Here is a 70,688-nt window from a genome sequence, read left to right as displayed (position 1 = left end):
GCAACCCTGTCTACCATGCTGTAGGTGACCCTATTTGAATAGGGTAGTTGGACTAGATGATCTCCAGAGGTCCCTTCCAACCTTACCAATTCTATGATTCTATGATTCTATTAAGGCTTTGGCTAGCTCCAAAAAAATGGAGAGAAAGTGAGAGCGAAGAGGTTTCTAGTGCTGTCTGCTATGTAGAGCTAAGACTTACAGACAGCATAGCACATCCCGCRCTGATTGTGTGGCTAACAAGGAAACAGGGTTTTTTCATTCCCAGCCTTCCTTTTTGACCTTTAAAGCATCCTTTCCTTTGAAGGCTCATATAAAATACAAGAACTGGGATGTCACTSGCTTTCTTCATCTCCAAATGAAGARTAAGAAAAGAAGACAACAGACCCTGAAATGTCAAAAATCTCTTCTCCCCTGAGCAGGTACCCAACAAATCCTTGTGAATCCTGTAATGCTCACATTGCATTCCAGAAACCTAGGAGCTTTACCGTGACTTCTAACCTGGACAGGATGCTAAATATTTATAAACAGATGCTAAGAGTCTTCCTAGCTAGCTGTCTAGCTATGTCATCCTGCCGTCTAACCAGCAGAAACACAGAACCTTGGAGATTTGTAAGTGCCAATGTGCACTCTCTGTATCTCCTTACAGCGTGACAGCTGAGTCACTAAGAGCATATGAATTACCGATCCTAAACATCCTTGACCAGAATGGCTCCCAAACAGTTTTTATTGAAACATTGTATTCTATATCTTGCTGTAACTCTACAAGACTCCTTTCTTCCTTTGTAAGTTTGTTTTTTAAGAATGCTTAGCTCGAGCCARAAAACATCTGATGCCAAAGCATCAGAGTGGTTAAGATTTGAAGGAGACTTCAAAAGTTGAAGACTTTTAATTCCACTCATCTTTCATATCCTTAAAAAACTACATTTGTGAACTGGTCTTGGCTTTTAAGGACATCACAAAAGTTTGTGAAAGGTCTTTCTTGGATACTCCCCTTAACCAGCTCACCGGTGCTCTACTCTGTAGATAAAAAAAGCACTTTGAACTTGTAAATATTTCCCACATGAAACATACATCCAGTAAAATTGTATTTATCATCCTTATTAAGTCTTTTAGACTTTATATATAAAAAACCTGACTGCWCTAGTGAGAAGGAATGAATGAGTTTAGGAAGAGGTGACAAAGGGGGTCAGAGAGATGAAAGGGAATTGCAACCAAATGAAGAAGAAATAATTGCCCTATGCCAAGAGACCTCCATCCTCTAAGCATGGACCGAGCTAAATACTTCAGTACCGGGTTACTTTTCTCCCTGATGTGGGGGAAAGAGTGACACTCTCTCTCCGGCTGTATTATTACTATATGAAGGAAAATAGTGCAAGGAAGGGAGGAACATTCTTATAGTGGAAGTCAAGGAAAGAGAAAGACTGGTGCAACAAGTTCTCCTTCCAGAGARCCTAAAGGGTTTGATTATACATTTATTAGTGTCTCTCCCAGAGCCAYCTGCAACTCTCAGGGCTGTGTGCGGAGGGTGCACTGGGATTGCTCCAAATCCTGCATCTTCTAACATCGGAGAAACATCAGAGTAGGGATAACACTTCCTTGACCTCCCAGTGGATAATTCTCACCTGCCTCTTTCCTTTAGTCTCCACTGATGGGTCCCAGTGAGGAATAGGATGGGCAGGAGTCAGGAGAAGAGGGGAGCTGGTACAGCAGGGTTAAATCCCTCAGGCAGCTGGCTGACAGCAGGATTTACATGACAATGTATGCACATCTGTGTTTGAGCTGGGCTTCCCAGGTAGCAAGTAGAAATYGGGGTCAGTGGGGTCCAAGGTGTGATTCATCTCAGCCTAAGGCAGACATCTAAATTAGGGCAGATGAATCACACCGCTGAAATTCCTCCACTGAATATAAGCTCCTCTTACCATCAGGGAGCCTCGCTCCTGATGGTTTTTAAAGTGAAGGCTTCCCCTTCCCTCCCTGCCTGCAGTCTCGMAGTACCTTGAGCTCATGGGTGGGTTTGTCCACACTGCCCTCCAAAAAGGGAAAACTGAGGTACCAGCAAATGCCAGGTTCACGTCTAGGCTCTGCTTTTAYAGGCTGTGCTTGAAATACATCTATCCAAGGCAAGCAATGAGTCAGTCCTTGCACATCAGCCTTGGGCATAAATATGTGTTCCCCTTTCTGTGGTATGTCAGGATTGAAAGACAGCAGAGGACAAGTAGCACTCACATTGCTGCAATTTCATTGCATGTGTTTCAGGGATAAGGAGGACCTTAGGGGTGGTCTCTGGAGGAAGGATGAGGCCAGAAGAGTAAGTGTGGAATCACAGCTGGTGTGTTATAAAAGCACCGGAGAAGCTGCTCCATTAGGCAGGAGAGGGTACAGGGAAGGTCTGCAAGTCACCAGACAGAAACACGTTACAAGCGGCTCTTGCAGTCTAAGACGGTTAAACCTCCAAAACATAGGGAAGGATTAGGATATAGCYAAAAAGGGGTATAAATAAGAACAAAGAAATTTCACTCTAGAGAAGAGGAGCTCCTTTCCACATAGAGGCCAGCAGAGCATGGGCCGGGGGCGGGGGGGACAGCAGAGCATGGGGGTGAGTTCCCTGGGAAAGGCCTCCAAAACTCTATGAAACACCAGCTGAACCTGTGAAAGGCAGGTCTGCTGCAGCTGCAGCACAGGCCAGTGGGCTGTAGGGCACCACAGATGGAAGGAGGCGATTGTAAAGCAGTTGCCAAAAGGTTAGTGCTAGGACCTCAGGACTGCCTTGCTGGGAAGAGCAGAGGTCACTCATGGCAGTAGCATCATCYGGTCAGCCAGTATTCAGGTCAGCTGCAGAGGAAGGTTGCCTGTCCTGCTCCTGTGACTGAGGGATTAAAGTAGTTGGGACATCCTTCTATTTTGTACTGATTATGGGTTGAAAAACAAACATCTGCATCAACCCAGGCAGGTCTGGGAAACAAGACTCTCAGAAGACAGGTCATGTATAGATRTGCAAGTCAGGGGTGGKGGGGGGGGGGGAAATAGCCCCCCTGCAGCTTCCAGGACAGACTTCAGTCAGCACAAATCAGCACTAAAGCATCACTAGAGTCAGCAGAGTTGTGTTGACTTATACTAACCAACAAAACACTTTTCTCTTATGCCACCAATGTGCTGTGAGACCTTGGACATGTCACCTAACCCTTTCTAAATCACCGTAGGCAGAGATTGTAATTTTGGGAGGGGAAGTTACAATCAAGGTGAAGGAGTGAGACCTGGAGAGTTAGTGAGAGAGACTAGTGCAGGCTGGATCCCAAGGTCCTTGTAGTATCCCATAAAAGAAAGACCTGGAGGTGGTGTATCCTTCCACCCTATAGCACAAAGAGGGTAAAAAAGACAACTCAGTTTCCACATTCAGGAAGCCCATATCTTTCAAGCAGATACCACCATGTTGTCAGACATCAGGCAGCTCAACCAAGATACTTCACATTTCTGGCTGAGACATCGCTTACAGCCACTCCTGTTTCATTTATGCACTGTATGACAGACAGAAAGACAGGTTGCTGTGATCTGGCAGGGCTAGAAATCAATGCCTAGCCCATTTGTGCTTAAGTCATTTTCTCATTTCAAGACCTTTTCGGCTGAGTATCACAGATATGGAAGTGGCCTCAGACACTGCAATTATTTCAAGGCAGCAGGGTGGGAAGCTGTGGGCTTAGGCTGCACAATGAGAAACTAGGAGATGTGGGCTGAGGAAGAAAAAGCTTTCCTTCCTCATCAGATGTTCAAAAGCAATTAGAGGAAACCAGGGAGGGGAGGGAAATAGCATGGTAAATCACTTGTCATTTAAACACTTAATTTTCCTTTATCACATTTGTCTTACTGTGAGCATTGTTCCCTAAATTAATGAAAAGAATCTGCAGTGTGGCAAGACAATATGGGTCTCACTTGGATTCAGCTGGGACCTATCGTGTTTKTAGATCTCAGGAACAATCATGGACTCACATGAACAAATAGCTACTTGGGGTCCCTGTTCTCTTACATCTCCGTGTCTCCTTGTCCAGTTCTGCTGTATTGTGTGCGCCCAAAACAGCAAGCAGCAGTGTCCTGAAGCCTCCTGGTGTGATTAACTGTGGCATCTTTAATAAAAACTGTGGTAATATTTCCTTTGTAAAACGGAGAGAAAGTTCATTTTTTTCCCTCCTTTATTTTGCCTAAATTCCATTTTTATTTCATTGTGTAATTAATCAATCACTGGAGCACATGGCAGCTTGGCTTAAATTTAGTTCTCACTTCTCCTGCTTAGCCTTGTCAGATACAGTTGGCCAGTAAAATACAGAGTTGGATTTGTCTGAAAAAAATAACACAGCAATTGCCAGACTGGATCAGACCTTTACTCTGCTGATTCTAGTATCTTGTCTCCAATGGCAACCAGCACCAGACGCTTCRGAGAGAAAGAGGTGCACCATGCATAGGAGTAGAATATAACACCAAAACGTAACTTGGCCAAAGGGGAAAATGTCCCTAGCTCTGGTGATCCTGCAGTGTGAGGAGGGTTGTGTCCCAACACATGCATACACAAACACTTACCCCCTACGCACTGGACTGGTGCTGAGTTTTTTRTTCACTCCAAGTGTCCATGGGATAATCTGATCCACTTGGACTTTGTGATAAAAAGCTCATCTCCACAAACACAAAGGAGCCCAGAGGAACGGTGGCAGGTAGGGGAACTCGAATAACACCCTGTCTGGTTACTGCCAGGCCCAYGAAAGAAAAACCATGAGCCCCTTCAGGGCTCATTGCCACAAGCAGAGAAGAGTGGAGAGGCACAACGGCGCAGAGGGGAATCCAAATTGCCCCCTCAGAGGAACAGACACTCAATCTGGCTCCTCCAGGGCTGTCCCAGGGCAGTACCAGCCCCATTATCCAGGTATGAGACCCACCAAGGTGAAACAACCAGGGCAGCTCTCTGGGSCACCTTTAGGACTGAGAAGGTCTGCCTGGGGGAATGGGACACAATGTGGGACGCAGGGGAAGAGCATTTTGGGTTGTGCAAGGTTCTGGGCAGAAGTTCCCCTCTCAAAAACACAGAAAAGGGGAAAAAAACATATACATAGAGAAACAGAAAGAAATGATGCAAACACATTCACATGTATATTTATACATACTACCRAATTCGCAGAGGCAAGCAGGCTTTTGTTAGATCAAAAGTGAAGGACTAACTTCTAAAAAATATWATAAAACACATCAGATAGCCAAAACTGCCTAGGTTTCTAAGTGAGACGAGGCTGTTAAGAGCTTCCACTGGCATCTAGTGGTACGTTACAGTGTCAGAGTTGCTGCAGCTGACTGTACAACTGTCACCAAATCTGCTTCATTTTCCAATTGTGCACAGACTTCTTCCAGACTTGGGGGCAGTGTCACAAAATGCTTGTAAGGGCCAGAAGAGTAGGTGCCTGGGTCATGGACAACATTATGTAGAGGTGTGAAGAACTGGTCTGGAGGCTCAGCTTGATGCTGCCTATTTTAAACATGCATCTGGCTAAGGAAAATGGAGAGTCTGGAGAAGGAGAGCTTTTACACTCAGCTACAAAATCATGGGGCATCGAGTAAAGATAGCAGGTATCAACTTCAAAACAAATGCAAAAAGGGRTGCTTTATTGATGTTTAAGTTATGGAATGCCTTACTGCCGATATTAAAGATTTTCAATGATACCGAAGATTTTATGCGTTCAAAGAGACACTGGACAGTTTTATGGAAGACAAAGCAGGGAGAGTTAATACCAGTGCTGAAAAGTCCCTGGTCTGCAAATCATTGGAGKCTGGGACAATATTTCATTACGCCACCTCTCTGCCAGACTACAAGCCAGGTCCTGAGTTACTGCAGGCAACTCACAGTTTGGTTACCACAAAGAAGTAAAGGTGTTATGTAGCGCTGAGGGTTTGGCCTTGTTTTTTTCATTTTTTTTTCAGGTTGTTTGTTAATCAAATGGGCTGTCAAGACTTTGTGGCCAGGGAACCACTGTGGAACCTAGAATACGCTGTGAGTAATGGCAACAAAGTGGTTTCATTTGAGACTGCTGCCTAATTACYTCAGGAACCTGAATTTCATTGCCAAATCAACTTGAATAAAGCTAGAGAAGCCAGAGAGAAATGCTCAGATATCTCCCTTTCCCTAGATGGATATCTCGTCTTTGCATTGCTCTGTGTACTGTATGCAGGGTTAGAGAGTGAGGGTTTGGAGCCAGCCCTGTGAACAGCCTGGSCTCTGCCCCAGAGCCAGCTGCAACAGTGATGGGGGTAAGTGACCAGGCTGTACCATAGTGCAGGTGACTTCTTGTAGGCTACAAGTAGCTACTACCTGAGCACTGCTATAGTGAGGAGCCTTTTTTCTCTGACAAYCCCTGCCAGTAAATCTACCAGCATTTAAAAATGCTGTAGAAGAGAGCACGCTTTGCTCCTGATGGCCACCTACCTTTCAGAACAGATAGCCTGGGACACTCTGGAATTGCCACTATTGCAGTTTGCAAACAAAAAGTTTGGGATAARCAATGTGAGCCCAGCTGATTCTGACCTTGGGGCAAAACTCCCTATAATTTCTTCCAGTCCTACTGCCAACCTTGGACCTTACCTGCTACCTTCTTGGCAGAGGCCAGAGAGGACGGCCCTCTGATCTTGTCTGCTCTTTGTCCATGTGCAGCTGGCTATTTCGCCGCTGCTGCTGACCTACATGGAGACCATCAGTTGCTTCTGGCTGGTCCAACAAAAGTAAGAAATATTTTACCTCTCTTTCCCGAACTCTTCTGGACACTGAAGATTCTCTTTCTTGGATATCCATCATTTCCTAAGCCCACAAATTGGGCTTAGTAGGAAACAATTTTGGACATGGCAGTTATTCTAACCTTTCCACAACAACTCTGGCTATGAAGCTCTTTTGGGAATGAGCATGAGGCTTCCTGAATCCACTTTTGACAGTTTGAGCAGAATCTAGGTCTCATATCATGGCATGTTTGGTCTCCTCTTTTCTAACAAGCTCTGAACTTTAGGCCTTTGTATGAGCTTCAGGGCACAGCAGGCAGATCTGGTCTGCTCAAAGGAGAGTGTAAACTGGGACAACTCACCTGGGTGAATGCAGACCTCCAGCATACACAGCTCCTTCATAGACGGTGGACAGAAAGAGTTGATCTGCCACCATAGTCTCTCCTTTGTCACAGGACCAGTTGTGGCACTATTATTTCATGCATCACAGCAGAAGAACTTCCTTGAACTTCCCTGTGCGAGCTGAGCCAGGCTCCTCACTGTCTTCTGTCTCAATTTCCCTGAATCAAAGAAAGGGAAAATATGTGTTTTTCCTTGGGCCACATTTATGACAGCTTTGAAGGTGGTGGATGACTGAATGACTGGACAATAAGTCCAATCCCAGAGATGTGGGACAGCTTGTGCCACACGGAACTGTTGTGCTGGAGTAGATTTCCCTTATGCACGTACTCCTAAAACCCTACCAGAGAAATAACCTGTAGTAGAGCTTCCATGTGGGTTTCTAAGCTTCATGCTGCAGATTCAGATTCAGGGAAGTCTGGTTGCTTTCTGGAAAGTCCTGCTGAGGTTCAGCCTCTCCAAGGTGGTGCTTATCATTTTACCAAATCTAGACTACATGTTTCAGTGTCCACTCCTGTAAAATCTGCACAATCTCTTTGTATTCTCACTGATCATTAAAAGAGCTTCTTTGTTGCTACCTAAGCAACAGTCGTGCTTGCCACCTGCCCCCAGGGAGATTGCAAGCTGCAATGGACACAGAAATACTCCTGTATTCCCTGACTTACACCTTTCCATTTGTAATGCTTCCCAAAGTAAGTCCCAGACACGTACAGCCCAGGAGGAAAGAAGGGTGATTGCAGCATTCCAGGCTTTTTTTTCCTTCCTGCAGCAAAATGCTCTTAGTAGGGACCAGACAGAAATGGCCTGATCCTATCCTGCTGGCAGCAAGGGCAGGATTGGGTACCAAGCCTTCTCAGAAGAACTACAAGTCCCAGAAGGCAGTGCAAACCTGGGACACTTCCAGCTTCCCACAAATGTAGYGGTGCAGAAGACAGACGCATGGGGGAGGATTTCCCTTCCTCACGCTCCCTATGAGCCTGCTAACATCACTGCGGCCGCATGAAAATCCATCTCGGTGGTGCAAATGAAGAGCATCTTCTGTATCCTCCCCTTGCTCGTTCAACCTTTGCTCTTTGTCTTTGTTTAGCTTCACCCTTCCTCCGGTAGCTCTCACTGTGCTGGCCACAGACTTCCTTTAGGTCAGCTCGGCTGCCGTTGCAACAAAACTTGCAGTCAAGCCGCAAACATTGTAGTGCCGCTGACTCCCCGGGAGGAGAGAAATGCCTGCCATAGATTAATGGCTCACTCAGGTAAGATGCTTTCAGCCAACATCTTGTCTGTTTGTTCAGGTAGCTGAAATAAAGAAGCAGCAACTCCCTAATAGCTGACTCTGCCCTTGATTCAAACCCTGAGTCTGGGGGATGGCAGAGCTGGAAGCAAAGGCAGGATTTGTATCTATTGGATCTGGATGCTAAAAAACAAATAAAGAAAGTAGGCAGGAATTTCTTCTTTTACAGTGATATAAATTCCAAAATTTGTTCCTTTTGCCGAAACTCAGAGGCAATTGAAATGCTGCTGTGAATTTGCTGGCCAGCAAGTTGTTGCCTCCAAGAGATGGGTCTGAGCATCCAGTGTGCAGGGTCAGGCCATGACACATTCACAGCGAGCTCRTCACCAGCCTGCCCACCTGCCACTGCATCTGGGCATGTCGCTTGGAAAAGCAGCCAGGCTTGGCAGAAGGATCCTTGATGGCACGGAGGCTACGTATGCAACCTGCTCAGAGGGTTAATTACCTTCCTCAGTAAAAAAYATGCTTTTGAACTTTTCTTTCGAGCCTGGCTGATGGTGAGGCTTTGTCTGCTGAATTAAAACTCAATGCTGGTGTTAGCTATCTGCCTTCGGGAGGTGGTCTCAGTGCTCCATGGGGTCTCTCCTCTGCTAGCAAACACTAGACACAGATCCTGCTCCAAGCATGCATGCTTCATCTTTCCTGCCTCAGTAGAGCTTTCAGGTAGATTTTTTTTCTCTGTGTTTTTTCCATAACAACATGATAAATTCAGCTGAGACAGAAGTACCACTGTCCTTCCGTGATGGCTCTTACTGGCCTCTGTGGGAATCCAGAAGAGTTAGCTGAAGGGAGAACACAAGCAGTATGACCAAATCCAAAATAGCTTTCCCTGTCTATATTTTCATTTTCTGCTCTGACCCCTGTTGCCTGAGGAGTGTACTACTGCAAATTCACAGCATTGTTTATATAGTTATACAGCTTCTTCTTTACAGGTTTCCAGATCACTTATCTCACCAAGAACTATGTCTCTTGTTCCTGAGCCAGGCACATCTCCACCTCCCCAAATCCCTTTATCTTGGTGACAGGCTACCCGAGGATTCATCTTCTCAGCTACAATGTCCCACATAGCCAGACTCCCAGTGATAAATTTTATTGGCAACCTGTGTCCTTGCTGACAGCTGTCCCCATAACTGGTGATTTTGGCAGCATCCTCTTCAGCCATGACAGCCTCTCCAGCTGCATATATTCTATGTTGATGGGCATCCTGGACACCCATATCTTCCTCCTCTTGGTCTTTCAGGCTCCTTCCTCAGAAGAATTCACAGTCTTGATAGGAGACTGTGTTTGTGCCACTGGCATCTAATGTAACACAACAGTTTTCTAATGGAAAATAAAGGTACCAGGCTGTTGATTCAACCTCCTGTGATGAGGATAAAGTCACTTAAGCCTCCCATGCCTCAGTTCTCGAGCTGCAAAATTAGGATAGTTTTGATATGCCTTTCCCTGTGCAAGGAGGTCTGACAACACAAAGCAGCACGCCCCAGTTGTGCAAGTGGTGCCAAGTTTGGGTTTTTTTTCTAGGTTTGGAGAATTTTGGCTGCTCCATAGTCACTTTTCAGAAATGGGGCTAGTTGCAACAGCTACTGCAAAGTGCATTAATTAATTAGCTTGTTAACTTATAAATCTTCTCAGTAGAAGGATTGTAAAAGCATGGAGAATTATACTGAAAGTAAGTTACTAGAGGAGCAATAGTACAGCCAAAACCTCAGGGTCATTGCAGGTCTGAATACATTACAGATTCTCCCCGTATTCAGGGGAAATTAGTTTGTTCCAACTCTCTCTGTTGGAGTCCAGCTTAGACTGTGGCTTCAAAAGTCTCAGGTTCAGTCTCCCACACAGCAGCCAAGGTGCCATCTATTGTGTTCACACACAATGCCTTAATTTGCTCTTTGGTTTTCTTTGCAGTCCAACAATTCAGGTTTCCACAAATGCCTGGGAAACCTCTCTGGGAGGTTAGAGAAAGGAAGAGATGGAGTTATAAGCATTATGCCTGCAGCTGAGACAAAAGATGACTGAGAAATGAGGAAGACAAGACACTCCTGGACTACAGTAGCACTACGCCTTTCCTATGGGGAGCCAAGTGCAAAGTGCGTCTGACACGTGAGTGCTGATGGTTTTCATGTCTTCGCTGAGAGTCCATYGCCATAACACTGTGGCTTTTTCATGCCTGCTGGCTGCTTGGCAGCCCTGTCACTCACTGCTAGGCCCAGGGCACCACTGTCATGAAGCACCTGGTTAAGCGCGTGTGTTGAAGATGCACTCGTGTCTGGAATGTGGTAAAGCCTTCAGTAAGAAGGGAAACCTGAAGAGACACCAGAAGATCCACACAGCAGAGGAGCTCTTCACTTGTGGGGAGTGTGGGAGACGCTTCACAACCCAGGGCCACCTCACGACCCACCAGAGCATCCACACAGGAGAGAGGCCCTTCTGCTGCAGGGAATGCGGGCGCTGCTTCCGCCTGGAGATATGCCTGGCTGCCCACCAGAAGACACACACCAAGGGTGGGCCTTACCTCTGTGCCCACTGTGGGAAGAGCCTGAGCACAAAGATATACTTCAACATCCACATGCGGACCCACACAGAGAACAGACCATTTGCCTGCACTGAGTGTGGGAAGAGCTTTGTGAAGAAGGGGACACTCACTGCACACAAGGAGATCCATAAGCGAGATAAGCCTTTCAAATGCCCTGATTGCAGCAGGTGCTTTGGGCAAAGTGCCACACTGCTGGCCCACCAGAAGATACACCTCCGTGGAGGGCCCTTCATTTGTACTGAGTGCGGGAAGAGTCTGAGTACCAAGCGGTATTTCAATGTCCACCAGAGGAACCATGCTAAGCAAAAGCCGCTTGAGGGACACGTCAATGGCATGCCTCTCCAAATCATCCAAATTAAAGAAGAGCCTGACTTGTCCTTTACATTGGAGGAGGATGTGTTGGAGAGCATGTCCTGTGATGGAGATGGAGCTCAGGGGTGTAGTATACCTAGGAACCTAACTGATCCAAAGAGCCCTCCTTGGAAAATCCAGATGAAGGAAGAACCAGAACCAGCCATTGAAGGTGAAGTAAATATTACTGCAATAGCCTGCCAAAAACTTTGTATCAAAGAAGAGCCACCAGAAAACCTGGACTGTGGAAAGCTCTTTGATCCAAAGATCTCATTGATGGCTTTATGCAGAAGCCAGGTTAAAAAAGAAGGAGARGCTGATGTGCAGCAAGAGGAAGAAATCCCCACAGTCAGCAATCTAGTGCTCCAGGTGAAGGAAGAACCACAGGAAAGTATTGAGTATGAGATTCACCACGGGCAGAAGACAAACCTCAGTGCCATTCAGAYGATTCAAATTAAAGAGGAAGCCAATATGGAGGCTGACCACCAGGAAAGGGAGAGCTCGAAAAGGAACCAGAAGAAATGTCATCAGCTTGCCAAAGAGGGGCTGCTGGAGAACCAAGAGAAATCCAAATCCAAGAAAGATCGCTCAGCAAAGCGAGTTCCCAAAAGTGAACGGATATTCCCCTGTCCTGAGTGTGGGAAAAGTTTCAATCAGAAATCAAACCTGACCAGACACCAGAAGATCCACACAAGCGAGGGGCCATACAAATGCAGTGAGTGCGGGGAGAGCTTCCGCATGAACCGGAAACTGATCCGGCACCAGAGAATCCACATGAGTGAGCCATTTAAATGCACTGAGTGTGGGAAGAGCTTCACTCAGCGATCAAATCTGATTCGGCATCTGAGGATCCACACCAAGGAGGAGCCCTACCAGTGCCCTGAGTGCGAGAAGACCTTCAACCAGAAGGCCAATCTCTTCCGGCACCAAACAATTCACATTCGTATGGGACCTTGCAAATGCACCAAGTGTGGAAAATGCTTCCCCCAGAAGCGGCACCTCATTAAACACCAGCTGCTCCATTCCCGAGGAGGGGCCTACAAGTGTGGGGTGTGTGGGAAACGCTATCGACTGAAGAAGTATCTGAGAAGGCATCAGAAAATCCACATACGGGAAGGAACTGTCCCACACATGAAAAGGGGGGAGGCCACAAGGAGCAGTAACAGTCCCCACCACAATGAGCAGAGAGTTCTGGTCTCTGTGAAGAGCAAAGACAAGAGTTGATCTGCCCTAGTCCCCACACCTGGGAGAAAGCCCTTTTGAGAAGGGGAATGGGAACAAACTCTGCTGGCCTTATATATGCAGAACCTCTGGTGGGATTTAACCTGAGTGAGGTAGAAGGGGCAGAGCACTGCTGGAAACCAGTCCTCTGCTGCTGTTTTCTGAGGATCAGTCACAGGGTATCTGTGGTTCTCATTCTCAGCAGAGCACTTGAAGATGGAGGGATCCTGGTAACAGGATGCCTGTCTCTCTAAAGCATGCGGAAGGTATGGTTACCAAAATTGTCTTGTGTGGGCAAAATGTAGCCAAGAGGCCTAGGAAGTATTTATTTTGATTACTTCACAAGGTTTCTGAGACAGCTGAAGAGAGCCTATCCCATCTAAGCAAGGGTTTAAAGTGAGAGCCTACTCTCTTCTTCATCCTGTAGCTCTGATTCACACCTTGATCCCACYAGGCTAACGGACCTGAATTGCTAGTCAATCTGCTGATACAGATTTGGGAGAAACAGCTGCCAGTCAGTGGTACCAGGTTCTAAGCCTTGGATGCCCCAATCCAAGTTCTCAAATTGGCTTAAGTCAAGTCCCTAAAAGTAAGTTATGCAAAATTAGTGACTCTTTTCCAAAGCTAGCCAAGAAGCCAGCAGATTGTATTATGCCTTGTACTCCCACAGGCCTACTGCCTGAGTGCAAATGAGAATTGTTTTTCTTAGTATCAAGTGTTCTTACATCTCTGTCTCAGGGACTGTCTTGGCCATCACAAGTCCCAGAGTCATCACTCACTTCACCAGCTTAGGGTAACGAGTTAACGTTGGTGCTGATTCTTAACAATCTGCTTTAACTGCCTTTTACTGTGAAGCTCTTGGTAGGATTTTGACTTTATTGGGCATTATTTATGCAATTCAAAGCAACCAACAGAAACAGCTGAAAATGGCTTCAGACTTTAGGGACTAGAAGACAGGAAACTGTTTCCCTGCTGAAATGTTTTTGCATTCGCTTGCTGGAGTGAAGGGAACTATGCAGCTTCTCAAAAGCATGGACAGTTCAGTGGCCTTTACTGTTCACTGCTGAGGATTTTGTTTGAGTGTTCCCTGGTAAGGAGATCTTTATGTCTTGAAAGTCCCTGGGGAAGTAGAGCTGTGGAGGGAGTCCAGGATCCCCTGAATCACTTCCAACAATTTCTCTGCAACATCACTATGGACACTGCAGAGCCAAGACACATATTAGAGTTCAGCATTTTTCCGTAATATGTAGGGTCCCAGAGGCAAGGGGTGACACATTCCATGGTGAAACAGTGGCTTTACCTCTCTGGTAGAGCCATTCAGGTTCTTTACAGGAAACCCCATCCTCATCCTCCAAGGCACACGCTGCCTACTTCTCTCAGGGTGTGTGGTGAATGCCATCTTCTTGGAGGCATCTGAAAGTCATGCAGCATGACTTTGGGCAACTACCTGCTGTGGCACTTCAGACCCTAATGGCTGKTTTTTTTGCACTGCCTTATCTGGAGCAGGCCACTTTCCTCTCCAGATGGGGAAATGAGGCATGAAGGGAAGGGAGGGAACAGGACAAATTATACTTGAGCTTTGCCTTTACCAACAGCTTGAGCATAACTGTGTTGAGCTGTTTTGTTGTGATTACTCAAGCCTAACACTGAGTACAACTAGCAAAGTCTAAAAGCACRGTAATTTTGGTGTCTAGACTCCCTTGGCATTCAAAATAGTCAGTATGTAGCAGGCAGTCCCAGGACATGAGTTCAAATGTCAAAGCAAGCTCTGACCCAGCCTCTGAAGGGCCCTTTCTCTGTCCGTTGTCTGTCCAAGCCCTGACCTATGAACCTTAGCCAAACTGATTCATATCAAACCCCTGTCAAATCCCTCTGGCCAGGCAGAGACTCCCTTCTGGGGAGAAGAAGGCAAACGTACAAAAAAAATATATAAATGTATAATATCTTTAGGACATGGTAGGGGAACACCAAAGGTTATCCTTGTTAGAAAAATGGATCTGGGTAGTATGGTGGTTAGATGCTTCACCACACGGCTGGTAAACTGTATTCCTCTGGGAAAATATGGCTGAGCCCAGCCAACAAAGTAAAGCAACGTCTGCTGGGTTTGCTGAGGGACAGAGGTACAACAGAGCCCTTCAGTGGRGAGAATGCAGTCACCAGATGGAAGGGATTTGTTTTCTTTGCATTAGCCTAGTTTAGTGTCATTGAGATTTTTTACCACCAAGAGGCAATGGTGTAGGAGGTTTGCAGGTTGTGTTATTGTTTCCTTTCACATAGACAGGACAGTGAGCTTATATCAGTAGTTTTCCTGGACATCGTTAGATGTTACACCATTGACTATGGTTTGTGTGAGTACCCCAGCTTCTGGAGAAAAACAGGGCTGATAGTAATATCTCCTCAATAAAATAGTATTTAAAGAACAAAAGAAAAGCCTCTTTTCTATTTTTTTTTCATCAGTTGTCACTGACAGAACCTCACTAGTTTCTACCCAGAATGCAACAGATGGACAATGTCAGAATGAGATGCATACTAGATGCATCTGGTTGGTAAAAAGCTCTCCCAGCTTTGCTGACTGTATTAACCAGCTCTCCACTGACTTTGCTGGGAACTAAGACTCTCACACACAGGCCATGGGGCTCCATTCAGTGGTGCACACATAGGTACCATGCAAAGTGTCCTAAGGTATCTGCACAAGGCTGGCAGATATTGACACAGGCCTTATGGGAGTCCTTGACYTTCCTGAATGAGGAACTGGAGGACAGGCTAGACACGTTAGGGTATCTCAAGTGATACTAGACACCATGCTGTAGGAAACTAAACTGAGACCTTAAATGCAAGTGTCCATCTGCAAGCTGAATTCTACCATCAGTGTCCCACACATGGTAGCACAGTGCTGGAAGTGGAAAGAGGGTCTTCCTRTTAACATCCTGCCTTGGGTACTGCCACAGTCTGCCAGGCAGTGGGATATCACACCGTAGCTTCCTTAAGGACCCCTCCAAAGATGACTCACAGGCAGATCAAGCTGCTAAGGACACTAGTCCAGTCATGTTGATGGTCATGACCCAGCTCTCTGAGATGAATTTCATGGGAATTGAACAATGTCAAATCCTCATGCTCCCTTGTAGCCAAATAACCTTCACCTTCTTCTCTTTAAACCCACTAAAATGGCTCCCTGGTAATCTAAATCATTGCCTTATTCTCCACTGCATGGATTTTATACAGAACACCATATCTGTAAGYGTTCTCTGAGAAACCTCAGTCAGTGAGTGAAAATGATGCCCAAAGGGCCCGATTTTTCAGATCTCTACAGTAAGTAAGTTTAGTGTATTCAGGCTGAAGCCAGTGGAGTTAAAGTGGTGCTAATGGAGAGAGCTGCAAGCTCTGATGACTTCTAAAAAWGAAACTTTCCAGTGTTGCACAGTGGGTCAGATAGGTCTTATTATCCTATTGCTGTCCTATTTCTAGCCATGCAGACTGGTTCTATGGATTTCAGGAGGAATTTGGCTGAGGACTTTTTGGATCATCTTTGAATCATTGACTATCTCTGTGTATCATCTTAACATCATTTCTGGTTCAAGCATTCAGGATGGCCTGTCTGAAGGAGAGATGGAGACAGCCTGTGTTATAGAGCACTTGTGCAAGAGTCTGTATTTTGTGCTGGTGATGGGAAGCATGGAGCTGACTGGTGCTCAGCATGTTATGGTATGGTGGGAATGACAGGATACTTGGGGCCAGRGCAAACATCTGCTTGGACATAAGTGCCCTGGGATGTTTACTTGTCCTTTGAGAACATGACGGTTCCCATGAGAACTTATTCAAGAATCCCAGGCTGCAGGGAGCTTGGTGTCCCCATAGATGGGGAATGAAGTACAGGAAAAGATCAGGGTGAAAACTGGGTGAGGTAAAAGCCAGCAATAGGACACACAGCATCACATAGTCCCACAGCTGCTTTGTCTGCTCACTTGCAGCTAGCAGCTTCCATGGAGAATGAGTATTTACCTCCTACCCACGCTGTAGCCACCTCCCATCCCACTCGGGAGTGGTGTGGTGYTATGGGATACCACCAGCAAGGGTCCAGGTGAGTGAGGGATGATTAAGTTGAACTGCCATGTAAGCAAGGCCCAGCCACTGCCTCYACCTCCTGACCACAGTCCCCTGCCTCAAAAGGGGTTTCACATGCTAGAACAAAGCAAATGTGAGAGATCTGCACTGAAGGAACATGTACAATACGCTCAAGACTAGTTCCACCTRTGTGTTTTCTGAAACAGGTCAAAGAAAGATATATGATCTTTTCAGTGTTAGCCTGGAAATAACAAAGAACGGGGGCCCCTGAGATGGGTCCGGGTGATATGGAAAGTGCTGGCCTGTTTCTCTACACTAATYAAACAGGATATGATTACAACCCATTGCTATCCTCTATAAAAGCACYGCCACTTCAGGGAGGAATTGCAGAGACCTGCTGCTTGCTCCGTTTTCTGCCCCAAGCTGATCTCTGTCTCTTTCGCCTCTGTCTGGCCTCTTCCCTGGGGAGCTGCTGTTTCAAAAACTACAACTTCCTCCAAGTCAGCAGAGCAGACTGGAGTCAGAAAACTGAAGTAGGAAGTTCCTTCCTTGTCAAGATATAGACTTTCTCTCATTTCCCTTATCTGGGARAAAARARAAAAAAAAAAAAAAAAAAAAAAGCTTTACAAGTGGAATTTTTCTTTTACAAGATGCAAACTGTTCCCATTTCTGAGGATGTGTTGTCCTCTGAGTAACAAAACAGAGTGAACAGAGGCAATCTGAGCATAGAGGGCATCTTCTGCTGGGAAGTAAGAGTGTTTTGAAGTCACGCGAGAATAACCGCCATTGGACCTGTGCTGAAATGCACTCACCTTTGGACATGTCTGCAAAGCAGAAGATTAATCCATGCAGTAAAGCTGGGAACAGCATTGATCTGAGTTCGGTKTGAGAGGAAATGGACATCGACTTAAGAGAAGAAGCTTAATGTTGATCTTTGTAAACTACAAACTAAGCAACCTTAAATGACAGTTTTCCTAATCACCCCTCAATGTGTTGGCTTAGGACTGTAGACAGAGTCTTTTGCTAAGAGTCTTTTGCTGCACGAATGAATTGCAGTCCACTTCCAATGGTCAATGGGACACACTGTTATTCAGCTGGTGTTGCAGGCCCCAAACCTGCTCYGTCAGYRTTAYCAGGCAAAGAAGTAAAAAATATGTRTAACAAAGACTGTGTTAGTTGCATTTAGTACAATTTAATCATAAGATTAGATAGCATGAGACAGTTTGAAGACTGCAGAGAGGAAGAGGAAATGTGAAGKGAGGAGTGGCTGTAAAGCCTCTGACTGAAGAGCAGAAATTCATCAAGAATCAGTTCTAACAAAATGCAGGAATGACACTGAACTCGAGAAACAGCATGAGAACCTGGCCTGCCCTGTAAGAATGTGTTAGATCTGGATTAAATCTCATTTATTCACAGCATAGCCTATTTGTAATAAATTAATTTCATGTAGCTTAAATTGGTGATAATAAAGGCCTATGCTCAGTAATGTAGCTGGTAACTATTTGCTCTCTGCAGAATCGTGGTAAGCCAAGACTGTTATTCGCACCCACTCCAGGAGTTTCCTCCTTTATGGCCCAGCTAGTGACTGGTCTTAAATTATCCCCTCCATCAGCTGACCTGATCCATGAGTGACAGTTCATTTCAACGGGGCTACAGCAGTAGCAGCTAGTAACTGTGGAGCTGGACCTTCAGACATCTCCTTTGTATGTGTCACAGCTGCTGCCTGCAGAGAGGCCAAAGGAGACAAGACTAGATGAAAACTGTGTCCTTCTCCTGCTGGCTTTGATCAGCAACATGGCAGTATGGACTGTCCCACCACAGTGCTGGAGTCCCAGGTGAACTGCCTTGGGTGGCTAGGGAAGCCCATGAGTGTTCCCTTCAGAACTGTGATGGTCAGGAAGAGTCTCCAGGCAGCTACATGCAAGCCAGGAGGTTTAAAGAGAGTGAGAAAGTCTGAAAAACTGCAGACAAGCGCGTTCATTTATAGTTTAGAGACTTAAAAATAACCATTGGAAAGGGTAGGAACTCTCATGTTTCAAGGCTCTAAGCATGGGGTGATGGGGAAGGGAAGTGAGAGAGCAATGAGCTTGTGCATGAGGAAGTGTTGCTTCTTCCTGGGTTCTTGCTCCTCTCTTTGAAGCATGTGTAGGTGTGCTGGTCTCCAACCTCTGTCTCCTGGATGGATCTTGGACCTAGGCTCTAGGTAACTTGTCTCCTGGATGAACTCCTTGTACATATGTTGCAGTCTTGTTTTCAGCTCTGTCATTGGCCCTGCCTGTTTTTGCTCACAACTGGACTCCTGACCTGCTTCAACACTTGCCGTGTCTGGGGCTGTTGATGGACCCCATTACTGGTGCCTGGCTCTGCCCACCATGTTCCATCCCTGCAGGACAACATCCCGTGTGTGAGAGTACGGCGTGTGTTGGAGTCTCCCTCAGCTCCCAGCTCCTCATCCCTTAGGGAGCGGGCAGCCCTCACAGGACAGAGGATCATGACACTGGGACATGGCTTGTGTAGAATTATCAGAAGTATCAGAAATAAATAGCAGGAGAGAGAGAGGGACTAGGCAGGTACACAGATATGGTGTAATCAAAAGCACCTGTAAGTATCTCTGCAGCATCTGTGCACAAGAACTGAAGCGGAGGATGGAACAATAAATTAGAAGACCTCACTCCCTGTGCATTGCTATGAAGTGATCACTTGAGGCTACTGCAGTAGCGTCCAGCACAACCAGCTGAGAGTCTCCCTCGTAAGACTGAAGTTCCTTATGTGGGGTATGCATCTCCTTAACTGGGGCTCACCTCTCCTCCCAGAATGGCGTGCAGCCAAGAATGCAGGAACCATGTTAAGTCCCACAGCCATCCAGCTCTTCCAGATGAGAGACTGGAAACAGGTTGTGATCAGTCCCAGTAAGTGGTAAGCATTCCCCCCTCTCTCCAGCTCGGGGGATCTGAGCAGTGAATCAGCACTGTTTGGTGTTGTTGCTTTTTCTTCCAAAGTTTAATTCATTTTATGTTTCAATTCATTTAAGAGAAGTTGATCTTAAACTGCAAAATCTTCTAAACAGTCCCTTGCTTGCCTGCTTCTAGGTACTGAAGCATCATCAGAAGTCAAAGAGCTTGTGACGAATTTCCTTGGATGGACCACCCCTAATCAGGTAGCTCTCCATACACAAGAACAACCTTCTGAGTGTAATGTGAAAAATCAGAAAACAGGTCTATCTGATCTATCACTGATCTATGGATCAGTGTTTCTAACTGCAAGGAGTAGTATCTTAGAGACACAATTGGGGCACAGATAAACTCTCTGGGACTTCCTTCATGTCCCTGAAGTGGTTTCTGGTATAAATCACTCTCTTTTATAAATGGTTCCTGTAGCTTAACTCTATTAAAGCCCAGGGGAACAGGAGAGGGGGACTCCTATTCCATCCAAGACCCACGGAGGCTCATCCATTGCTTTCCAAGCCCAGCTGTGACATCAAGTATGTAGCTCCTTCCTAAGTGTGTGACAGGCTGCCCCCTCCCATGCTGGGGTCCTGCGAGATGCTCCAGTCTTATGACTCTGGGGAGGAGAGGTGCTCTTGGGGCCCACAGACACCCAAGAAGCATATTCCTAGCAATGTTTCCAGGGTGTATTTCCAAATTTACATCAAATATTCCTTGTGTGTGTCTGTTTTGCTTCTTAAACTAAGCACTACTATGTTTCCCGCAGCTGAAATAACAAGGTTGCTCTGTGATTATTTGCCCATCTGAAAGGGACTTCTTTTACCTCGTAAAGACTTTCTTGTTAAATAGCTGACAAAGTCTGTAGCAAAGGAAATTGTCTAGTTTTATTTTGACATCTCCATGCAAATATCCATTTATCTCCATGTCTTACCCATCTTCAGCTCAACAGAGGAAGGACTATTTCTGTTCATCAAATTACTTCCTGCTGCTGGGGGCTCAGAGCAGTGCACCCATTAATGTACTGCCCAGCTTGGCCTTCATTTCTCCATATTGCCTTCTTTTCTCAAATTTATTGCCAAGTACCCAGTGCAGTGAGTGGCACAAGGCTATGATGCTCTGCTAACGTTGCATCCCAGTGTGGTTAGCCAGATGGTGGAGTTTAAACAGAGAAAGCATCCTGCTGCTGTCAGCAAGATGCTTCAAAGGGTTTAACTCTAGTCTGCTGGAGAATATTGAGTAGCGAGCATGTAATGCTGCCATTATACATCTCTCTATATCAGGCAGTCTTCGGTGCTCTGAAAGTTCTTTTTCTTGTCATTACAAATTTATGAATTCTTCCAGCTAACAGGAAAAGAGGAAAAGAGGACAAATAATGGTAAAGCTAGCAAAATTCTTTCTAAAGTTTTTAGATCTTTTTGCTTTAAAAATGAATGCCAGCATCAGATTTGCTAGGTTTGGAGGAGTTTTTCTTGGTTAATCTTTGCATTAGAAGGAGTCAACCCTATCCTAAAACAAAACACTTCTTTCTGAGGTGAAAGTAAAAGGTATTATAAAGAGTTTTTTAGACTTTTTGTTTGTTTTACAAGGAAAGAAGTAGGAAAAATGTTTTTAAAGTTTACCTGAAACAAACTCTTGGTTTGAACCGTGGATCAGCTACGACCACATATTCATACAGACCTTGAAATAAAAGACTCCTGAGATTTCCTAAGTGCTGAATTAAAATGGATGAATGAATAAGGTTGGTAAGTACTTTGAATGAAAATACTAATGTACATGTTCCTGAGAGTGCAACGGCAGTGAAGGACAGTGAAGGACCGAGAGAGCTGCATTCCCATGGTTGACTGTGACCAGAGGAGAGGTCAGAACTGAAAGAGGTAGTAACACAAGCACTCTCTTTCCCTCTCCCACCAGAAAAAAAAAACAAAAAAAAACACTTTTAAATTGGTATAAGTGTTGTGACTTTTAAGCAAAATGAAGCAGAGACAGGAACAGAGAGGATATATGATGCTCTGGAAGCCGCATGATAACTTGATGCCAGAGTTCAGAGCTGAACCCAGGAGTCCTGATGCCCAACTCTGTTTGACACTTTCCACAGCCAGGCCTAGGTCCTGCTTTTCATTCTAGTGATGTCAGTTCCAGAACTTCCTCCAAAAAAGAGAGCTCTGAATATGCTCTTTCTCCAGCTTTGGCACTGCGGTCCAGTTCTATTTCAAATCTTGACCAGCAAGTTACAGTGTGGTGATTTGAAAGAAAAAAAAAAAAAGCATCATGAAGAGAATGCTAAAAATGAAAACCACAACAGGAATTGAAATGAGGAAGGGGAAGTGAGAGCAGCCTCCCCACTAATTAAATCTCTGTGAAGTTGAATAAAGACAACAATAAATAAATACTGTCTGGAAGCATGAGTTGCAACTCATTCCTTGGCAGCAAAGCGCCCTGCTCTACATATCAGTCTATTCTCCTGAGAAAAGTCAGGAGACAAGAATATGGCCCTGCAGCCTCCAAACTCTCGACACACATCTACATCAGGMTATCCCATGTGGGAAGAAGAAGGAGGAGAGCACATGAAGGACATTCCACTACCAAAGCCAGTGGGGCAGACATGAAGGAGACAAGAAAAACCTGAGTGTAATGAGAAGCTACCCTCTCTCAAGTCCTGAAGACACCCAAACACATCAGTGTGGTACATGTGGGAATTGCTTCTTGAAGAAGAACAGCCTCGGGGCCCACCAAGGAAGGTCCAGAGGCATTCATAAGAGTGGAAGGAGACACAAATGGAGGACTCACAGCCCACCAGAGGCCTCAGTGCTCAGAGAGACACAGCAGGCCTGAGGAGAGGCAAAAAGTATCTTGCAAGGAAAATCCCAAGCAAGGCTGAGGACTCACTGTCCCTGGRTCAGGGAGATCCACGCCAAGGATAGGCCTTAAGAGACCTTCATTGTGGTGTACCAGGTGGTACAGGTCCCTTTATGAGTGGGCTAAAAACCTGCCCTAAATGATGACCCGGGCTGCTCATCTTTGCAAAAAAACTGTGCTTTCTCCTCTCCATGATCACCATGTGAGTGGCCAGGGTGAAWGCAGACGTATAGGCCACACAAGTTTTCCATTGGCAGCTGCAGTCCTGGAGTGGTAAAAAACAGTACAGTAGTGGGTGTTTTCCCTGCCTCCCTTCAGATCTTGAACCATGCTTCCAGATTTCCTAAATTTCCCCCCCCCCATCTGTTGCCAAAAGAGAGTGAGGAAAACCTCTTTGAGAGGTGATCCAGAGCATCTCACTAAGTTTTTAACTCTTAATCAGCCTCTGGAGAAACACATTCCTTTCCATGGACCAGAGGGGGACTCAAAGGTTCAACCTTGGCTCTCCAGCTTGGAGCATCATAACCTGTGGGCCTCTTCTAGCCCATGGAGGGAGACAAGCACCACCATGGGGCCCTTCTGAGGTGAAAGAGTGACTGACCCTCTGGATGTGTCTTTCTCTCTGCATTTTAGRGCAAACCTCAGGTGACCAGGCAAACTGAGTAACCTCTTTCCATGTAGGGCAGAGACCAGRCTGGCCACCAAGTCCTGCACAGTGTTGAGCACAGAGAGCAGCAGCTTGCACTGACCAAGAGCAACCAAAAAATTCTACCCTTATCCAGAGCCCAGCAGAATCATTCAGGCCTATCTGATTTATATTTTGTTTTTCTTGAGCTTGTAATAAAAAAACAAGAGTATCTTGATCTGTAYCTTATTTCTAGTGAAAAGGTTGACAAAGTCTGGAAAAAAGCTCTTCCCAGATCAAAGCCAGCTGCAATGTCCCCACCCTTGTGTCCCCACAGCAATGTAGCCACGTCCTCGCTGCCTAGCTTGTGGTAGGTAGCACCTTAACTCTTCTTTTACTCCTGCATCCTATCCCTCCTAGAATGTATTTACCTGGCCCAGACCATCTGTAACATCTGCTTGGTAAAAAGTATAAGAAACTTGACAGTATCCAGAAAAAAAAAAGAAAATCCTAGGGTTTTATTTGGATCTGATTTAAGCCAACATCTGGGGGCTCAGAAGACTATAAAAAGCTCTGATCTTCCCCTGGTTATTTAGACTTGATTAAGAAAAAAAAAATCTGTACTCTAGTGCAGAGAGCAGCTTATACCCACCACTAACTCAAACATCTGCCCCTGTTTTGGCTGTGGGTTGCCTGTACATCTGGACTCACAGAAAAWCTGCACGAAGGCAGGCAAAGCTGTTGTTCTCATAAAAGCATTTTGCTCTGGCTTGGGTTATTACTGCTTWCCTCCGCCTCTGCACCCCACCATGCCAGCAAGCAAAAATGGTCTGGTGTCATATATAGCAAAAGAAATCAATCTGAGGTAGGAGAAAAGAAAAAATGGAAAAGAAGATTCAGGTGGAAAATCTCTTAAAAGATTTTTTTTTAGGGTGCTTTCCACTAAGTTTACCAGCTAAATATCCTCCTGCTACCACAGTTTCTTAGTCTCATTCAAGGGAGTGCATGCAGGTGGTGGCAGGACCTGGCAGGGAGCAGGACCCCACTCCTGCTCACACAGGAAGAGATGATGTCTCCAAACCTGGCYCTTGCTGGGGAAACTTGGTAGCCTACTGACTGGATATCACACTCCTGAGGACAAGAGAGGTGATCTGCTGGGCAGATCACTGACATCAGAGACTTTTGGTTCTGCTTTGCCCGAGGCTTCCCTTTTGACTAGCCAAGTGGTTTAATCAGCCCATTTCACCCTATTTCCTTAACTTGAGTCAGCTGTGAGCCAGGAATATGATGTAGGGTGATCAAAAGGATCTAGTTTCGTACCTAAAGGGTCAAGAAAAACTGAAACTGTTTTTTCCCACATTTTCAAAACTGGGACAATAACAACTTTTTATTTCTGAGGKTATTAATTCACTGTAAAGGCCAGAAATAAGAAAGTTATGGCATTTTAGGCCAATTTTAGCAATGGGGAAACTGAGGAAAAGCTTTTGATCACATAAAATTCCACATGCAACCTGTATCAGATGCACACCCTCATCCTTCACTTTTGATACCCCATGTCATACTTTGAAACAGTTGTGGACTCATTTCATCCAAATAACATCAGAAGGTGTCAGTTTGGTTTCTAAGTGACCTCTGAGAGCACACATTCAAAATCAGAAAACACAAAAAGCACAAAATATGCTACCACSAACACACACTGAATTCCTTTTTTCAAAGTAATTTTCCATTAAAAAATGTATTTTTWAAAAAAGAAGTCCTAATTCTGAAAGTTCATCCCCCAGAACACTTTAGCTCTACTACCTGAGATGCTTTCTGGAAGGCACTAGTGACAAACAGCCAAGCCACTTGGCTGTGTCCATATGAGTAAATCAAACAAGTGAGGATGGTCCTCTGGCCCTAAGGGCACTGGCTTGGCTTGCATCCTTATGCTAACCTCCATGCAGGTGGCCTCATCCAGCCTGCACATGGGGACTCATTTTCAGCCCCAGCCGGGTCCAGACATAGTCTCAGGCTAAATATGTCAGGTAATAACCAAAATAACCAAGAGGTGAGGCAACCATGCTCTAGTGCCCARGAACATAAGCAGCCACCTTGTTTGCCTTAGAAATGTGACTTTGGWTTTTCATTGCTCCAGATTAGCAATGCCCAGCAGCCACTGAATACTATGGGACCTGCTACATGACCCAGCTTGACAGGGGCAAACGTTTACTATGGGCCTCTACAGGCATCAGTGCTCCTGGTCATAATCAGGACCCAATCTAGCCAGCCTGCTAACTGCTACAAAACATCCAACAAACAGCAGCCCAAACCTCCCAGGGACTGGACAGGATTGAACTCCTCCATGGCACTTGCATGTGTCCTGCTGGAAGTTTGGGTTGCTGTTGTGAGACCAGCAGTGTTTGCAAAAGTTGTCTTTGTGGAAGCTACTTTTTCTGGCTGGATAAATCTCCTTGCTTACCTTTCTCAGGCTGAACCCTGCCTGATCGATTTTACTTGCTCCCCTGGCTGGAGGTGGCCTGTGAAGTTAGAGGTATAGCTAACCCTGCTTGGCATGAGAGCACAAAGCACTGGCACTAAATTAGGCTTTGTTAAATGCAGGGAATATGAACAGCAGTGTAAGCACAGACAGGAGTGTTCGTCCTTGAAAAACTGCCCTAAAAACAATGCTTCTGGGACATCTGTCCTGCCCAGCAAGTGTCTGCAGGAGTGATGGAAGGCACAGGCAGGAATGAGTTAATTACTCGGGCCTCTGCTTTGCAAGGAGAAGAGTGTGCATGCGTGTGGATGTGTGTGTGTGCGTGTGTGTGTGTGCGTACGTGCATGTGTAGGGGGGTTATTCCTGATGGAAGGCAGCAGAGCAACAGCTGGGGTGTTGAGAACAGGTGCTCACATCAGTGTGTTTCACAGATGACATTCAGGCTGCCTGGATGAAATGCAGCCACTTCTGTGGTGGAAAGGAGTACAGTCAAGTGCACAAAGCAGCGGGGAGAAAAATCTGCCTAAGGCCATCTCTGGGCTTGGAAAAGTATCTCGGGATTCCTGGTCTTCACAGAAAGTAAAGCAGCTTCCATTTGTCAGTCTAACTGAAGGTCTTTCAGGGAACAACGCGCACAGCATCCATTATTTCTCCGAGCGCATTAGCCAGGCAGTGCTGATAGCGCAGTGCTGGGGTGCGGACAGGTTGCTGGAAGTGTTGCAAATCTCCTGGCAGCCAGGCAGGGTACCCAGATCAGCGCCCTCTTTGCCCAGATTGGGGATAAAGCAGGTGCTTCTCAGGACCTCTTGTCACTTCAGGGTACTCAGGAGTCAAGGTGCAGAGAAAGGCCAGGATTTTGGCCTGGAGACCAGCTGGCCCAGGCCACCAGCAGGGACCCCTTCTCACGAGCTGCCCTCGGGTGAGTTCCTGGGGTTGTCAGTGCCGGAATCTCCATGTTCCCTTATTTGGTTCAGCTAAGAGGAAAATCTGTGGCAAATGGGGCTGTTCTCCAGCTCAAGTGTTAGTGCCCTGGGCTTTTCACGAGGGTGAGTCACTAATACTGGTGGCGTTGTTGTATTCTTCGTGGGTCAGKCACAAAAGCTCACGAACTGAAGCCTGCACTAGGGCAAAGCTGGACTTTTGGCAAGCCTCTGCAGGATGAGGGAAAGAAGGACAAGGAGTTGGCTCCTTGCTGTCTTTCCCAGATGCTGATAGGAGGTCTCCATCCCTTCAGGCATCCTCCCAGCTTCCAGCCTCCGTAGCCTTGCACATGCTCTRTGGTCTGCCCCAGCATTGCACTGGGAAGTGAGGATGTTGATGTGAATTTTGCTTCTTCTTCCAACTGGTCTGGCTGCAGTTTGACCCAGATGTCACTGTCTCCTTGCTGAGGTAGATATGACACCTCCAAGTGGTTTATTTCCCCTTTGCCTCTGTGCAAAGGGCAGAGGATGAGCTCTCTCTGCAAAGTGATTGAGAGGGGCCAAGAGAGGAGCTAAGCAACAAGGTGTCAACACAGYGCAGAGACCCAGGTGGAGTCCAGCTTCTTTGGACAGAGCAAAAAATCTCTCAAGAAATGCATAGGCACACACTAAGGGTTGTAAACTCTGAGTGAGAGGCACAACCAGACGAGTCTCAGATCATATTCGGGCAGTTTGGTTTCACAGCTGTGAGATTTCACTGCTGCCTGAGGGCCACAGATCGTGACGTAACAGGTCCCAGCCACAAGCAGCTGTTTTCTGGTCCCAAAAGTTTCTGCTCAGGGAGCTGAGGGAGGTCCCCTCTCTGCCTGCACACCGGAGGAGGCGCAGCTGGCCACAGCAGCTGGTCTCAGCGAAGGACATGTCTGGTTCCTAGCTCAGTGCTGGGCTTTGCACACCCCCAGGGACATACTGGCGTATCCTGGCCACAGGCTGTYAGAGCAGAACGACACTGCCTCCCACCTGCTCTGGAGATGGGTCTGGAGGTGCCCCTCACAGAGCTGTATTCACCCCTAGGAATGCTGGTGATCGTGTGCCAGTCACTGCTGGATATGCTCCTCAGCCTTTACCACTCTTTTGCAGAAAATGAGCAGTGCTAAAGCAGTGTAAAGTCTTGTTCAAAGATYAGCACAGCAGGAATAGCTTCCAAAACACCAATTTCTTGCAATAAGGACCTGGATATGTTGAGAAACGCCAGCCCATGCCAAGCAATTCCAGCAGTCTCTTTCTATCCCTTGTTAGATTTTACAATCTCTTGGCCTTTAGTTTTACTATAATAAATCAAGTTTGGCTAGGTGTTTATTTATAATTTTGTTTATAATTTTCTTGCATAACACCTTCCACATATATGATTTGATTTTGTTTTCCTTTTGGCCTTGACAATAGCCTCTGCCTCAGGTTCAGGCCTCATGAAAGACAATATGGACTTTCATCTGAAGGAGAGTAATGCAAAYTAACACTGGTGCTTCCCCACAATCACCAGCTCCAAGGAGCCCCAGCAGGCAGGGAAAGCTAGAGACAACGGCCAGAAATACTCTTAGTGAGCCATTTCTTAATGAACACCACCTGGGCCACAGCTTCCAAGGAATGGCATGATGGAGCAGCTGGCCACGATGACTCTGTGGCTCCTGGAGGTAGAAGATCATCTCAGACAGCCCCAGGAGAAGTTATATGCTTGTACAATTTGTGGGGACAGTTTTAACCACAAAGTTGTCCTAGAAGCCCACCAGAAGTCCCACAAAGAGGAGATGGAGTCTGAAGGGTATAAGAAGGAGCTCCCTGACCTAGAGGCCATCAGAGCCACAGAGGAGGTCAATAGGGAAGGACATAGAGATCAGAGTGCACAGAGGGATCCTGAGAGGATGGAGAAGCCCCATGCCTGCATTGAGTGCAMAAAGAGTTTCAAGACGAAAGTGGACCTTACCAAGCACCTCTGTGCACCYCTCTCACACAGGGGAGAGGCTGTTCCCTTGCACTGAATGTGGCAAGAGGTTCATCACCAAATCGCAGTTCAAGGAACACCAGAGGATCCACAGAGGGGAACGACCATACAAGTGTCTGGACTGTGGGAAGAGCTTCACTGAGAAGTCACAGCTCATCATGCACTGCCGGATTCACACAGCCAAGAAGCCCTACCAGTGCAGCAGCTGCCAGAAGAGCTTTGTGGACAAGTTGCAGCTGGTAGCCCACTACCRCACCCACACAGATGATTGCCCCTTCAAGTGTGGGGTGTGCAACCATGGCTTCTGGCAGAAGATCATCCTTATCAAGCACCAGCAGGTTCACACACCAGAGAGTGGCCATACTCCTGCAGCAACTGTGGCAAGGGTTTCTGCCAGAAGTTTGCCCTGGTCAAGCACCACTGCATCCGTGAGCGGGGTCGGAATGAGGCTGGTGGTGAGTGTGAGGAGTGGCAGAGCTCAGCTGGACCCTGATGGTGGCTCCCCATCAGTGAGTGGCCCTTTGCCTGCAGTGAGTCTGGGAAGGGCTTTGCCCAGAAGGCCCAGCTGGCCATCCACTGATGCACCCACMCTGGCGAGTGCCCCTTCCCATGTGCTGCCAGCAGCTGGGCCTTTGCCCAGAAGGCGGCCCTGACCACCCACCAGTGGGTCCACACATGGGATCACCAGCTTCTGCCAATACTTGGACCCCTGGGTGAGGAATGGCCCTTTCTCTGCGCTGTCCACAGAAGATGTTTCTGCAAGAAGATTGTCCTCATCAGCCAGCAGCTGGTCCATGCTAAGTATGAACCCAGCTGCTGTGGAGAGTGTGGCCAAGTCTTCCTTGACTGGGCCCAGCTCTGGCTCCACCAGCCCTCTCATGCTGAGGACTGTTCCTTCAAGTCCACCATGTGTGGGAAGGCCTTCAAGAGGAAGATCTTGATCACCCACCAATGGGTCCACACAGAAGCACCCTTCCAGTGCCCTCAGTGTGGCAAAAGCTTCTCGCAGAAGACTAACCTCATGAAGCACCAGCTCGCTCACACCCGCAGGGGCCATTCATCTACTCTGAGTGTGGGCAAAGCTACAGCACCATTGGCCAATTCAAGACRCACCAGAGGAACCACCTCAAAAAGCAAAGCCTACCCTGTGAGGGAGAAGAGCCTCTCGAGGACCTGACAACTGGTCACACACTACTGGAGCCTGTGAATGGCCACAGTGGASCTGTCATTGTGGAGAAGACAGAGGTTGATGCTGATGACTATGAGGTCCTACAGGTACCCTGATGGAGGGAATCAAGGTTTGCATGTGCTCCTTTGGGGGCAGGGATGCTGCATCCCCCTCAGCCCATGYTTGCATGCTCCCCTGGGAGCAACTAGGACATCTCATGGTGTTGGTTTAAGTCAGGAATGAAATCATCTGCTGGGATCTGGACTTCAGCATTTAAAGAAACCCTGAATAAATTCTCAGTCAAAACTGGCTTAAAAATGTGAGAACTGGGTATGGGGGAGGTATATATGCATTTTGTTTTCTTTTTGATTTTTAAGAGTCACGTTTTTAAGGTGTTTGTTATTATTATTATTATTATTTATTGTTTGACTAAGAGGAGGGCTRAGAAGCTCATTGTTTAAAGTAAGAAAATGAAATCTGTGATTTCGAATATATTYGCCTGACTCCAAGAATTGGAGCTTTAAAAAACAAAACACCATATACTGACAGACTTACCAGCTCCAACRTCCTCGCAGGAATTGGAGCAGATCRGTGTTGTACCTAGGCCCTCAGCTGCAGACTGTGGCACCATGAAACAGCAGTCACCCAGCCATCCTATGGACACGTGCTCACTGCAGGGCAGCTTGGAGGTCCACTACCATGGGAGAGTTGGTCCGAGCTATATGGGAAGATATCATTACCAGTGGACTCAGTGATGGGACCCTGCTGGTACCAGGGGAAGTCTTACTGAAGTCATTTAACACTCCTCCTGAGGGGCAAACACCCACCCAAAGTAGGCCGATTTGCAGACCCAGAACCTCAGAATAAGCACCAGCTCAAAGCCAACACAGGGTTTATTCCAAATTGTTGTTGTTCCTGAGGAACTTGCTTTAAAATAAACTCATATATGGTTTGACTGTAAGCAGTAATCCCAGGGCACATGTGCACAAAACTGAGGACATTCGTTGCACAGTCGTGGGTTTAGAGCAGTGTTCGGGAGGTCCCAGACCTGTTTCTTACRCCGGTCAAACATATATATGGTTGCTACGACACAATGTGGCTCCTATACCTRGCAAAATACCAGGGACATCCGATGCAAGCCAGTTCAGCTCCTTAGCAGCTGCAAGACATGGCTAACATCACCCAGGGGCACCACCAGCTTTTGGGCCTCCCACAGTCCCTCTGCAGCATCAGCCAGCCCGTGGGCTGAGGTAGGGAGTGAAAATGAGCCTATACACGCCTGTCCTCTGCAGCTCACGTTTACAGCCTTGAACACAGTGTGGCACCAGCAAACGGAGCGTTTAACCGTTCGTTCCCAACGAGCTCACAGCCTCCCTCGCGGGGTCCTTGTGCCCGTGCAGTGAGCAGCACCACCCATCCTCCCGTCCCCCATGCGCCTCCAAAATGCTCCCTCCTTAGCACCCGGGCTTTGCCTTTGAGACCACACCAAGGAATATCCAGGAATTTTCAGGATCAGGTTTTAACCCCCCATTCCTCTGGGGTAATTGCTTGTGCTGGACTCATTGTGAGCCCTGTGCTCCATCCCCAGCATAGCCCCTGCTACTGAAGACTCCCGTCTGTTAAATTAATATCCTTCAATTAGCTACAGCAAAGAGCTCTGTTGCCATGAAGCAATGACATGAGCTGAAGAAAGTCTCAATATGCCACCGTTAGCTTGCAAAAACTGGGCCAGTCTGTCTGCACAGTCTGTGTGGTAACCTGATGAGCTAAATGGATAGTTAAAGAAAATTAAAGGCTGTTTTTAATTTTGGTCTTTTATCCCCAGTAAATCTCTTTTGATTTCAGAAATGTCTTTCAAGATATTTTTGCTTTTAATCAGCCTTTTCAGCACTGGTTTCAMGGATGGTAAATTCAGCAGCCCTAAGTAAGTGGCCTGATAGCAGACCATGAAAACAGTGCACTGAACTGTTACATGGAAAGTAAAAAATCACATCAGTCACTGTAAAACAGTCCATGGTGGAAGACTGCTGTTTCCTGAAAGCTTTCGATCCTTTTAGTCCTTTTTTTTTTTTTTTTTTGTGCAAAATGTTCTTGCTCCAGTAATCTTTGCACAGCTCGCCTCTGTTTCTGCGAACTGAAGAGACACTGAGCTAGCATGTAGGCTCATTCCCAGGTGCCCAGTTACCCCTTCTTGTCCCTTACTTGGGGATTTCCTCTTAAATTAGATGGCAGGGAGGAATAAATTTTCCACCYAGCCTTTTCTTTCCTAACTGGTCCCAATTTCTTTAACTTGTATTATGTCTTACTAAAAATCCCACTGTGTATAAATGAATTTGATTTGTGGATAACTTGAAACTGAGTGTATATATTACATGGCAAAACTTATGCCCTTGATTAAGTGAGTGGTTTTCCAACCAGGGGGATGACTTGTGATGAGCAGTAGACAAAGCTACTAGAGCACAGATAGAACAAGAAAGACTTTCCCTACATGTCCTTCAAATAGGACTCCAGGAAGACAAATAATAGGTCATCAGCGTGGYCCATTTGGACCATCCATTGGGAAAGAGAAGAACCATGTTTATGAGTTCTTATTAAGCAATTTTCTTTAACTATCTAGAAAGGTTTGACCTCAGTGAGGTGAATGCAGATGAATTCTTATCCTAACAGACTTTCAATGTCACCCGCAAATGCTCCTGACATCAAGTATATGGACATCAAGAACTTAGGAGTATGTGTATTTGTGTATTAGTGGCTGTGGGTCCACAGTGCTCTGCAGACATCTGGGACCGGCTTTGTTTCACAGAAATCCGTTTACAGCATAAATATAAACACCTGAACCTGTCACTCCAGTCTCAGTTTAAAACCAAAGAAGAGAAATAGAGACTTGGAGAGAGCGATTTATCTACCCTGGTTTAGACATCCACCATGGCACGAGAGTCCTGGGCTGTGTTGACTGCACTGGCTGGAACTCCACTGGCTGCAAGCGGGAGCCGAGGCGGACCGGCTCAGAGGAGACACCCACCTTCGGTTGTTAGTCCACACAAGCCAATCCATTCGGGCAAAGAGCCATGGCTGTGGGGACACCAGAAGGTGACAGTGCCAACCCCTGCTGAGAGTGGCAGGGTGTTTTTGATCCATCCAACACCACGTAAGCAGAATGGTGTCTCAAGGTGCCTTGGCTCCACCACGACCAAGGTCCCGTCTGTCCACTAATGTCCCTAACCGTTGGCTTCCTGGGGGAATGAGCTGTTTCAGATGCGGTATGTTTGTGGAAAGGCCAGTCCAGTCCACACAAAGGGAGATGTTAATTTCCCACACATATTTTTTTAAAACTCTGTTTGTATTTTTTGCTAGAGAGATGGCATCCATGCAGGAGATGGAGGAACTATCAGGAAGTTTATACATTCAATTTAAAAATCTTAGCATACGTTCTTATTTGTCCTTCTTCTATAGGTTCCTTTTTACAAAGCAAAATAAATCACATTTTGGAATTTTTCCTTTTCCTTTTTTAAATCGCATGCTAGTATACTTTTCCTGTATAGGATCCTCTAGTATGAGATCCACCTCTTTCCCCTAGATTTTTATTCTATTATTTCCTGTGTTTTGCAGATGATTTGCCTCTATTTTTTGAAGAAAAAGAAGAAAAAGAAGAAACTATAGACATATATATAGACRCGGCAGAAGTGTCCTGTGAGTGTTGAGCCTGGTTATCACAGCAGCATTGGGAAGCATCACRTCTGGGATTCAGCTTGTAGATTAAAACACCAGCATTTAGATGTGAACTTGTAAGCTCAGTGGCTGAGCTCCTGTGACAGTCTGTGGTGGTCCAGTGCTCAGATCACAGTAGTCTACATATGGGCGTCAAGTGCTTGAAGTAGCATCTTTGTGTTCAAGTGTGTTCTTACTTATGATGGTGTAAATCATCCTGAAAAACTCAATTAGAATGATGGGAGCTATGACAGATGAGAAAACTGTCTCTGTTTCCAAGTATCTGGTGCTTCCTGGTTCTCTCCTCCTCAGATTGTTACTTTTGCAAATGACCATGATTTTACGAGCAGATAGTCATCAATGGGGATGGAGCAGCAGGACAGGAAAATAAGAAAGGTCATTTTTGCTAGCATTACAGTCATGCTGTAATAAGCTCTCCAGTGACTGGTGTASTGCAAGGACTCCTAGGAATGTGTTAGATCAAATTGAACTCACATGTTGCATCATAAGCATCCTAAAACTTCACCTCTCCTTGACAACCCAGTGTCGCATTTCCTGGGATATGAGTGTGTTCTGGCTATGTTACAAGGTGACTCTTTTTTAAGAAGGTGGATGTGATGGAAAAGATGCTTAATGTTTATTTAACAAATTYTCTCTCATTCAATGACCTAAGACACTGGTCGCTAGGCTCTCTTGTTCCCTTCCTATGGCTTGCCACAGATATTAATTTAGAGTTAAYGAGGTGCTGGGAAATGCTCTGCAATTTGTGATGGCATGTGAGCCAGATGTCTGAGGACCTCTCTGAACTAGATCTGCGTTACAGGCCACTTTTGGTGACACAATAAGTTGTTTCAGTCCAACATCTCTAAGTCTTCTTTGGAGCTCTCTTCACCAACCAGGTGAACTTCTGGGTTGTTTGACCTCCACTTCCATCAGTCTCCATTTTTGTTCTGCACCAAATAGCCAGTTAAGAGAGCAGGCTTGCTCCTTCCCTTCTACAGAGGAACATTTGTTATTCAGGACAAAATATTACATTGCTGTGTTATTTAATCAAGTCAAAATTCATAGGCAGCGTCTGTACAGAAGACAAAATGTTTTGGGACAGTTTAGTCCTCTTCTTATCTGAGTGATTACGGTTATGTAAAGACTTTTCTTTCAAACATGGAGATGAAGTTTCATAAATGAGAGACCAAAATAGTGCCAAGTAGACAGTCATCTCTTCTTGATCACACTGGATTAGTACAACTAATCTGTAGGTATTAGTAACCAGCAGGGTTTTGCCTGGAGGATATAATATATTATTTATTATTTCATATCTGATCTCCCACAAGAGGCAGAAAATTCAATTGTTGAGCTTTTCTTCTCATTGTTTTATTTTTGCAGATGGGTTTGTAGGATTTGGAAAATTACTGAAAGGCTTTTCATCAGAGAGGAGCCAGATGACAAAGGGGAAACCAGACTGCTGCTCACATCCTCGTCTTCAGAAAAAGATGTAGTTAGGAACCTGTTAAATGAGTGCAAACAGTTGCAAGGCCTCAGCCAGACCCTGCCGGGTTAGTGGAAGGGTGTATGTCCATCAGATGCTGAATTCAGCCTCATCRCTTGGTTTTAGGGACCCATAAAGGCACTTCCCTAACAATATTGCTATACCCACCTAATACTGGAGGAAACTAAAGCTCAGAAATATAAAATTATTTTGAAAGGTTCAGGGATCCTTGCTCTCTGGCTCCTGGTCAGTGCTACGACACTGAACCCTGTAAACACACCTTTTACTAACATGAGGCCCTTGAAGAAGGAGCAAAGCTTTGCTCTGTTTCTGAGATGAAAAGCAAAATAGGGAATACATGACCTGCTTTCCTTTCTTTAGCTTTTTGGAAACAAGTGCTGAGGATTCCTTGCTCTTCCTACAAACAGTTATTCAGTAAAACTACCCCCAAAACAGTGGCATTTTCCTCTCCTTTTATAAATGAAGACTTAGAAGCCTGGTTCAAACACAGCAGCAGCCCTTGTTTAACCTGATTACAAATCAATTGTCTTAAATGCTGCTCTTACCACTGCGTCAATTAAAAGCRGCCATAGATGTCTTCAGTTGACATRGGTCAATCTTTGTGCTACATGCAGGGGAAASGGAAAACTGATCCTGACTTTGGTTCTTCTTTTGTCTCCCAAGTGCTCCCTGGGCACTTCACAGATTGGACAGCAGCCATYAGGAGATGCATAAGAAAGAGAAGAACAGCACAAATACACAGTGATCTTTTTCTCTGAATACTTTGCATTTGTGGGTTATATTGAATGAGTCACGTGCCAGTTTCATTTAACGTTCCCTAGAAGCTGTATTAGCAGAGAAAGGGAACTGTTATCTTCTACTCATCTCCTTCATGTACTTCCTAAAAGTGGGAATGACCTTTAGTGGCACATAAATCCAGAGCTAGAGCTCACGAGACACCCACTCAGAAAGGACCAGCYGGATTTGCCAGTGCATTTCTCGTGGCTTTGTGGAACGAATGAGCAACGTTCTCCCGTCCACTCGCAGGGGATGTCTGCAGACTACAGCAGAAAGCAGAGCGCTACACAACCGGCTGGAATATGAACATGGAAACGAGTGCAGCAGAGTGACGCAGAGTTAGATTGAAATTCAGCGGCCCCTGCTTATAAATACTTAACTCTCCTGAGCCAGCGCACAAGGTGAATTGTAGGTCACAGCAAAGATAGGAATCAAAAAGGTTTAAGCTGAATTTCCAAAGTACATTTATTGGATTTCTCCTTGTTACGACAAGCCCGTTGTGCTCGGCCTTCTTTATCAGCCTGTCGCGTTTGGGGATTTTTGCAATAAACAAGTCAGGCAAGGTTCGCCTCCATCCGCTGTGTCAACACGGACAGCCGAACTCCTCCCCCCAGCATCCCTCCCCACCAGGGTGCAAAACCAGGCTTTTTAGTGGTGCCTGTTTACAATGTCTACTTAAGACTGAGACAAATCTTGCCCCGACTCTGCTGATTAGATGCTGCCACGAAGGCTACAACTATCCTTGTTGTAAACATTGCATTTAATCAGATGGCTTGCTTTCACTCCAGGCTGTTCACGAGCTCGTTGGGGGAATCCAAACTTCAGACTTACTCCCCAGCCTACGCGCAACCCTGAAGCTGAATTACGTTTCTAAGAYGTTCTTGGGACAGATGGCTCATTTGAATTAAAATCTGGGTGGCAATAGTGTTTTCAGCTATTGAATTAATAAAGAGCATTAGTGCAATGCCTTGTTGGCGATCTAGCACTGTAACCCAGCCGAAAAACCTCCAAGAGTTGAAAACAAACCGCTTGGTTTCGGTGTCTAAATTTTCAAGCTCTTGCTATTTTCTGCCTGAGAGCACCCTCTTCTGGGAAGCAGGCGCCGCGTGCTGCCGGATGCACCCTGTTCAGCCGCTTTCAACCTTGCACTGGCTGGTCAGGCCCCGAAAGCTGAGTGAGCAAAGGGCAGAGCCCTTGCAGGGTGAATTTAAGAGCAGCAATGGACAGTCTTCTCCAAGGCTTTTTTTTGTTGTTTTTGTTTTTGCAAACACGTCAATGCAGGCTGGGAATTGCTGGATGATCTAGTGCCAGTCAGCGTCAAAACACCCAGTTATTTGGAACCTGCTGGTAGATGAGTGCAACTCACAGCAACCAGGAATCAGCCAAAATACCAGTTTACCCTGCCAAACAGCTACTCTGCATTGCCAGAGCAGCAGGATCACCCCAGTGAAAACAGCCAGGAGTCTTCCTTAAACATGTCCTCAGACATRTCCCAGCTCTTTTGTTTGTTTAAATTCTTAAGACATAGGTGAATGAGCATCTTTTTTGCAAATCACATACACATTAGTTAGGACAACGCCACAGGTTTAATGAGCTACATCTCATAAGGACACAAGCTATGAACTAAGGAAGGGCAATGAGAAGCCCTGCTTCCTCGAGGTGCTATGTAGGGCCTGGGGCAGCTGTCTCCTCGCCTCCAGTACTGCATGGTCGGCATCTGTCTGGTAGAGCTCCAGATTTCCTCTCCTCCAAAAACRGTCTCATCCTTTGCCCAGCTCTCTTAACTGGAACATCTAACTTGTGGCTAGAGCTGATCAGGTTGGAACTAATTTAATAGCGCAGCTGATTCCAGGTCTTGTTTGTTTCTGAAACAGTAAGATTTATAACTACAAACTACACAAGGGGCTTACCTGCATGGTTAAACACTGCCCTTTGGAGATCAGCAGAGAAGTCAAGACACAATTTGTTGTCTAGTTTCTGGTGATGGTTTCCCAGTTGCATCTCCCAAACTTGCATCTGTTCTTGCATTAAGGAAATTGTACTGCCACATTTGCTGGCAGCGATTATTAACTTCTGATGCTTGTGATAGGGCATCGATTGCTGTGGGGCTGCTGGCAGACATTGGGAGTTAAGTCTGATGGCAAAAGGATTTGTTGGTAAGTGTAGCAGGTTTCTTCCTCTGGTATTTGAGAAGGGTGTGCATCTACATGCCATGCTGACACTGTGGGCTACGGGCTAAAGTTCGGACACGGCTTTGTATGAAGCAGGAYATGGCTCATGAAGCATGAAGGTTGGTGGCCTGGAAAAGACCACAGCCAAAAGACCCCCTGTCTGCCCAGGACTGACCCCAACAATTTCCCCAGCACTTCTCCTCTCTGTCCTGCTGAACTGGAAACAATGCAAAAGTTTCATTAGGGGYGTGTGTGAGGATTAATTACCTTTTCCAAGAAAGCTGGAAGCTTAGTAAACAGCAGGGGACAAAAGGAACCTGCTCCCAGATTCCAACCACTGCTCAAAAGGCAATGGTGAGCAGTGAGAATGGGTGGGAGTGACAGGGTCTGACCTTGGGTTTTCTAGTTCATGTTTCCCTCCAAGTAGTAACTAGGCTTCACTAATTACACTTAGCTCTATGTATCACGGAGCATTTGCCAAAGATGGTAACTCTCCTTAACCCCAGCACAGGGAAAACCGAGGCTAAAAAAGCTTCCTAGCACAGATCCAAGCCAACGACTTTCACCATCACTTTGAGGGTACCTGAGGCAACAGCATGGTGAGAGACAAAARAGTACAAGGATCCAGCAAGCATGGAAATGAGTGCTGAGGACAGGATCGGCCTACAGCCAAAGAACCCTAGTGTGTTCACCTCGCTGAGGTCAACCTCCTCTTTCCATTAGATCCTTTTAAGCACTCAACAGAACCATAAAACTGCCAAACTCAAGGATGCAGYTTAGGGAGGAAAGAAGGGAGGAAAGGGACCTTTGGAAGCAGKGACAGTTCTAAATAAAGCAGCGCTTCTCAGCTAAATAAGAGGAAGGGCTGCCTTCCTCCTCTGCCGCTCTGCCCGGCCGTATCTGAATGCCTCCCGTCAGCACCAGCATGAATTCATGCAAACAAGCCCAGGAAAACAAAACAAAGGAAACCGAATTTTGAGGACGTCTCCATTAGGTGAATCGCTCCCTTCACTTCAGGTGCCTGCCTGCACCCTCCCTCTCCAATACTCCGAACCATCTACTCTAGCAGAGGTTTAAATAAAACAGAAGGAATTAATTCAAACATTCACTGCTTACTGTTTGCCTGCCAGTTTGGAGAAGGTAGCTAGTGCAAAGCAAGCTGTCACATAGATAACCTGTTTTCAAGCATCCTCTTTTGCATTCCCTTTTAAAAGCCTTTCCTTGCTGAATCTCAGATCTGCTTATGCAAGAGTCTAACAGCTAAAGCTGCTCTAATGCACCTGCAGCCAACAGGGCCGGGAGCGGCACACGTCTCTTCTACACCAGGGCCGAAGCTGGGATCAGCCCTCAGATTTACTTACCAGGGAACAACCAGCAAGTTCTCGCAGGTGAATTGCAACCTGCAACCGAGTGCTCAGGTCAGAATTTAGCTGTGCTGAACACTTTCCACACAAACATCAACTCTGCTTCTCCGCCCTGCAAATTTGGGCATGTTATGAGACCATCTGATCAGACTCTCTCAGGAGCAGGGGATTTTCTTCCTATCTTATACCCTGTAATGCAGAGCAATTTTTTTTTAGTAATATTTTAGCTGCACGCTCCTGGGTTAGCATCTGATTTCATGGTACAACATTCTCTCTAGTCATATTTTAAAGAAAGTAACTCTTGCAAATGTGTTAAAGACTTCAGCCAGTAGAACAATGATCAGASGATGGGAGCATCTCCCCTATGAGCAAAGRCTGCGAGAGMTGGGCCTRTTTAGCCTGCAGAAGAGAAAAATGAAAGATCTTATCAACGTCTACAAATACCTTAAGGTAGGATGTCAAGMTGWTGAGGCYGGACTCTTTCCGGTAGCACCAAGAGACAGGACAAGAGGCAATGGGCAGRAATTGAAGCACAGGAAGTTCCACCTGAATATGAGGAGGAATTTCTTCCCTGTGAGAGTGACGGAGCACTGAGACAGGTTGCCCAGAGAGGTCGTGGAGTCTGCTTCTCTGGAGATATTCAAAACCTGCCTGGATGCGATCCTAWGCAACGTGCTCTAGGTRACCCTACTTGAGCAGGGGATTTGGACTAGATCCCCAGAGGTCCCTTCCAACCTCACCCATTCTGAGATCCTGTAACAACTTCCAGTTTGACTTCCCCTGCAATCACACAGCAATAGATCTCTGCTCAGGCAGAAAGTAAAGTAAATTACTGCCCTGTAGGAGTCAGTCCTGGGAGCTGGCCTGCAAGCACATGGGAAGCAGAGGTCATGGCAGAAGGCTGCTTGAAGCAGCACCATGTCTGCTGYCCCGCCCCAGGCTATGATGGATCGTAACAAACCTCCAGTCAGCAACAGCCAATGCAGGAGTCACAGAGCAAGGCAAAAGCTGTGAATGAGCTCCGATGCGTTAGACACAAGCTCACATCACTTAGCATGGAGGCCCAGTGCTAGCTGTACCATGATATCCAGTCCTCAGGGTTCAAAGAACCAATCTCAACAATCAAAACATTGACTCACCAACCAAATCACAACAGTAACCCAAAYATCATGAGCTCTGAAATAAATATCTGTCCTTTTTATTGACCTGCACACTGCTAGGGTTCATGGTTTCCTGCTTATCTTCAAGCAACTGTCTTAAACCTAAATGAAAGCTGACATCTTCGCACTATGCCCTGATTCTATAATCTAGATCTTAGAGTCCATGTCTTGTGAGATTTGTCTCTGCTGTGGATGGCTACAGATGACTAGCAAGAGCCACTGTTCCCTTACAAGCTACACCAAGATGTTCCCCAAACCAGCTGTCTCAGATACAATTACTAGTGATTGCAGCAAGGAATCAGGCAGTTCAGAAGCACCCCTCTTGCTCCAGCAGAGCTAAACCATGCTCCCAACTAGTTCCTGTCAGCAAGTCCCAAGAACAAGGTGCTTCCCTCACCTCAGAAACAGAGCTTTCACACCSCAGGGATGGAAAACCCCGCAATGCCAGTACCAGAGCTTTTGCCAATGGCTTGAGAAGTGACACAAAGGTGTCATTCCCACCTCCAGTCACTGTCCCTGCACTGTGACAGCACACAGGTTTGAATTCCTTCAGTGCCCAGGGAAGACAGAGCATATCTGGCTCCTTTTCCTCCTGTTCAGGGCTTTCTCTGTGTTCAGTCCTTGCTGCCAGAAGACATTTACTGGAAAAGAAATGACCCTGCCATGGCTCCTCCTTTCCATACTCACAGCTGCTTGCTCCCTCAGCCAGGCAAACCAACCATGTCAAACAAAAGTGAGAGTGCTTTCCACCCTCTCTCCCTTCTCCCGCATGCAAATACTGCTAACACTGCAGAAACAGGCAAAAGAAAGTGCTAAACCTATGTCTTACAGTAGGTGATTGAGCTGCTAAGCAATAGTGAGAGCAAGAATGACACAACGATCATCCCTTCATGAACATGAGGCTACGAAACTAGTACTATTGTGTACAAGAGTCCAAGGCAATCTRAACCCAGATCATAGGTGTTGCCTTCTTGAGGGCTGTAATAACCAGTAACACCTACAGTCAACAGGAAAGCCAGCAGCAGAAAAGGTGCTTCTGGAGAAAGTACAAGGCTGCATGAACACAGAGAAGCAGGCATATATAATGGCATTTTTATTCATAACACCTTTAACTTGGATTGCAATTATTTCAGTTTTTAAAGTTCAATTCAGGCAACAATTGAGAAAAAACAAATAGTCCCTGTGTGCGCAAAGAATGCAGCTTTTGAATAATACATGATAAGTTTATTTCATATTAAYATGAACAGTAAAAAGTGGACATTTGATGCGGTTTTTACTTCAGGTCCTTTTCTTTATTCCTCTATTGTGTCCTTTTTGCCAGTCTCTTGTCCCTCAAACTGTGGATACTTTGCCTCAACATCAGCCCAAGTTAGGTAACCATTCGCCAGATCACGAATGATGGCAGGAAGTTCAGAGATCTGCAGACAAAGTCAYAAAAACACATATATCAAGAGGCCATCAAAATCAAGTGGTTCTGGGGGATATTTAGGGAACACAGGTAATTTTTACAGCAGCAACAGATCAGGTGACAAGATCCTATCTTCCTGCAAGATCATTTTTGGTAAGAAAAAGTATTAACTAATTGGACATCTTAAATCAGTCTGTATTGTCTCAGCAGAGGCTGCTCAGTTATTCAGAGGTGACCCACTACAAAAATGCAGCTATCACTGATGGAGTACATATAGATTGGTCYCTCATAACATTATGTTACAGTTTTGCAAGGGAAGGAAAAAATACACACATCCAAAAGATGCTGCAAGCTAGGATTTAGCCAGGCCTTCTTTACTGTAAGACTAGCACAGAAGCAGCTGCCAATTCCTTTTTCTTTGCTACTAATAGTATACCATCATGGTGGGAAGGATCAACTAGAGAAACTAGGAAACTCACAGAAAACCAAGGAAGACAAAGTCTTGTTTCTGCTATTATAGCACAAAGTCATCCAGGTGATATACAGACTGAGGGGTGCTCACAGGAACTGGTTCTGCCTCTTAYACTGAATAGATCCCACAGCCATCTCAGTAGCCCCAAACAGTAAAAATGCTTCTGTACAGAGAAGAGCTAGAACAACCCAACCTCACAGATAAGCACCAACTCCTACTTCTACAGAAACCAACGGCGGGTTCCTAGTGGGGGCCAGGGAAGTGCGTCAGAGAGGTGTCAAGACTGCAAGTCCACTGCTCTGAGCAGGTTTTGCTCACAGGGAATGAGACCTCCACATGGCAACCTACCATTTGAGCCTCTGCTTTACAGCTGTCCTAGCAGGCTGTGCTTAGGACAAGTACTCCTTTATGGCAATGGTTCCCAAACTTCACAAGTACWTGGGCAACACTGGCAAGAAGTAAACTTTGAGGAGCTGTTTGTCTTGTGCTCTGTTAGCCAGACTAGCAGCCACAGTTCTTCTGAATTTGCAGCCAAGCAACCGCATTTACTCAGCAACCTTCACTGGAAAAGCAACACCCTAAAAGCAGTGTTATCAGCTCAAGAAATGGCTTTCAAGTAAGAACAGCACCTCCACATCCTAGGGAAATTAAAGCCTCTTCTCACTTCAGCAGCAGGGCCAGCATCCTGTCTGACAAATCTCTCTTCCCTGGGGATTTCTGGGAATAGCTGAATAACCCATAAAAGCTAGGAGCAGCTCCCACAGAGACCAGCACTGCTGCTGGATCAGGCAAAGCAGCTGAAGGTCTCACCAACCCCTAAGGAATGGCTTGGCACTGTCAGTAGCGATACCCATCTGCCTGCTCTTTACCTCAGCTCGGATCTGGCGCATGGAGTCGCGGTCTCTCAGGGTGGCGGTGTGAGGTGTCCGGTTAACAGTGTCAAAGTCAATCGTGATCCCAAAGGCCACGCCGACCTCATCGGTCCTGGCATAGCGCCGGCCAATGGATCCAGAAGAATCATCCACCTTGTGAGAGATGCCGTTCCTCGTGAGTGCTTCAGCTGCAAAAAGTGGGGAGGGGAAAATCACCAGGTCTCATTACACACTCCAGAGGCAGCACAATCTCAACAGAGGCCTCCCATATCTTCATGGCACTGGAACAACTCTCCCCAGACACAGGCTTGATGCTCCTCCAGCGTTTAGCTGCAAGGTCATCATCGCATCTGTCATTACAGTCCCCAAACTCTCTACTTTAACTCAAGAACACACACAAAGCTGACCAATTTCAACTAACAACTGTTAGTTTGGTACCTCTCCTTTTCACATAAGAGTCTCCYGATCCCAATGCTGGTCTCTTCCTATAGCACTGAGGAAGGAACTTATTTTTCCAGTGCACATTCCCATAGGACCCGCTGTGCTGTTTGTCACTTACATAATTCCTTGACAAAAGGCATGAATTCCTGATTCTGGCTCAGAGGAAGAACAGAGCACTTGAATGGTGCTACAAGAGCCGGGAAGCTGAAGAACTGTTAAAAAAACAAAAAGAATCAAGTTTAACAGGACAGTTTGTCAGGTTAAAATAAGCTCTGACTGAGGTTGGAGGCCGACTGACCATGCTAGCGGAGTAGCTGACCTTCTGTAAACCATTAGCACATAGGGCCCCAGCAGTAACATCTCACACTGCTGGAGCAAGATCCATTTACTCCAGCTGTACTCCACACCCTCTTCACTCCTGCCAGACAAACATTACTTCCCACCAACGGAGAAGTCTGCCAGAGTCTTCTCTGGAGGAGCAAGATTCATTTGAATAACAAGAAAACAAAGAGTAGATGGGACTTTCTAAGAGTTTTTTTAAACTGTTTAAAGGAAAGACTTACAATTCTTACAATTGTCCTCCTGTCCCCAGGTTGACTCCAGCAGGGACCTAGCATCTATAGGGAGTTTATGCTGTTCAGAAAGGCCTTCAGACCCCTCCCACCAGACGCACCCACAGAAAGCAAAAAAGAGCCAAAAGGAGAAAACATTTTTTCCTGGTCCTTGCAATCAGCCACCTATATGGGTACAGAAGCAATGCAAATGAGATGTATCACAATACAGAGCAGCCCAGGCTCCACACAGAGTAAATTGGTACTAGAAGTTAAAGGACAGAGAGGGGACAGACAGAGAAAAAAAGTTCAGTATGTCAGTAGTTTGTGATTAGAAGTCAAATGCATCCTAACTCTGAGCTCCTGCTTCCTGTCACCCCACTCATAACTGTATCCCTCCCTGTGGTAGCCATAGATAAGAGGGAGCAATATTTTTAGTTTCTGTAAACACAGTCCTGTAACCACAAACAATGAAGAGGAAGGAGCATGAAGTTCACAGCCAACTTCCCATGGGCCACCAGCAACAGGTCAGCAGGGCCCTGCATGGAGCAGCCTGCTGGTCTGTATGTAACACACATTTCCCTCCAACCTCTGCTAGAGTGGAGCTCTAGGACAAGGTTTTATTGGTGTCCAGAATGGGAGAAGGTTGAACGGGGGAGGAGGAAACACTGARGAAACAGCCCATTTAGCTGCACTAACTGTGGCTCCAGGAGAAGCAAAGAGGAGACTAAGCATTGAAGAGTTGCCTTTCTCCAAGCGACAGGACACTGCCAAGTGTGAAATCAGGAGGATTTCTCTGCCCCTTGCATGTGATACAGGAGGAGTCTCATGTGCACACAACCCCAGAATGCTCTCAGTGCACATGTATAACTGATACATACATTGGCAAGAACAGCAGTTCGACATCCCATCTCTACTGCGTATTGTGAGGTCTTATTTTAGAYTGTCCTCCAGACGTTAGGTAAAGTCAAATGTTTGCAGTTGGTTTTAAGATGAGGCCTAGCAACAAGAAAGCTCACCGTTCTCTGCTCATCTCCTTCTCGGATTTGGAATGTGTGTTCAAACACTGTATACATGATCCTCCCAATTCCAAACGAGGGTTCAATTACATTCGGGATGATTTCTTCCACTGAAATACAAGAGAGCCCACATCATGGTTAAAGAAGAATTTATATATATTTAAAAAAAAAAGAAATTTTGTGCTTACAAAAGTTGTTCTTCCGCTCGGGCATTCTGGATTTAATGTAGTTGAGCACATGAAAAGAAAAGGTTACAACATTCCTGCTCTAAATACAAATATTTGAAGAAGAGTTTTGGACTTAATCCATGTACAGATCATACTGAGGCTGTAAACAAGCCAGGGCCCCTTCCTTGGCCCTGAAAGCAAACAGCACAGTACAACTTGCATCCACACAGATCCTCCTCCAGTTCAGAAAAAGGAGGCCTCATCCACAGCATTTACTGGGAATGGTCCTTGCTCCATGCCAAGCCACAAACCGTGCCCAGGCACTGTCTGGCAGAGTGCTACTTGGCATGGATCGAAATTGTGGCAGGGAATACACTACCAGCTAAATAGCCTGGATTATCGCAGAGGAATGCTCAAGCCCTGGCCCGCTTCAGTTTAACAGACAGATGCAGACCCTGCGTCCAGCACTGTGAGCAGAGATGTACGGAGCTTCAGAGCCAACCCAAAAGCCACCCTAGACTCCTCTGCATTCTTGAGTCATTAAGCTACCTGCTGCAATGCTGTTCGTCTCTCCATTCTCAACCCCCTTCCAAATATACCATGAGAAGGGGAAAGAATGAGGATCAGCTAGTTTGCAAAACTCGCAGATGTGATATGCTATACTACTACATACCCAACACTCTACAGACTCTGCCACAAATCTGTCAAAGAGGCAGTTTTTCTTCCTTCTCCCCCCCTCCTAGCAGGACAGGAGCGCAATTGACAGCTTCCCTGATCAGAAGACACTGCAGCGTTTTAGGAAAAGCTCTCATAACAACTCACATAACAACTGTTGCTCACATAGCAACAATTAGAGGCATCAGAGGCATCAGCTGCTTTTGAAATCAAGGACGGAGGATCTGAATCTCCCGCACTGCACCCTGACTTGCCTGCCATTCTATGTGCCTACTGTCCTCCTCAGTTAAACACCTAATTTGGGGTGTGATTTTACTTCCAGAGAGATAGAATTATTTCTGCACTGACAGTTTTCAAATATTAGTTTGAAAAAAGGTCCATTGAAAGCCAGAGAACACAGAGCAGTAAACTGGGTGAGCACTGTTATAGTCATCCTTTCAGAGCAACAAACAGGGGTTTCTTCCCTAAACTCTGTTCCACTTTCACTTTGCACTGCTAAGTCAGAGCCACAGACCTTTCAATGCAGAGGGCCAAGAGAGAGGGAATCCATAATATATTTGCCTCCTGGTGGAGCAAGCAGCCAAACTGCTCACCCGTACAAATTTAAAGTAAAACCAGCAACTGGGATTCTGCCTGCTGAGTACCCACAATACTAGAAGCAGTACCAGTTACAACTCTGAGTCTCCCTCTGAAGCTGTAATGAGGCAAAGCCTGTCACAGACACAGCACGTGCTGACTGAAAGACACCTGGGCATTTCAATGACACAGCTGCAAGAACAAATACAGTCTGTATATGCTATGAGTTGTTCTATTCCTCCCCAGTACGTTCCCAGCCTAAGGCAGGACAATCCACTATTTACAGTATGAACTGGGGGATAATCTACCTTAGTCCCTAGCTTTGTCAAAGATTTCCCAAATGACCCTGATTGAGGCTCTCACAGAGCTCACTGGAAAGACACGACTTATTTGAGCAATTACARTCTGTGCTCTTTGGAAAAATCACCTTCAAGTCCCAGTTCCCAAATCAGGGCAAAAGCTCTCGGGAGGAACACCAGAGGAACTGACTGGACTTACCAGCTTAAAAAAGTCTGGTCAGCACAGCAGCGTAGTAAGCTGGCTGATGCCAGAAGCCCTGGCTCCATGCAGCAGGGTCAAAATGGGAGCTCTGCATTCAGAGATCTGCCACAGCTCATTTGCTGCACTGCAATGGGCTTGAAAAATCAGGCTCCCAAAGCTGGTGTGCCCTCTTGAGTTTCTCCATCACCCACAGCAACTTGGAAGCAATCCAGCTGCTCTGCAAAAGCTTTTCTTATTAACTGCTGAATTTCAAGGAAATAACATTCGTCATTTTTCCTATGCCACAGTATAACAGTAACAGCACAATGTAACTAATAGAGTTCCTATTCAAATTGTATCYTGATCTGCCTCTATCTTTGATGATCAAACAAAAAAGATAAAAATTTACCATGTAATGTTTTCTGAAATCTCTTCACAGTAACCATGTCCTTTGTTAATTTAAAAGTTTTCCCTTCAGTTTCAACAGTGAATTCCCTGCAAAGCAAAAAAAGTGATTTAAACGCTACAGCAATACACCAACATGTTACATTTCATAAATTGCATCAGTTGTTGACTTTAAGAATGGGATGATAGAAGACAGGGCAAACTTCAAAGATCAAAGAAAGAAACATGTGGTGTACYCATTAAAAGAAGCTTATACTAATCATAAAATTACCACATAAAAATTAAAAGTAACAATTTTCATAATCACAGTGAACTTAGATGTGGTTAACAGCCTGAAGCAAACTCAATTAGGAAAACAGTCTCAGGATGAAGTATACACGCCAAAAGAAAAAACAAAAATCAAGAGCACACGAAACAGACATTTGCTACAGACTGTACATTTTATCCAATGCACAGACTTCTTATGAAAACTGAGTTGTCAGAAAGTATTCTATATTTTCACAGGTTCCAAAGGAAGGGGAGAATAAATTTATCAACRTTTTCAAAAYGAGTAGGGGTGTAGTYTCTTTCTTTCTTTTTTTCYTTTTTTCTTTTGGCTTATTTCTAGAGCTTCTGATATTACTTATCATCCTCTAACTTCTATCTCTTGCTCCTTTATTAACTTACAACTGGCACATTCTCCTTACTCAGGAGAATTAAAGCTCTATTGTCCTATCCCACTTAAGGGAAACCAATGTCTTTATTATTAAGAGTCCCAACAGAAAATTGCTGACRTAGTATAAATCCAAGTTCTTTCCATAATGGATTTACACAAACTTTATCACACAAAAGGCAGGTCTAACACACTTATACTGTGAACATATGCACTCAGTTAAATCACCAATGGTATCTTCCTCACTGAAGCACTTCAGCGAGTGTAATACAAGAAATTATTAGGTGTTTAGAAAAAGCACCCRTGCATGGACCCCGAACGAAACGAAGCGAAGCTTATAAAGGCTTTGCTATGAATATAGCTATAAGACGATGCTGCATTTAAACAATAATTATTATATGCAGTCCACCATCAATTCAAACCTGGTGTGCTGATTAAAACTCATCTATTCAATTATTTCAGTGGGATTCTGGAAAAATGACGTCCACTTTCCTCTAGCTTTGATTTGTGCACAGTCACCAYCTCCTGCAGTATTTTTCCTCTTCATTTTGAATGCTATTGTTTTCTCTACACTTTTACATTCAGAGAGATGTAAAAACAATAGATCTTAGCTCAGGAAAAAAGAGGTAAATGCTATCTTTATACAATGTATTCTCTGCCCTTACACCTTCTACCATTYCAAGCAGTACAGTAGCAATTCTTTTTATTTATTTTTTTTGCAAAGAACTTAGCTAATCTTAGGGATCTTTTGCTTAATTAGGCTGCGAAGGAATCCTAGCTCCTCAGCCTGCGTAACTAGTTAAATACTTTTCTGACCATCATCTCCAAGTCATGTTGTGCTACTTGGCACTCTCAGACCTGAATTCAGTTTCTACTTGCACAAATTAACCTTTTAAAATAAGCAGTAATCATAACCTACTGCTGACCCACTAACACTGGACATGAATCATTTCCAGGTTAATGTATTTAACCCAAGGAACTTAAGGTTTTAGGTGTTTTCTTTTCAAGGAAATGAAGTTTATTTTTTAAATAACTGCACTTTCCATTAGCTYTTCCCATAACATATAAAAGTTTTGGCCTGCTTCAGCCAAATTTGACAACTGTCAAGATCTCTTAATATTTATGTTCCTACATGTGTCACAAATACTGGCAGACAGGGAGAGGAAAGATAAACAAACTGGTGCACTGATGAAGGAAAAACTGTAACAAGTGCTAAAGTGTTTCACTAAATACTGGAGAATACATACTCAAGCTCTCGTTTCTATATAACTTGTTCTGAAATTTCATCATCCACAGAACCATTCATTTTACTTTAAAATAAACTTCAAAAACATCTGCTAGCCCTGACTAACTCTTAAACCAGATCTGGGAAACTGGTAAACRCCTTCTTCATTGAAAACACCATTTCATTGAAGTCTGTGTCTTCCATGGATTAACTGCACTAAAGCCAACTTGCCAAGAAATGTCAGAACTTCATTCACATGCAAACAAACATATATATGAATACTATAGATGCATATCTGATGTTTGCACCTAACTGTATGTTGATGGATGACCAGCAATGACTTGGTGGAAGGGACGGCATTAAAACATTGCAGATGATCCATCCAGCCTACTGTCACGAGGACGGTGGTTTCAGGAGGCTCAGGTTAATCAAGTAGCACTTTGGGAACCTTGTCAGAAGTGACAGATAAGGCCACCAGGCACACGCAGCCAGCTCACCCTTTCTCGTTCAGCAGCTGCTCCATCTCAGTGATGTAACACTCATCACACACGGAAAGGTATTCCATSACCATTTTTGCATCCTTCTTATAAGCTTTGCCAATGGCTCCCTTATTTGCCTCAAACTGAACAATGTTGACCGTTTTGTATGAGGTAGTTCAGGAGTTTCAGATCACAGAATGTATGGCCTGGTTCTTTTGCTATGTCAAAGCTAATGACTACCCAACATAAAGAATATCTCCTCTGCTACTTCTGGTTTAAGGAACTTCTTTACAAGGKGAGAGAAGAAAGAACAAAAAGTACTGAAGATCAGACAGTCACAAATTCTGAAAGAGTATCTCTCCCTTTAGGTACAGCTAGCAGCAGAATTATGGAATGACATGGAGTAACCTAGTATAGTAACTCCATAATCATATTTAAACTATGTTTCACAGTCAAAACAGAGCACAGCATTAAGCCAGACAACCAAGCAGGACAGTACTTCTCCTTATGCTTTACTTTGCCCACCTGAGTTACCCACATGCTCTGTTCTTTGCAGGCTCTCCCCAGAAGTCATGGTGATCTGTACCTCAAGGTTTTCCGCTTGAAATGTACAAACTTAACTTTAGAKAGAGCTGCACAGCCCTTCAGGACATCTCACTAACAAATCACATTTCACTGAATCTGGTTTATTTTGAAAGGATATAGGTTCTTTGAGAGGCTTCTCAGCTATAAGAGGAACTTTGGTGGCTCGAGTATGGCAGGAGAGGTCATAGCAGGAACGATCAGCACAGCCAACGATCTCAATCCAACCCTGAAAAAACAAAAGTGGAAGCCTTCACCACATCGCTGCTTTTTTGTCCACTTAACCATCAAATATGTTTATCTGCCCCTAAGCCCTCCACCCTTTCTGCTCCCAGAACTATTCCTTCTACATAATTAGCTCTGTTACAATAAGCAGCCCTCACTCACTAGTTAGTCCTTCATTTCAATGATTTCATTTGTTTCCAGAGGAAATGATCAGTTATCTAACTAGTGGCTGAATTCAAGGGCAGGTTTTCTACATGACTTGGCAGAGCACAGCACGGTGCCAATAGCTTGGGGCTGAGGCCACAACACTCACATACTGTAGGCACATAAAGATGTCATGCCTTCAGGGCTCCATCTCTCCACARGCATGGAACAGACAGCTGACAACCACCCACATCAGAATGGCCAAAAGCCTGGCTTACAAGCTAATAAACAAGATGCAGATAACATGCAAGGGAAACACTTCTTTCAGCATGTCARCACACAAGGCAAGGAAGACTCTCAAAACACTGCTTGTGTACAAATCACTGAAGAAGCCTCTAACATGTGTTACAATCACCACCATCTGGATTTTCCAAAATGCAACCTCAGAGAAGAACAGGCACATCAGATGCTTTCTCTCCTCATTTTGTCACAGAAGCACAGATATACAGGCAGCCAGAATCTGTTCATATGGTATTCTAGATAGTGGTGATATAATGGGGTATCAGGAAGGGTATGCGAACAGAAAAAGACACCTATGCCTGAAAAATCATGCTGCTTCAGAATGTGCTGAGAAATTTTTAACCAATAGGATACTAAAGTTATTTCTCAGAAAATTCAAAATAAAAGAGACTACAGTAACTTTACATAGAGTGGATTTAAAACTGTTAAGAATGGTTAGCTCCTTACTGCTGAGTGCTGCAAGTTAGTATAAACACTTCTGATCAGATTTAAGAGAGAAACCAAAAACTGAACCTAGCTTACAAGGTGGTTTTGTCAGGCCCCTGGGATTGCTGTCTCTGCTTCTGGGGTAGGTTGTCAGATGGATTGCTCTGCATGTGATGTACTGATCTATGACAAGGCTTGTGACTTATTAACCGTATTTACATGGCGCAGCCTTTTACATGGCTCACCTATTTTGTGCTGGCTCCCAAACAGCTGGCTGGGAGAAGTTATGAGCGTATGGAAGTCAGCGATCTATTTTCAGAGGAAGTAATTACTCGTTTCTACAGTGCTTTTCTATATGAAGACAAATAATTTCCCAAAGTGCAGGTTTTTTTAAGTTTGGTAGAACTTTACCAGCTGCTATTCCTCTAACTAGCTGTAATGGAACATCAATAAAGAGCTAAGCCCATTTCACCTCCTTAAAAGAAAAAAGAAACCAGACAGATAGCAGATGTTTCAACCACATACAACTTCCTTACCTCTAGGTCTTCCTGTCCATTAATAAGGCTGCCTGAACCCTCTAAAGCCTTGACATGTGCTCTATGTCAACACCTTTGGGTTGAGCACATTGCCAGTTTGGCTTTACTGATTTTGAAAGGAATCTTGTATGGGGTCTCTGCACACAAGGATCTCTGCAATGCTACTGTCTAACCCCACGGACCTCAGCAGAATCCCTTCAATCTTTTAATCCTTTACTAGATCATATGGAGTTCTTTAGATATTTTCCAAAGTCTGTGCRTATTTTAATCCTCTTCAAAAGGTTAGTCAAGCAGAAGCACACGTACTTCAGAAKAACATCAACGAATTATGAGTGAATATATGAGTGAATCCCCTCCACCAGTTTTTTTTAAACTCKGACTCTACCAAAAAATTAACTCTCATACCCTTGCAGCGTGGAATGACTTCCTCTGTTCACAACTGATAAGGTTAGCCATCACGTCTCGTAAGACATCTCTTCTGAAACTGTCATCCCAACTGATACAAACTTGGCTGGGGCTTAATGAAAAGGCCAAAAGCTCTCCAAATTAATCTAGAATTAGTCTAAGAGTCTGCCCTGACCCTAACTATCTTCTGCTGGTTCACATGAAAGAAAACATATTCTTCAAAATCAATCCAACGAGAGAAGAGGAAAAAAAGATCACCCAATAAGACCTGAACTGGAAGGGTCTTAATGACTCAGAAGGCAGATAAATATTCTGGGAAAATCTTTCTCCCAGCACCAGCTGACTGAGCAGTCAGGAATGAACCCCCGTTTCTCACAGTTTGCAAGCAGGAAGAGTTAGTATTCTGGCAGGAATGAAGCTAGTCTCCAGCAAAACAGATCCTTTCCCCTGCTGTTACAGGTGCTACAGTCATTGGAAGGCATAAGGTCTTGCCTTCCTTTAATTCCAGATGATATTCAACTAGTGTAAAGTCTATGAATAGGCACGAGCAGTTCATAAGCTTTGTAAAAGCCCACTGCAGGGAGTTGAACTGTCCCCTTAAAGTCCTTATTAATTCAGAATATTTCAGTTGCAGTRTGCTTATATCAGCATGGGGCTGGACAGAAATATCAGCATCACTAACACTAGTTATGAAGAAAACAAGAAATAAAGCAGAGCACTTCCTGCAATATCAACAGATCTGACAGGAAATGCTATTTGTTGCTTCGCTTTGCCACTTACATACGAAGTTTTGGACTCCGCATCCCAGCAATCACAGGCATAATGAGCCATCTCATTCTCCATGTGCTGTCGGAAGCGCAGCTTGTCTGGGGACACACCAATCTTTGTAAGGAAGAGGTAGATTCTGCCAATGAAGTAACCGAGAACGGAGTTATTGATCACGCCCTGGAAGGAGAATAAAAGGGAAGAAAAATCACAGACATTACTTTCTGTGGGAGCAAAGCCATGATTTGTCATAGCTCTGCAGACAACCTGGCACATTACAGACAGAACTTCTTGCAGCTGCCTGTGATAAACTACCGTGCCCTCCATGAAACCCACTATTATATCTTTTCAAATCAACCTAGTGCTATGTCAGCATCTCCATTTGAGCAAAACAGTAAGTTATTACAACTATAGGACTCATCACTAACTGTCCCTGAAGATCGATATCCTGCTGTACCCAATAGTGCTGTCATTAGTATCAAAATGGTGCAAAAGCAATTTCAGTTATTGCTCAGGGCCCCACAACAGCTTTTCCCCACAGTTTGCAATTTCTACACAATGCATCTTTTTTTTTTTTCTTTCTCCTCTCTGCCCTCCCTTAGCAAACCTACTCTTTCATCATTTGAATGCATGGAAAATCAGAAACTGAAACCCCAACACAAAAAACATACTGATGCGGATAGGCAGCAGAGCATTAGATTCACCGTCACTACCGACCTTTTGGCAGATGTTAGATTTACCATTCCTTTCCCATAAGGTTAGTGTGAAGCTTAACCTCTAACTGCTAACCCAGCACTATCTGCACTTTTTGCCACTGATAACAAGGATCTTGCTTGTGTCTCAGCCACACTGATTCACCAGAAGGCACTGACTCCAAAATCTGAGAGTAAACCCTAGTTTGCACTCACACAACAGTGTATAATTTAGTTTTGAGAATTATATTTAAAAGATCAAGCTCCACATGCTCACAAGAGGAACATTACCTGCTGGACAGCATCTCCCAGCCGCATTACATGGGCGGACTGCCCGCTGACCTGTGCCTTGGAAGAGTAGAGGAGGATGTTGAGATCTGCCACGTTCTGAAACTTTGGGTGATTTTTCTCACTAGGATCCACAAAGTGCTCGATTTCTGCCATGGTGAATTCCCTAAGGGGAGCACATACAGCCATGTGAATGAAATAATTTATGGGTCAGTCACAATCTCATTAATAAATGATTGTGCTTTTGCCTCCCACAAGCAAGCCAGCCATTTAAAAAACATAAGCAAATCCACAGTAACATGAACAGGAATATGAACCAGAACATGAGCTAATCTTAACACTGGATTTATTTTCATCTTCAAATTCCTAATAAGACTATCTATAAGTTCATTTAGAGTCAAAGCAGAGAATACCACCTTTGGAAATGTTGAAGTTTTCTTCTAGTCTACTGTGGTCCTCTTATTAGARGCACAAGTTTCCTACAGTGTCAACTACAGGAATGAATTCAGTAGCATGAACTTGTAGCAGAAGTAGCTAAAATGATCAGATGATGTGATAATTTCTTAGAGATAATCATACATCTATATCCAAAAATGACGTACATTCTGTTTGATGAACTTGTCTTTAATAAATCTATATTCATACATTAAGTCTTAGTCTTCCCACTTGAAACGACTTTACATTGAATTAGCCTGTTATCAAAAAATCTTTAAGAAAAAGCTCTGTATAATCATTAAGTCACAGGCATCAGGATGTAATTTGCTATGATAGCATAATAGCACACTCTCCTATAAATGTGCCACAAGCATGTAATTTATGCTTGACTGGAAACRTACTTCAATGACAAAACTTTTTCATTTCCAGATGTGCAGGAGAGAGAACAGGAAGACTGAGAAAATTTCAAAGAGCTCCCTTACTGCCAGCAATGCCAATGCCGCTCAGTAACATTTAGAGCACTCTATTAATCAGTTACCATGTTTACAACACACACTGCCCGCGTGTACAGCACAACCCCCGCCAAGTGTGCAGCGGAGCTCTCATTCCACATTAGACAGGGAGAGACATCTGCTCATAATGATTCAGTTTAAACATAAGAGATTACCTTTAATGAAGTACAATAATCGTTTTTACCCTAAGATAGCTTCAAAAATATTTCTCAGTAACAACCCTGAGCCTTCCTGCTTGACTGACGCTGGGTCATAAAATACACATGTCTCAAGTCAGGTTCTCTTTACCACTTCTTTGTAGTAAGCTGCAGAACTGCAGAATCTGCAGAACTGAAACAAGGAAATACTGCTGCAAAGTCGATCTTGTTTTGATTCCAGATTCCAGTCTTAAAGTAAGTAGCGTGAATGTAATTAAACAAGAAAAGCTGCAGGCCCAGTAGAGAAAACAGYGCTATCCTCAATTTGATTTGTTTAGTTTATAGTGGAAGCCAAGTTTTGTTAGCAAAATTGCATTTAATCTAGGCATTTCTAACTATACAGCTATTTCAGAGACCCTGTGTCTCTTCTGCTAGCTTTAGGCAGGACTCCATAGTGAAAATCTTAACTAAACGACCTCTTTGCCCATGAAGCCTGAGACTCACTAAGCATTGTATCAGGAGCCATTTAAAACACAAGAAATGTCTGGGAGAACTGCACTGAAGAGAAACAATCATATGTAAATACTGGAAGAAAAGGGAGGTGCTACCCATTGCAATGTATAACCAATCACTTGCCAGAGGTTCTGCTGAAAGAAGAAATTTGCAGTACCTGACTCTGATGAGGCCGGAGCGAGGCGAGATTTCATTTCTAAAGGAATTTCCAATCTGGGCAGCAGCAAAAGGCAGTTTGCCTTGGTTGAATTCTAGAAGGCGTTTGAAGTTGAGGAATATTCCCTGTGCAGTTTCTGGCCTCAGATAGCTGAAAGGAAGAGGGAAGAGAAAAAAATAAAATAAATGTTTAAAAAAAATCAAGAAGTGTTCAGTCATGGGTGGGAAAACCAGGGAGAYGAAAATAAACAATGTTGCTACAAAACTTAAAGCTTCCTCTTTTTGTCTTGAGTCTTCTACCTCCAGAAACAAAGCATCAAAGCAACGGTGCTTAAGAAAAGAAAATAAATTAGTTGCAGCCCAAACACAGCACCCCACAGGATATTTCCAAAACCAAACTGTATGACTCGTCTATGTTTGGAGAATGGGAAAAGGTATTTGAGTGAAATGCAATGACYAGTGACATCAAGGAAGTCAGATAGCACGTACCCTCTGTGCCTTCCCTTCTCTGGGCTGGGCTGTGCCAGGCTGCTTGCAGATATTGGCTTCACAAGCAAACCATGAATATACCACTACTACTATACGATAGGACTGTGAAGCTATTTTAGTGTAAGGCCGTTACAATCCCTACAGTGATTTGAGACTCCCACAGAAAATATTGTCTACACAGACTACTTCATTGCACTGACTATAGCACTGGAGGGCACAAGGTATGAGAGACGCATGCCATTCCAGAGCATAAGCGAGTGTCATACCTTGAGGTCTTCAGCAGCAGTGGAGATGAGTGCTGTTCAGTTTTTATCTTTGGAGAGTCCAGCTCAAGACAACAACCCTGACATTCTCAGACAACACACATCCTGTAAATGATGTTACCATCAGATCATCCCCTGAGTAGCCTCATCCTGAAACAGGCACTATTCTCTAGAGACATGAGATCACTGAAAACTGGAGACCTAATGCTAACTGATTGTACAGAAAGCACAACTCCAACCAGCAAGATCCTAGCTGTGATACACACAGTCTAGCTGCTTCAGGTGGGACTGTGACCCTGCACAGCTCCTTGTTCCTCCTACCTATTCTTTCACCAAGAGTACAAGGAACGCTAAACTACCAGAGAAGTCTGGGACTGAAAGGCAGGGATAAGGCTGCTCAAGAGGGAATTGCGTACTTCAGTCCTACTGAGACTTCATTTTTAATTCTGAGTAATCTCTGAAAAGGGGAAAGTGTGAGCAGAAGAAGATTTGTACCCACCCAGGCATGTTTCCTCCAGGTCCAATGGAGGTCTTGAACATCAGATTGAAAGAAACAGGAGGGGACAGGTCATTCCCAGTGATAGGTGATTTCACGTTGTAGTTCACAAAGAGATCTGCAAGTTCTTGCTGGCCGTAGTTATCCAACTAATATTAAAATGCAGGAGGATTAGTTTAATTACTAGGCAGGATTACAGAACAAATTATACTCTCTTCATCTTTTACTGAGCATGATCCAGGAGTCTGTAGCATTACCCAAAAATGCTAATTCCTGTTAACTGGATTTTTTAAGCAAGATAAACTTTGAACCTATGATGGAAGAATACACTTGGGAAATCTGCAAACCCTTTATAGCAATGTGAGTCTATGACTCAGCCATATTGCAGAGTCTTCTGAAGCCTGAAGACCTGACAGAAACACTAGCATTGAACATGAAAGTGGGTGTGAAGCAGAAGAAAAGTCATTGGGACTTCATTACCACCCACAAATAGCTTATTTTGAACAGTTTCAACTAAAACATAGGGAGCAGTATGTTGGGAAGGAAAAAAACTGCAGCACTGAGAAAGAAGAAAGCCAGCTAGAATTTCTGCAGTGCTTTGTCTGCATTTGTTCCTCTTCCTTCTGATGCATGAGGCACAATATACTCCAAGCTACATGTCAGATCCTCTCTTTAGAGCTGCTCTGCATTTTTCTCAGATAGAACAAATCTGCAGCAGAGAGGTTCTTGGTGAAAGAATTTCCATTTTCTCTGAAAGCAATTTGATAACAACATTTGCAAGCAGGATGACATCAGTCCCTTCCAGGACACCATCTTCTCCTTTCTCTGGAAGAGGAAAATCAAAGAGTAGGAGATCTAGAAATCTAACTGCAAACTAGCTGCACAAGAGCAGCAATTTATCGAACTATTTTGTGTATTTATATACTAGTATTTTGCACATGTACATTTAAATATGATTTCTGAATTTAAGCCACATTTTAACACTCAAGTTTATGATTACATGAGTTGTTTCTAGCTCTAATTGTTGTGATCATTCAGATATCAGAAAAGCCTCAAAACAGGAGATAAAAAGAATCTATTAATAGAGGGATTCCCTTGACAGATGGTCAAAGTTCAGTACTGCAGTGTGGGAAAGCTAGCAACAGCTGTTCAATGATGCAGTACACTGGGGAAAAAAAATGTTTCTCTTTCTGGAAGGAACCATCCACTTCATGCATTGCTCTGGAAGCTCTTACCCTAGAAGTTATGAGAACAAACATTAAAAACAAAGTAAGAAAAACAAATAACAAGCAAAAGGCAAATGCCTGTACAGCAGCTCAAGAATGTTAGCCTGGAGCCCTGACCATTCTCTCAGTAAACAAAGAAAAACCTGTACAGGGTATTAAGAGACAGAGGAACATGTCTCAAGTGCTTCAAAGCCAAGTCAACTTTAAAACGTACCAATTCAATGCTAAGGTGGTTCAGAAAAACCCTCCCAAGACTTTCCTGTCTGCTCCTTTCCATCATACTCATGTGGTCAGGCTTTGAAAAAGTAAAGAGGAGATTCAGAGGAAATAAGCTTTTTGCCAGTGTGTGGAGTGAAGCAGAGCAGATAAGCTCCAGGAAGAAAGCTTCAGCCCTACCAATCCAACATTCAAGAGACACATTCCTCCAAACAGCAGAAGGGAGATGTGGTTAATCAATAAGTTTTCAGTATTTAGGAGCATATACAGCCCTACGTACATCTCTGAGTTACAGACATTTGAACAAAGACYAGCAATACCACCAGCTTTGACAACAGCTTGATCCCTCTTATCTCTCATCCCCATCAAATATTGACCTTCAAGAAAATTGGACCCTGATAACTAGATTAAGGAGGAGGGTACACAGAATACAGAACTTTTGCACCTAATTTTATAGGATTATTAGAGGTATTCCAAGCTCCTGCTATCTAGGAAGTCAGTAATAAACACGGAAAGTGCAGTTATGCAACTATTGTGCTCCATCCCTAGAGAAACAGAAAAGTTTTTGCTACCGGACTCAGTGTATTATATTTCTCTTGTGGCATGCACATCCTTCAAGCAGCCATGTACCTAAGTAAGCCCATACCTGTGTTAGAACATTTTCCATTTCTGTCTTTTTCTCTGCTGTGCACTTCTTGTCAGACATAAGCTTTTGCAGGTGAGCTGTGAGCAAGGAAAGTACATAGTCAGTTAATACTGCGATCCCATCACTGACCCCAACCTAAAGCCAGATGAACTAGGCAGATTATCCAGCAGGATAATATCTAGCAGGAACATAAGCATATGCTTCTCAAAGACACCATTTTCAGTAGATCAGTTGATTTTCTGGTGTCTACCAGGGTAATCCCACTCACGTTACTGGGGAAATAATGATTTACAAATGAGGAGTTGCACCAGTTGCTGCACCACTCTGCCACAGGGAGAATAATGGGACCTTATCTAGTTTTCTCCTGAGACAAAACGCATTCCAGTAAACTCAAGCAATGGCTTTATAGTTCCTTTCACTTTTATTTTCTTTCTAAGCAGACTGGAAATTAAAACCAAGCTCTAATCCCAAACCAGTAAAGCTAATTTATCCAAATGCACTCACAGGCACATACTGACTTGATACAGTAGGGCTAAACTGCCTTTTCTCTTTAAAACACAACATCCTCCATGGGAAATAAAGATGGATAGCGACGCCAAGACTTCCCACTCCTATTCAAACAAAGCATTTCAACTTTTTAGTGGCACTAACAGCAGGTGGCTGTCTGCTGGTGATGGGGCTGCAGAGGAGGGGCACAGAAAGTCTTAGTATGATGCTGTTCCATGTGAAAAGCAGAGGGAGACTAAATGAGGGKTTTTTTTGTCTTTTAATAAAAGGAAAATTCAAATTGCATATTACAAAAACAATTTTATGCTAACACAGATTATTCTACATACTTCATTTCCAAGGAAATGGCTAGAAATCTAGACAGCATGACTGGAACAATTGTCCTTTTCACAATGGAGCTGATAAACATGGAAAAGGTCTCAAACTGGTTTCTTATTTCTAGGATTCCTTGCTTGATTTTCCTTCTCCTTTAAATAAATTTTAAATAAAACCAGAAAGAAATGTGYGGACTTTGCAAACCTAAGAAATGCCTGAAGTTTACTCAGCATTCCCAAAAATTAACAGCGTTCCAAGGTATACATCAAGGTGAGTAGCTGCCTAATACTGGATCCTTGCATAGGGAAAATGTGGTCTGTCTCCTTATATCTTCAGTAAATCTTTTTTTCATTCTAAACAAAAAGCAACTGAAATAGTAAATCATTTCTCCACACTAAACAAAAAACAACCGAAATACAAAATAAAAAGTCAGCAACATAGTAGAGAACAGCAACCTTCTTATACAGGGAATCTTCAGCTTATACAATAGAGTAATCTTTTATGGCCTGAAGACATAAGACTTTTTGTAAAATGTGACTCAACTATGTTATTACTAGGGATCCTGTACCTCATTTAAGACACTAACACAACATTTTCGTGAGACTGAGAACTTGCAGAGTTTTTGGTATGGAAAAGAAGTCATTGTTAATGAACTACAAATGTGAATATGACAGATAAGCTACACCAACTGGCCTAYTCCTTCCTCAAAAAAGATACTCTCTTCCCATGCTTGCACTACTGATGGGACATCTCCAAACTCATCTCAGCCTTGAAAGAAAATCCACACCTTTTAAGAGATGATCAGCACGAAAACACTCCCCATTTTTCACATCTTTCACCATGAAGTCAGCAAATTTGTCTACATGGCCAGAAGTCCTAGAAAAGACAACATAAAAAAGGAACATGAAAGTTGCCACTGGACAGCCCAGAGTGCTGTGTGAGCCCAGCACACAGACCARTTTTGAAGAGACACCCTTCACATCACAAACCCAAATGGCAGGTGCACTCATGCTTCAGGTACAGATCCACAGTAAGCAGTACCATCCCACAGAAACAAYGGAATCCATAAGCAGGTATTAATATCACTCAATCTTAAAATGTGTCAGTAAGATRACACCTACTGCCTTCAGACACTGCACTGTGATTGAAGAAAGACGTGGATGCATTTGCAGGGAGTACATGGTAGTTCAGGGGGACAGACTTTCACTATTTTGCATCAGTGATCCATAAAAGCTTCTGATGGTTGTGCCATGACCCATACAAAGTAAAGGAGTTGACTGAACTCAGACTTTCATTACCAAAGTTCCTGATATGCTCAAGTTTCTTCACTGTGAGGGTCGTTGAGCACTGGAACAAGTTGCCCAGAGAGGTTTTGGAGTCTCCATTCTTGGAGATGCTGAAAACTGGACAGGACATGGTCCTGGGCAAGCTGCTTTAGCTCACCCTGCTTGAGCAGTAAGGTTGGACCAGAGCTTCCTTCCAACCTCAACTATTCTGTGTTTCTGCAACGTGTTTGGCAAGCTTTTTGGTAGTCTTAGCAGAGATAAGAGGAGACAAAAGATTCCAGAGCCCAAACTGTGCTCTCACCCTTCAAGATGGTCCATCCAGGTCGGGACTGAGACAAACCGACAGGGCTGAGCAGACAGAAAGGTCTTGTCGCTTAGTTTTTCTATTTGGGATGCAGATAAAAGGAGGACTTAATCCTCAGGGCTACAGCAGCATTACTTATATTCAGACTTTAACGGACACATTTCATATTGCCATCCTGCTACAGAGAACGGAAGGATGGTCAAAGAGCGTGGTCACGGGCAAAAAACATGACCTAGGTGTCCTTGATTTAGGCAAGTTACCTAATCTTTTTTTTTTTTTTTTTTTTTTTTTTTTTTTTTTTTTTTTTTTTGGTTTTATTCATCTGTTAAAGACAGGGATAATGGCATTTTCTTACCTAATGGGACTGCTAGGAAATATTAGCTTCTCAGACACATCAATCTCACTGCTCTCACAGACTTACGGGAACAGCTTCTCAAACTGACCTGTGTACTGACATCTAATTATTCTGCACTACAACAGGGAATGAARTTGGGTGACCTATTCTCAAGTTCCCAGTGGGTAATTTTACAGAAGACTGTAAAAAAACAACTATGACCAGAAACGACACACTGCAGAAAGAAAGACCCATATTTACTTCAGAACTGGCTCTGGMGTGAGCATGGTACAGTCAATCTCCAGGATTTGCTCCTCCTGTATAAAGTGCTGTCTCCAGGCCTGGATGATGTTGTTCTTCAAAGCACATCCAACAGGCCCAAAGTCATACAGACCACTGACACCTGCGTGGAAAAAAAGAAATAAAAATATAGACATGCACCATTTGGAGGAAAGACTCTCCCAGCTCAATCTTCCTATCATTTGGTTTAAGTCTGAAGCCATTTTCTGAGCATGAACTCCTTTGTGCTAAACAAAATAAGGACTGTAGCTCATTTTCTACATAAAGACTCGTGCCATAAAGGCTGGAAGGATCTGGACGGGCACTACCCTACATTATTCAGTATGATTCTGTTGCAGAGTACACTGGAGTGTTGGGTAGTGGTAAAAGCTGAAAGTGATAAATTCACGTGTTCTGCAACTGCACAAGCTGCACTCCTTTCTCCAACAGATTGTGTTTTGTGACCAGTTTCATCGCAGAATCATGTTTGAAGGAGGAATCTGAATATGGTAGGGGTTATAATGCATACCCCAAAGGGATATTTTATTGTCATCAATAAAACRCATCTGCTTATCACCTGTTTAGGCACAAAAACGAAACAGAAAAAAAGAAGTCAATAAAACAACTCCAAATATTTATTTTATTATCATAGGTGAAAAAGCAGTAACCATCCAAGCACCCTGCCACCTCCTGAGGAGGCTCGTATTAGCTGTCTGAAGATGTTTCCCAGCCACATTTGTTCACTTGTTCAGTAAAGTTCACTGACAAAGTTCATTAAGGTAACAGTTCTGAAGTTTGCAACAGTTTTGAGCAACATTATCTTCTTGAATAAARCTCAGACAGAGATGGTGAATAGCCAGTCAATAAGTAAGCCAATCAACCCCTTAATGAAAAAAACCTCTACCCCCTGCAAAGCAACCATCTTCTACAATGTAATGCTCAGAACTTAACTCCATCACTCGCATTCAGAAAGCAAAAGGCAAAATTTGACCTCGCCCCCCCGGTTTTCCCATTTTAAGGAGGGGGAAACTTTTGAGCASCTTACAGATTCAACAGGAGAAATTTTAAAGCTCACTTTTAAAAAGTCTTTCCACATTGCATTAACATAATATCCAGAGGATACAGCATTTCAAACACAGCTAGGAAGACCAGAACAGCACCCTAAAGAGATTAAAATTCAAATTTCTTTAAATCTGTACCTCCATAAATTGAAAAAGCTTGATCATAGAAAAACCTTCTTTTCAGGGTGTCTTCCATTTTAATTCTGTCCACAATGTCATCTTTGGGCTGTAAGGCTAGCTCCTGTAAATCAAATAAATGAAAAACAATCAGGAGTTTCAATTTATGGCAGCAGGACAAATCCTTCTCATTCCCTATTATGAGTCAAAAGTCTGTAAAGACCATTTTGAAGTAGTTATCCTGCCAATATGTTTGTTTTACAAAGACAGATGGTTACACCGAGATTCATGTGCTCAATCATGAACAAGATCGTCTGAATGTAACATTTCAGACACTGGAGGTGGTCTCATCTGCCCTAACTTTCAGACACCTAAGTCTGAGCTAGTCATCCTCAGCTTCCTTTACAATCAGTGGGTAGAAACAATAATTTCCAAAGTGATTCTTCTGATCTATTGCCGTCTTCTGACTATAGTCAGCTGAAAGTGACTATGTCAGACTACAGACATCTAAATTTTGGTATATTTGCATCTTTTCAATCCTTCAWTTCAGAAGTTTAGTTATCAAGATTATGCCTAGCATCTTTCTTGTTGTCTGCCAAAGGTATATACTTAACTACTTGTACAAAGAATACTTGTTTACAAAATGAAGTCTTTTTTAAATGTGGGACTGCTCTACCATCTAAGAAAAGTTACAGAGTACCTAAATGCACTGACTTAATTCTAAGAAAATGTTTTACAGCAGGTTCACTGATATTTTATCCGAAATCTGTTATGCAAAACAATTACAGATACATGTGTAGTGACTTACCACTGGAGGGCACAGATAATAATGGTTTTAAACAAAAACATTTTACCATCAGTTTTCAGTTAATTGTTGGTACATATCCGATAAAAGCAATGCAGAGAGAACAATTGTTTCTGACTCCAGATTCAATATCTGGGGGACTATTTACTTGATATGGACTTCTGCAGCCAACTCTGTTAGTGAAGCTAACAGACTTGAAGGAAGATTTTCTTCAATAAAGAAACTTTTACAACTGAAACAGAGTTAAGCCAGTTATACTTAGAAGTGGTTAATACCATCACTTTGAACAGCCTTTGGTAACTAAAAGTATTGTATGACCAATATTTGGGGGTTTTTAAACATCTAGAGCAGCATGCAAATAAATACTGTCGGCTTTTTAGAAGCACTGAACCTCTTCAGCTTCCACTAGGATAGGCCAACAGGTAAGTCTGCATGAGAGACAGAACAAGAGGAGGAGAGAGCACACAAGACAGCAAGAACCATAACAGCACCTTTAAAACATGGAAAGGGAATCCATTTGACACACTGCCYAAAGATGCAGTCATCAGTGTTTCTWAACGGAAAGGACAACTATTGCCAAAAGACAGGAAGGTAACAGTGACATTGTWCAATTCTGAGCTGGGAAGAAGAAATAGCCAGTAGCACAGGAGGAACTGGAAAGGGCAAGGAAACTCCTAGAACTCTTCTTCTACTACAAGCAGAGAACTGTTAACAAACTGTTGCAGAAGTCAAAGGGACAGTGTCTTCTATTTATTTTCATAAATAAAAAACAGGAAAGCCTGTGGTAGCCTTCAAGGGGAGAAAGACCCAGTACAGGAGCTGACTTATTTACTGACTTAAGAACAGATACAGTTTGAGGACATAAAGACAAGAAATCTTAAACACAAAACCACTCTGCAYTTTTCAAGGTTTCAAGATCAGAGCCACTCTGATATGTTTAAGTAGGAATCACAGGGCTTGAAAAGTGCATCTGCAGCTGCTAAAGCTAATGAACATTCACGCTGCTGCATTCTGCAGCTGTTGTAAGCAACARTGATGCATTGCTGGATACGCTGTCAGGAAGGAATGACTATACYGGAGTGCTGCACTCACAAGCGCAGATGCTGCTTTTGCAAGGTCATTCTTCCACTAACAGGGATACAGCCCACACAAATTGGGTAACTGGCAAGCAATGCCTCTGCGCCGCATCCCTCAGGCACTCTTCTAACAGAAAGGTGGGGCTCAAAGGAACACCAAGACTCCTAACCAGCCTCACTGCAYCTCTCACAATCAAGTTTCTGAGGGATAGGAAACAGAATTGGGAAAGACTTTAGATACAATCTGCTGCAGAAGGACTTGGCCATGAATAAACCACAGGTTTCAAAGCATATTCCTGTGCCAAATAACAAGTAAGTAAAAATGACATCTTCTTACTTGGGCTAGATGTACGTAAGCAGCTAGTCACAATGCCAGTCCTGACAGAGAACRCTAACTGTTCACCCGAGATGACTCTGCAGACCAAACAGGGTGAGCTGGTTTCAACTCAGGTACTCAAAATGTTAAGGAAGTTCCAAGCACTCATGTAAAATCTGCTTTATGTTACTTTTTTTTCCTGAAGAGTACCACTAAGTACAATTATAATCATTTCACTATGGACTAGAAAGAACSTAGCAACCTAGCACTTTCCTAGGTGAGCCTGCAGACGTGACAGTTTTTATGCTTCAAGAGTTTCTTGTAGTTTCGGTCTGGGGGTGAAGAGAATGGGACGGAAGCCTACAGGATAAGGAAGTTTATTTTCACTTGTTTRTTGATCTGGAGACAAAATAAACTTGAAATTCCACATTTTCTTTGGTGGAATGATATTTCAGGTGCAGTTACATTTTAAGAAAAGGGGGCATAATTTAAAAACATCCCTTTCTGGAAGGCTGAAATAAACTATAAGCCGTTTGAAATGTTTCCAAAACATTGTTTAAACAGTAGCATAGGAAATAGTTTTTAAACAAACATGTTAACTGCAAGTTTGGGAATTCTAATGCTGTACAAAGACTCTAAAGACAAAACTCACTATAGCAAACAGCATTTTGCCTTTCTCTCACTATGCACAGAAAAGATCTACACAGTAAACAGAGATGGACACACACAGTGAATTTCAACTTTGACTTTTAATAACCTGAATTCCGGTTTATTGCTTTATTTATTGCTGAATTAATGCTGTCTAATGCCTTGTTGGAAAGATCACACTTGTAAATTATTTCAGAAGTGAATTTGAACATCGTACCCTGGTTACAACTATTTAGCCTGAATTGATACTGGAAAAAAGTACTAGTTAGAGATTCCAAGGATTTTTGGACAGAACTGTGAAACTCAAATTTAGTTTTGAGACTCACCTTGGCTTCTAGGACCCTCTTCCGAGCTTTGAGCTCTGCTACAGCTTTGTCTATATCTACCTGGGGGGCCTTCTCTTCCTTCAACTTCCTTACCAGTTCTCCCTGGAAGAAAGAAACAAAACACATGATGTAGATTCTTTTTTTTGAATGCCATGGAAAAGAATTACACTCCTTTCAGCTCCCCTGGCAATCCAAAAGGAGTGTTTTGTCCTGCCTTTGCATGCCCCCTCCACCTTCGCTACCCAGTCCAGGTCTCAAGAGGCTGTTTCAATTGGTAAGAGTGAGATATACTTTTGCTTTTGAGAGTTAGTAACTGGACATCGTTAGAGAAATTAAGAAGCAACTCCCCCCACATAAAAACAATTGTTAAATCCCTACCCTATTATTACATCTCAGGATGCAAATATATCCTTGTATGCGCCACTACCAGCAAAATCAATGACACTGGATTTCCACAAATCCTACTTTTCTTTGAGGATGCACTCTTCAGTGGATTCTCAGGGGGTTAGTAAAGGCTTTGTGCTCTCCTCTGCCGCAGGTGTATTAACAAAACTCCTTTCATTTACTCCTTYCCTGTTCTTCACAATTCATGACCATTTTAGATTTCTATTCCTCTGTCAAATTTGGTCAAAACCGATCAACAAGTACATAATGCTTTAGAAGAAACTCTCATAAAAACTCAACTTTTTAGCCTAATGTCTAAGCAAAGACGACACACCATTACCTGTAAATACTATTAAGACCTGTCCAGCATCTTTTGAAAAAGAATACAAAAAGCCCAAATATTTCAGAGCAGCAAAACTCTGTGGAGAACTTTCACTGAGGTCTTGACTCCAGGCAATCCACTACCTTGTTAAGGTGCCACAAAGATCTCTTTGCCCAGGTAGGACTTGCATCCCAGGGAAGTGYGACAGGTAAACAAGTCTGTGACATGACTAACTCCTAAGTATCCAAATGAGTGGTTTTCAGAACATGTTTCTCAGCAGTTATGACTTGCTTGGCCTTGGAGATAAATTAATTAACAATCTCTCCTTCCACTCACTCTTCTACAACCTAAACCAAGGACCACCTTGAATTACTGAGGACAAAGGAACAGCCACAGGAAGAAAAAGCACAGAGATGCTAATACATTCCCAAATGGGATGTTTTAGGAATGAGATGCTCTAAACTCAGCATCTTTCTTGTATCTAGTACTTCCCTATTAAACAAAAAGAAGAAGAAAAAATACCCCAATCCAAACAAACTACAACATTGGTCATTTCTACAACCCCAGCTTCTTCAGAAATTCTTTTTTCTACATTAATATTACAGGTACTAAGCACCCAAAAGAGAAGAGAATACACAGAYTGCCATTTAGTAATCCAACTACAAAAACTAGTTTCAAGTGTTTCAGAGATTCAAMGGTTAATTTTACTAATACATGGAAGAAGAGTAAAAAGTGACTGCGTTAAAACAAATATTCAGAAACCCCCTCAAAAAAAGAAAAAAAAAGGAAAAATAAGAATTCTGTCAGGCATCCTAATCCTGTCAGCTACAAGAAGAGAAAAAATCTGCTGTTTCCTTCCTGTTAACTAGTTCCATCAAAATGTCAAAAGTTTCACTCTAGAGCTGAGGTCTTGAACTGCCATTCCTAGGAAACGTGGCAGAGGGAGGGATCTGACTCTTTTTTTTTTTTTTTTTTTCTTTTAAAGTAATAAGTCCAAATTGCCTTTGTTGAGCTAGGTGGTCGGCAGTGGAAAAAACATCAATGCAGTAGCAAAGCAACTACCGCTGACTCAACAGAGCTATCACTTTGCTCTTTATTGAGCATCTAAAAGCAGTATACAGCAACTCTTTGTCCTGACCTATAACTAAAACAGTATTCAGACATATAGAAGACAAAAAAAAAGCCCACATAATCGAAGCAAACAATAATGTTTGCTGACAGGACTCAATCTAATTAAAGCTACAAGCTTGAGCCCAACCCAGAGGAGTGCACAGCAGCACTCGATGTGGCAAATTTTGCTGCAGCTTTGTCCCACAGAACAGTAAAGCAGAGGGATCCACCCCTGGACCACAGCAGCCTATTGCATCAGGCACTGCTGCAGAAGGATACACTGCTCACTTCCCTCTCCATAGATTAAGATTCCCTTAGGTTCAATTAAACCGCTTCTACACTTTTCCAAGGGCTGACAGACAAGATCTGCTGTATTAAATATTAGCTACCCTATTTTTCCTCACACCCTCCCTTACCTCCTGCATAAATATCTCACTGAATTACTATTGTAAGCTGTATGTTACAACATTTGTGGTTCCAGCTATATTCACCCACAAACCTTTCCTTGGCATATTCACCCACAAACCTTTCCTTGGCATATTCACCCACAAACCTTTCCTTGGCATATTCACCCACAAACCTTTCCTTGGCATCCAACACTTTTGTTCTAATCCCACAGTCAGCTAGAGAGAAGTAGTGCACTTATATTTAAAAGGCAGATTACAAGATCCATGTTACGGAATTTTAAAATAAATGAATAGGCTAGATCTAGACATCATCATTTTAAATAAAAAGGAACTCCCCCGCCAAGGCATTATGCTGTACAATGATTCATAATAAAAACTCATTGAAGTGCTAGTATAATTAGAGGGCCATAAATCCACTCATTTAATGGGAAAACACATGCACCAATCTACCAATACATGGGACACACACATAGCTATGTGTGCAGCTAAGCATATGACTATGGATTCAGCTACGTAAAGAAGGCATGTGGGGAACCCCCCCACACACACAGATTTTGCTGCTAAAGCAGGGAGGAAGGGGAAATTCCACGTGCTGTAGGCAGGCTTCATAGCCTTACATATACACAGCAAGAGGACCAAGATCTAAATTCACCTACAAAATAGAAAAAGGATTAAATCCTTCTCAGGTAAGATGGTAACTAAAGATAATAGCTTCACCTGTAAATGAGAGAAAAAGAGAAAGCTATATAACCCCAGCTAATAAAAGGCATCTACATTTTTAGACATATTAGAATAGAATGATAAAATGGAAAACGCACAAAGAAATGAATCTTCCTTACTGTACCAGGCAAATATGCAATTATAAAAGTTTATTCTTTACCTCCAAAACCTAACACAAACTCAGTTCTAAAGGGTAGTCATGATGTGACTCTATTGCATGAGGAAGCCTATATGGTGTTTTATAAAGAAAACATGAAGAATCAGCTCTGCAGCCCTAGAAGCATGACAAAGTCAGTCTCAGCTTGGAAAGAAGGACAAATAAAACCCAGCTGAGAAGCAGAGGAGAGCCTAGATACACTGACACATAGTTCCAGTTCTGCAAGATACCTCTACACAGCACCACTGCGGGGAGGGGAAGGGACAATCCTGCAGGGGAAATTGCACATGGAGCCACCCACGTACTCCATGCCAACCCAGTTCTCTGGGCAGAGCAAAACCYACCTCAGAGAGAAGACACACACAAACCCACCACCCCAGGGAACCTAAACCAAGGAAGAAACACAGGGCAAACCCACAGGGACATTTTACTATGGGGCAGAAGGACAGCACTACAGACAGTCTGGGGCGAGGAGTGGGGGGACACATCCACCAACACACCAGCTCAAGCCCATAGAGCAAGTGGTGCCCCACACACTTGAGCTATAGGGTCACAAGCAGGGCCCTACAGAGCAGAGAGGAAACCCTTCAGTCCCCCTACAAGGAGACAGATCCACACAACATCTCCCACGCAGCCAAGTCAGGCGCTGTGCGGCAGCGGGGACCACTGCAGGCTGCCTTGAGGGACAGGCCCCCTGAGATGCAAGCCGGGGTACCTGCGCGCTGCAGAGCCACAGCCAGGCCCTGCGGGGCAGCAGGGCACTGCTGCAGGGCCACACGTTCACACGTTGCCAGGCAGATGGCGGGAGGAACAGGGACTCCCACAGCTGAGTCTCCTTCAGGGGACACCCCCTTCAGAAAGGCACCCCCCCCACCAGGGCTTCCTCAGGAGCAACCCCCTCTCAGCCTGGACACCCCCCCTTCAGCTGGGTCTTCCTCAACAAGACCCCCCCCCTCAGCCAGGTCTCCCTTCAGCAGGAACCCCCGATACCCCCATTCAGACAGGTCCCCTCCCTCAGTCAAGTCCCCGTCAGCCAAGTCCCCCCCCCTCAGCTGGGGGCCCCCTCGGCTGG

At 44.2% G+C, this 70,688-nt stretch overlaps 2 protein-coding genes across 2 annotated transcripts; one reads left to right on the top strand and one right to left on the bottom strand.

The window, feature by feature from the left end:
• The first annotated feature begins 8,251 nt into the window (after positions 1 to 8,251).
• On the top strand, positions 8,252 to 14,949 carry LOC146589317 (uncharacterized). Its single transcript, XM_085316490.1, is given in 3 exon segments — positions 8,252 to 8,387; positions 10,331 to 10,666; positions 10,669 to 14,949. Coding segments are annotated over 2 exon segments (1,884 nt in total). The 5' UTR covers positions 8,252 to 8,387; positions 10,331 to 10,647; the 3' UTR covers positions 12,534 to 14,949.
• Positions 14,950 to 41,346: 26,397 nt separating this feature from the next.
• Positions 41,347 to 66,642, bottom strand: GARS1 (glycyl-tRNA synthetase 1). Its single transcript, XM_085316423.1, has 16 exons — positions 66,517 to 66,642; positions 63,367 to 63,469; positions 62,150 to 62,291; positions 60,752 to 60,840; positions 59,143 to 59,219; positions 57,058 to 57,203; positions 55,808 to 55,957; positions 54,057 to 54,219; positions 53,089 to 53,253; positions 50,389 to 50,501; positions 49,709 to 49,849; positions 47,339 to 47,424; positions 45,032 to 45,141; positions 43,580 to 43,673; positions 43,018 to 43,208; positions 41,347 to 41,686 (listed from the first exon to the last, which is right to left on the bottom strand). The coding sequence occupies exons 1-16, from the start codon at positions 66,640 to 66,642 to the stop codon at positions 41,561 to 41,563; spliced, it is 2,022 nt and encodes a 673-aa protein (XP_085172549.1). The 3' UTR covers positions 41,347 to 41,560.
• Positions 66,643 to 70,688: the final 4,046 nt, after the last annotated feature.

This window comes from Rhea americana, unplaced genomic scaffold (genome assembly GCF_003343005.1).
Source record: "Rhea americana isolate MKP2758 unplaced genomic scaffold, rheAme1 scaffold_47, whole genome shotgun sequence".
NCBI classification, from domain to species: Eukaryota; Metazoa; Chordata; class Aves; order Rheiformes; family Rheidae; genus Rhea; species Rhea americana.
This window is presented reverse-complemented; position numbering and strand designations above follow the sequence as displayed.